Raw genomic sequence first — 72089 nt, 5'->3', positions numbered from 1 at the left:
AGATACCACCGACTCCAAACATTTAATCCCTTGTTATTTTTTAAGATGTCAATAGTATATTCACATATAAAAGTCTTTTAAATTACATAAAGAATATACCGGAAGATCAAAACAGCATATGTCCTTATTACAGTAATACACAGTAAACACATATATGTTTTTTAGCATCCAGTACAAATAATAGATAGTTTTGCCAATATATTAGGCAAAAAGCTAGTATTTTGACTATCTTGAGCCTACAAAAACAGTACTATCACATGGTTCAATCAAATATATTAGCAAAGTTTTGTGAGTAAAGGCTTTCTGCCAGGACTTCTAAATGGACATGTTACCTCATACCAGTTATTATGAAATTATTTGATAAAGTGGACTTCATCTCAAAGTTCTTAATTTATGTTGACTGAATTTTTGAAAGCAAAAAAATCAAAATATGTTTTGTGCTTAAAATAACTGTTTAATATGTACTAAAATAATACAAACCTACTACTTCTTCAAGAGTTATGAAAGGATAAAACTACAATTCAGATTCTACCTAAAGTACCATAAATTCTAAATCAGTGCAGTTAAGTATAATGGGGACATATTCTTATCTGATGTAATAAAAAGATAGCCAGCCTTTTTTTTTAGACAATGTGTTATATGAGCATTAAAGCCATACATAATTCATCTTCTTTACTTTTTTTAAAAAAACTATAAAATAAATACATTTGTCATAGAAAACAAAACAAAACAAGCCTACTGCTCTGCCTCAGTAAGAATATGAAATAAGCTTCTGAGGTCACATTGTCACATCACTGACTATCCAAAATGACAATGGATAAGATCAAATAATTGATGTACATGTTGCTATTCTTGTATTTTTCTGTGTACATTTCATAGCTTCTACAACTCTTTCTTTATAATCCTCAGATAAGGGATCAAGTTATTATTAAAAACATTTTTGTGACTTTCCTGAGATGAAATAGGTGGACTACATATGCATGACAATTATAGCAGCATGAGCATGAGGGGACTTAGCAATGTTGAATGTATTCCAATGACAGTCTTTTAAAGAATTCCGTGAGAGTAGTTTCCTCAAAAAAAAGAGAAAGAAATTGCAATAAGAAAAATGAATGAGTTTTATACCTTTTATATATGACCTTAAATAGTAAATAGTAAAAATGTTTAAACCAAATTGAAAATGCAAAATAAGTTGTGGGAATTTAAAGCTATTCTCCCAAAAGCCTTCCTTGAATTAATTGTTTGCCTGATTTTATCATATAATTTATCACAATGGTCAATAATCTCTAATTCATGTGTCTGTCTTACCTTACACAAGACAGGTTTCATCTGTAATTCAACATTGCATATTCCTAATGCCAATCACAGTGCCTGAGCACTCATTAAATATTTATAGAATGAATTGAATGAGGAAATATATTGATATTATATTAAAACAAGGGTATATGTATGTAAATTTGAGAGTGTTAGTACCTTTTTTTTCATTAGAATTGTTTCTTTTGGAAAATTATGCTCTGACTTTTTTGGTGTGTTTATCAATTTGTTTTTGTTTAAGAACATATGAAAGGTAGGTTTAAACTGGCAGCAATAAAAACCATTCTTTGTATTATAAATGGAAAGGAAGAGTTTTTGACCTTTTTGTGTCTGTGTGTGTGTGATGATGATGCTGTGACTCCTTATTCCTAACAGTTGTACTTGCAGTGCACTAGAAAGAAAAAAAAAGCAAAAAAAAAAGCATAGGACCATTGAAAAATTAGACAATTTGGTAAATCATATAATCCTAATCACATAGGAAAGGCTTTCAGTAATACATTTAGAAATCTATTGGCCTTTTGTACACTCTGGCTTATACTTTAGATATAAATTTGCTTGTTGGAGTTTCACATTATATTCCCAAAAATGTCAGTGAATGAATGTATAATAATGTGAGGCCTTATACAACTATGTAACAATATCAGGATACAATAAAACTTATTCCTGACCATCTGCTTAAAATGATTTGAGAACATTATCTACAGATTGTTTAATTTTATAAGTATTTGTACTTATCTTAAATGATTCTCTACCTCTGTACCAAACCTTAGTATAAATATTACACAAAGTATGTGAACTCTGATATTAACTGAATTAATAATCATTTTGAGAATCAATGACAAAATGAATTTAAAAATTGAAAATCAAATGAAAAGTCTTTAAATCTACATTCTGTTTGAGTTATCTAATTGTTATTATTATAGCATATTAAATACTGTCATAGACTCAAGTGATTTGTTCCCCATTTCTATTTTTGAGCTTTCATAACTATCAGTAGTATAATTTTCTTTTTAATTAGAAAAAGTTATATGAAAAAATGTTCCCGTTCATAGTGAGATGAGATACAAATTTGTCTTTTAATTATGTGAAATTTGGGTTAGCTTCTTTGCCTTAGTTGTTTCTTTGAAAGCAGCTACATTCTTATAAGGCTCTAGACTCATTAAAGATAAAGTAATGTGAATGAAGTATTTTCCAAAATATATCAATAATTCTCCATTTAAAATACTAAAATTCAAGTGTAATTTATTTCTCAAACTTTGTTCCAACCATCTTTTTTCTTGTCTTCAAGTTAATTTTGATGATGCCTCTATAGACTTTGGTTCAACAATAATAATTTGAGCTGAATTCTATAACCCTCTTGGAAAAGAGGTTAATTTTTTGAACATTTGATCCCCCAAGCAGTAATTTCATAGATATAATTGCAGTGAACCACACCTATGCTATTATTATATTAAAGCTAATTTATGCCATTAGCCCAAGTAAAATAATTCTCTGAGTTAAAAAGCTTAAAGATTCCTACAAAACATAGAATATTGTTCATACGTGCCCATAGAGATCTACATTGCCATAGAATTTTAAAGCTTGGATAGATCTCAGATATTGTACAGTCTATAAATTTTATTTTTTAGTTGAAAATAAATTGTGGTTCAAGAATGAAAAGTGACCAACACAACCAGAGCAATTGTCTCATTTCTAGTATAGTGCTCATTCTTCCATCCTCAGGTGTTTAATATTTTACTGTATTTTCAGCTAAGCTAAGCTCTGATTTTCTGTGTTTGCAACTAAGCTTTTTCAATTCCCAGTTGTATCTCAAGAGATTCTACTCACATGCTCCTGTTAACATACACTAAGAACATAAAAAACTAATCTTCTTACACTTCCATATCTGTGTTAATGGCGCTAAGACTTGAAATGACCTTTTACTCTCCTCTTCTATAAAATTATTCACCAAGTATTATAGTAACTAGCAATATATAGTAGGAATAGTTCTAAGTACTTTATGTGGATCATTTGATTGTTTCTCAAATGAATCTCTACATAGATAGTATTATTCTTTCTGCTTAAAAAAGGGGGAAATGATCTTAAATAATAAAGCTTATATTCACAGTTAATTATTAGTTTACCGAGGTTTCAGTGGAGACCATCTGATGTCACAGCTCTCTCCCATGACCACTATAATAATTGTCCCACTAGAGATTTCACTAACATTTTTTGTTTGTCTTCCTTTCCTTTTATTCTGCTATGATGACTTGATTCCACAGTCATGTATTAGATGCCTGTGGAGGAAGATGGCTGACAAAGATATTTAGAGAAGAGAGATAGTTGACATAATAGCAGTTTTTTCAGGATGATAGATGAGCAAAGAAGAGAAGTGGGTTGCACTTTTTAAAATCTGGCAATCTCAAATTTAAAATAGTGAAATTAAATAAATGCAGATTACACTAACAAGATGTACAGGATCATCTGCTTCCGGTGATCCTGGATCATGGAGCCAGGACAGTGTTGATGGTTTGATGTCAGGAGCAGACAGTGTTGATGGCTGGGGATCTGGGGCAGGAAGGATCTTGATTTCATCACACTACTAAGGCACCTGATTTAAAACGGATGAATTGTTTATTTCTGGAATATCGTTTTAATATTTTTAGACTCCAGGTGACCTCAGGTAACTGAAACTGTGAAAAGTGAAACCACAGATAAGGGGGGAACACTGTATTCTTTTTCTGGAATATCACATTTTACAAGCTCCAAGACTTGGCTGGTGTCCTTTATGATTATTTGTGGGGTATTTTTTAATGTACAAACTAGCCGTTCACCTTATATTTTTTTTCTGAAATAGTCCTCTCAGCTAAGATTGACTGTTGTATTCAGTATTTCCACCAGTCAACTAACTGAACTTTTGCATCCAGTTGAAACTCTGGGTAAAGCCATAGGACACATACTTATTTAGGGAACTTGTACATGGATTACTGGACATGTCTGAAAGTAGACAAACCAACATGTTTATTCATGCATCACCTAGTAATGATGCACGTTGTAAAAATTAAAATTTATCTTACAGTAAGTACTAGCGTTAGTCCAAAGCTAAAATATAAATGTCCCTGATGGTTAATGCTTTGATAATATTAGATTATAAGTTACTGAAAAAGAATCTGTGTGGGGAGTTATCTGTTTAATAAAGGTCATTGTTATTATTACCATTATAATAATAATTATTACTAAGCAAATCCCCAAATTCCCCACTCTGATAGCTGCCCTAATTTTTCTCAGACCTTCCCACAGCAGGAGACTTGAGGATACTTTAACATAGGTGAGAATGGGAAAGGAAGTTTCCAGGGGCAATACCTACCATGGTCCAATGTTTTGGGCAAGGGACAAGTTTGTCAACTAAAGACATAAAGTGATTTTTTCCCAAGGAAGTGGTATTATAGTAGTTTTAATACCATTATGTGTTTGTTCTGTATTTTGTCTGCATTGTGGATTAAGTTGGATCTTATGAATAATCTTTATAGTTCTAAGTGAATTACAAATAGTGTTTTGAATCTGTCCCTGGGGTGGAGTCTTTCAATATTTGGAGTATTAATAATAATAGCAATAATTTTATATATAAAATTTGGCCCACTCTCAAGAAATTCCTGAAATTATAATCCAAGTTTATCATAAAACTAGATAATCTGCATCTAAAATAGGAATTCCACATTACTGAACTGAATTTTTCAAATTCAGATTATTTTTAATCAAATAAATTATTTAAAAAATATATATGTAGGCTGAAGATTAATAAATGAGTGAGCATGATTTCATAGGCTAGGTGGTAATCAAAATACTTTCTATATTTGTGAGTTTTGCAAATAATACTATATAGTTGTTTGTAGATTTAAAAACCTAATGGGCCTATTTGTCTACTAACTATAATTAAAAATTTAATATTTACTTTATATCTTTTAAGATTGTTATAATCACATATTGAATGCTAGTATTTCTCCTTTTAATTGAAAGAATTAATAAGATCATTCATCAAGCCTCCCTTCTTATATTCAATTTCAATATACAATCACCACCATATGAGTTTAGCTATTTTCCTTTTCTCTTTCACTGAAAATGTTTTTACACATATTTTTAAATACATGTTGTCCTTTCCTGAATCACTTAAGTTCTTACATACAGACATTACCATTTTCAGGTGAAATGCACATAAGGAAGAATGCCAGCTCATCCAGAACTTGGATTCCTGAGTTTCAAAAATCAAAGATCCTGTTATTTGACTTGATGGAGACTGTATTAGCTGTCATTCACGTTAAGACTTTTATTCTCCTACTAGATCAACTCCTGAGGGTTTGAAAATGTAGGAAAATGTGGTTCTGCTTTTGGTACCTTTCAATGCTTGCACACTAGTGGATTGTAGGTTGTGAGAATTTTTAAGATGTTTAAAATACAAATTTTTTTTTTATTTTAGTAAACAGTATTCGTCCCAAAATAGTATTCAAACTTAAAACTAATGAAGATTGTTTGAAATCAATGTAAAACATATCCCTTTTAACATAGAGAAAAAAATTAATATGGTAAAAAAGTAAACTAGTGGTCTTTGGATCCACATTGCTTTTACATTCTGATATGTATTCCTGAGATTCCTGAATTAGGTAAGGGGATTGCTATAACATTTTCTATCCAGTATTTCTATTAGTAAAATAAAGCATGTTTCTCTACAGTGTATTAGTTTCTCTGGACTACCATAACAAAAAGTATCACAAACTGGTGGTTTAGAATAACAGAAATTTTTCTATCATGGTCCAGGAGACCATAAGTCTGAAATGAATATGTCATCAGGGTTGGTTCCTTCTGGAAACTCTGAGTAAAGATCTGTCCCATGTTATTCTCCTAGCTTCTGGTGGTTACTGACAGTCCTTGACGCTTGTTGGCTTGTATCAGTCCAATCTCTGCCTTCATTGTCACATGGCCTTCCTCTCTTTGTGTCTTCACGTGTCAGTCCTCTTCTTATAAGAACACTAGTCCTTGGATTTAGGGCCTGCTCTAATCCAATATGACTTCATCTTAACCGACTACTTTTGCAATGATCTTATTTCCAAATAAGATCACATTCTTAGGTTCTGAATGGACATAAATTTTGAAGGAACACTATTCAACCCACTCTGGCTTTCTGTCAGAGAGTTTTTTCACTATTGATGACATAATCCACATGAAACTTGGTGCTTAATTAATTAAGTATATTTTTCTCTATCCTGTGATATTCCAGTTAATTCACTTAATTTTAGAGCATCAATGTTTCTATTTATAAACACAGAGGATAATAATTTCTTTATTAGTAGGTCTTAATAAGATCGTGCAATATAGAAATTTATAACCATTTTGACTAAGGATATTCAATAACTTAATAATATCATTAGAATAAGAACAATTCTCAAGTCTGCTAGTAATCTGTTGTGTGACCTTGGGCAAATCACCTGCCTATCTAAAGACTGCATGATTGATACATAAAGTAAAACCAGTAGCCTATGGGTCAGTTTGATCTATATACATATCTTATTTGACCAGCAGAATAATTTAAAACAATGAATTTGATTTCCTTTATGCAAGATTTTTACTCTCCAGTTAATCACAGTCCTTATCCCTTCCTAAAATGTCATATTGACTACTTCATCTTTAGAACCTGGTGACCCCTGAAGGCATATGAGTTTCCAGCCCTTGAGTTTTCTAACTTATAGTCTCATGATTCCTAAATCATAGATTACTTTCAGAATAATAAAGTCACATTCTGTAACTAGTTTATCACTTTTGAAAATGTTATAAATTCATTTGACTCCTTAAAGGACAGCTATTTAATAGGTATAAAATACTATTATGCTTCTATCTCTTTCTTACTGCTTGAAGTACCACTGTGTATTAAGTGGACATCTTCATTTAGCTTTTCATTATGAATGCTAGATTATTTCTTTGAGAGGTTAAAACTAATTCAGCTCCTACCAGTGGATATGAGTAGTCACAATTGCCTCTGCCCAAGGACACTCATGTAAATCAAATGTTAATTTCATCTCTGCAAGGTGCCATTAAAACAGCAATGAGCTGTCTGCCCACATTTCAGCTTTGTGAAGACAACATGCATTTAAATACTCTCTTTTATATCCTTGGCCTTCTGCTCACTAGAGAAATTTCTGTTCAGGAGCATTTTTACTGCCAATATCTGTCCATCCCTTCTCTCTTCAAAGTAATTTCCAGTCCAGGGAAAAGTCTTAATTGGTGCTGACATCCAGACCAGTAGTTGAATATCTATATTCTAAATGCTAATGTAGTTGAATATCTTACTTACAAATGGGTTTTACTTATAAAGTTAATTGAAGATGTAGAATTCTCCTTTAAGGAAGGAATGAATCCTGCATGCCATGTCTCTTGGGGTCTGACAGAAGAGACAAATGGCTGTAAAAATATTTATTACATTAGAGTTGTAGTAAGTGCTGTGATAAAAATTATGTTTTTCATGAAAAGACCTTTTCCAGGTCTGAGAGGTCAAAAGAAGCCTTTCTGAAAAAGGACAATAATTTTAAAAAAATTTATTTAAATAGAGAGTGTGTGCCGATTCAGGGATAAAATGTCTGGGGAGTTACCCTCAATATCCCAGACCTCTGTTTCACTGAGTGTCTTGATTGCCTGTATCCTTGAAAGTGTTGGTAAAACTTTACACTAGGCAAGAAACTGGATAATATTGATCACAGGGTCTGCCTTCTAACTTCCTTACAGTATAAGATCAATTCTTTTCTGGAAGAGGGTATCATAATCCAGAGCCTCTATAATATTTTATACTCAATGTCCAACATTTAAACAAAATTATCAGACATATTAGAGGTAGAAAAACATGACTGAAAAAAACAAAAGGGTAAAATAAGAAAAATTTGAAACAGATCCATAGGAAATACACAGATACACATTATACAATAACAGCATTGAAATAAAGGTGTTGAAAATATTCAAGAACATATATGACAATATGAAATATTTTACAGGAGAGCTGGGAAAATCCTGAAATTTAGTGAGTAATACATGGGTTTTACAACAGCAGAGAAAGAAGAAAAGAGATGATTAGTGACTGGAACATATGTCAGTAAAACGTATCCAGACTGGGGCAAGGTGGAAAAAAAAGATAGAAACTAGAGAAAAGAACAGAAAGGATGTAGAATTCATGGACAAAAGTACACACACATACATGCAACCTACATGTGCAACACTCTTGGTAAATGTAAAAAAAAAGGAGGGAGGGGAAAAAAAAAAAAACTATGTACATCGTAGTGAAGTGGCTGAAAACTGAAGGTAAAGAGGAAATCATAAAAGCAGCCAAAGGAAAAACCCCACAATTTAACTTTAAAGATGCAACAGAAAAAAAAAAAAAAAAAGATGACTAGATGACTTTTCCACAAAGTAAAAGTAGAAGGAAGTGGGATATAGTTCAGAGTTCTAAAATAAGATAACCACTAGCATAGAATTCTGTGTTGAGTGGAAAAGTCTTTCAAAATTGAGGGAAAGGGGCTTCCCTGGTGGCACAGTGGTTGAGAGTCCGCCTGCCGATGCAGGGGACACGGGTTCGTGCCCCGGTCCAGGAAGATCCCACATGCTGCGGGGCGGCTGGGCCCGTGAGCCATGGCCGCTGAGCCTGCGCATCCGGAGCCTGTGCTCCGCAACGGGAAAGGCCACAACAGTGAGAGGCCCACGTATCGCAAAAAAAAACAAAAAGAAAAAACAAAAAAAAAAACATTGAGGGAAAGGAGAAACATTTTCTGATGAAGAAAACCTGAGGGAGTTTGTCACAGCCAGCTAGTACTAAAAGAGATGCAGATGAATACACTTCAAGAAGAAGGAAGATATTCCTAGAAAGAAGCACAAAAATGCAGAATGAAATAAACAGTCTTGCAAAGGGCAAATAGGGAGATTAATTAAATAAAAATATTTGCAGAATGAAAGAGTAGTAATAGCATCTTTTGAAATTTAAATATATGTACGATCAAGTCCATTTATTTCCTGCAAAAAGACAACTGGTAAATAGATATAAAAAGATCTAAGGTTTTTGCAATGTTTTAGAAATGGTAAAAGTTCTAATTTAGAAAAGATGTTAATATATCAAGAATGTAGTTTTTAATCTCTGCTAACCACTGTAATAAACTGTGTATAACTGAAACCTAATAGATGAAAAAGATTTTTTAAAAACCCCAACGAAGCCAAGATAGAAGAAAACAGAACACAGAACAGCTAGGGTAAGCAAAAAGCAAATAGTAAACTGATAGCAGTAAAATCAGTAACTAGAACAAATATAATTGCACTAAATATGCCAATAAAAAGACAAATATGTTAGCCCTCTAAAAAAAAGTATGCTACTTATAATAAAATTAAAAAACCATTGAATACTGAGACATAAAGTCTAGATATGTAGAAAATTAACAGATATTTAGACATTAAATAGTACACTTACAAATAACCTGAGTCAACATAGAAATTATGAGAACTAAATGTGTATAATAATATGAATAATATATATGTACATATATATTTTAACCTAGTATTCACATATTATAACACATCAAAATTAGTAAAATGAACTCACACCGTACTTCAAAAAAAAATTTACATTGTTAAGTGGATTTATTGGAAACAAATGCTGAAAATCAGTGGACTAAGTTTATTTCTTAATAAGTTTTTAAAAAGATAATAAACCACCTTTCTCCAAAATAGAAGGAAGCATTAAAAAGAAGTGTAAAAGTGAATGAAACAGAAAACAAATGCACAATGTAGAAAATCTATAATGCCTAAAGCTGTTTTTTAAAAAAATTAATAAAACATAAATTCTAAGAGTGACAAAGGGGATATCAGTATAGAGCTCACAGATATCAAAAAGAAAAACAGATATTATGAAAAAATTTATAACAATTAACTAGCATTTGGATGAACTAGAAAACTCTTAGATAGACACAACTTCCCAAAACAGACAAAAGCAGGAATAGGAAATTTATATAGTCGTATACTTATTAAACCTTTGGAATACATAATAGAAAACATTCACATAAATAAAGATGAACTTTTCAGTGGAGTTTTCCCAGCATGTAAGCCTAAATCCCTATGTCTTTTTCAGTGGATTCACATATAATGAAGGAGTAATGTTAATTTAGAAAAAAAAAAAAGAGGAAGCATTTAATAATTAATTTTATAAGGCCAGCATAACCTTAATTCTAAATCTTGAAAATAGTATGTAGGAAAAAACCTAACAGGCTGATCTCTCTCAAGAAACAAATGCAAAAAAGTCTTGGAAAATAATAGCCATTTGAATTCAACAAATAGGAAAAGGAAAGTGCCTCAAATGAAGTTGGATGTAATACTGAAACACAATATTAATTTACCATTTGAAAAATTAATTCTTCACATTTACAAAATTAAGGTGAAAAATCCTGTGATCTTTTTAGATACAGAAAATTCATTTCATAATATTCAGTACTCATTTATGATAAAACAAAGCTCCTAGAAACCTAAAAGTAAAAGAAAATTTTGTGAATGTGATAGAGTACCTACACCAAATTTACAGCATTTTACTCTATGATCTTTCCCCTGAGATTAGGATTGAGACCAGAATGCCCTTAGACCCCTCTTCCATTGAACATGCCCTGGAGACCTTGGTAACATTACACAGAGGGATGAGATCAAAGGCTAAAAAACAGACAGCGAGGCTCTAAGAGTGATCTTTCTAAAAAATCCTAATCTGATTAAATCATCTATGTATTCAAAACCTTTTAGTGGATAAAAGTTAAGCTCCTTAGCCTGCTATACAATGCCCTTCATGATCTGGTATTTACCTCTCTTGACCCTCTAATTAAATCTTCATTCCCTGTGAACTAGCCATGCATTCTCAGGAGGAAGTTAAAGCAGCTGGATTGTGATCCACTTGCCTGGGGTACAGTGCCACTGGAAAGTAAAGAAGGCAAACAAACCAGTCTAATCTTGTCAGCATGATTACTGGACCTCCAGGTAAATAGTGAAATAATATTTATAAAGAGAAGGGCTTTTATCCATGAAATGTTCTTAACAAGATGTCCTTGTTTAAACATTGCTTGTAGTTATTAAAACACTCAGAATCCATGGTTTTAGGACTCATGCTCCCTGGATAAGGTCATATAAGCTCGAGTATAAGATGAAGCTTTTTCATAAACTAACGTCTCCCCATGATGTGGGTTAATAACCTATGTAACTCATTTAGTGACCTTGTCTACACTGGGCCAGAAAGTGCATGTTCCATGCACGGATGGAGAATTTGGGGAGCCACGATCAATATTCCAGGCCTCTGCTTGACTGAGTCTCTTGATAGCTTATGTCCTTGAAAGTATTCATAAAGCTTGATAATAGCTAAGATCTCTGATTCGTGTAACAGTCATTTTACAAACCAATCCATTATGATAGTTTACAGGTCTTTACTCATTTATTGCTGGTGCTGTTATTGACACTTGGTATATATCATTGACATGGAAGATAAGACCTTTCCTATTTTTTTCATGGAACTTTAAGTTAGAGGAGGTGAAGATAAACAATAAAAATAAAAAGACCAAGATAATTTCAAATAGTGTTAAATATTAGAAGACAATTCAAATGGAGAGTACTTCTAGCAGGGAATATATTAGATAGGGAGAACAATGAATGGAAATTTTAAATGATGACTTCTGAGCAAAGATTTCAGTAATTTGTACGTGAGTTACTTAAAATGATCTAAATGAAGGACAGAAGAGGTGAAATTACAGGAGAGTTGCAAAGCTCTCTGATGAATTGAAGATGGATAGGAAAGAGAACTCCAGGCTAGTTCCTGGGTTTGGGATCTAGCAATGGAGTAAATGGTAAGATTATTAATTGAAATGAGTAGAGCTAAAGAGGAACAAGTTTGGGAGATGGGGTTGAAGTAGGGATTGCAAGTTATTTGGCATTAAGTTTGAGATACCTACCTGTCACAGGAGAGGAGACCTTGAGTAGGAAATTGAATATATGTGTCTGGAACTCAGAGGAGATTTCTGATCTGAAGTTATTAATTTAAGAGTCAGGGCTTCTCTGGTGGCACAGTGGTTGAGAATCTGCCTGCCAATGCAGGGGACATGGGTTCGAGCCCTGGTCTGGGAAGATCCCACATGCCGCGGAGCAACTAGGCCCGTGAGCCACAACTACTGAACCTGCGCGTCTGGAGCTTGTGCTCCGCAACAAGAGAGGCCACAACAGTGAGAGGTCCGCGCACCGCGGTGAAGAGTGGCCCCCACTCGCCGCAACTAGAGAAAGCCCTCACACAGAAACGAAGACCCAAAACAGCCAAAAATAAATGAAAAAAAAAAAGTCATCAGCGTATAGATACTATTTAAAGCAAAGGGACTGCATAAAATTAACGAGGCAGAGTTTTCAGACAAACAAGAGAGGAGGACCAAAGACTAAGTCCTGGGTCACTCAAATATTTAAAATATGAGAAAAGCCAAGAGATCATGGTATGCTGGAAGACAAATAAGAGACATGTTTTAAGAAGGAGAGAAATAAAATATGACAAGTTTCTGAAAATTTAAAACAAGGACCAGGAATCATTGGACTTGGCAAATTGAATATTGGTGACCTTGCAGAGTGGTTTTACGAGTCCTGAGGAAAAATACCTAATTGAAATGTGTTCAAGAGAAAAGAGACTGAGTGAGAAGGTATTACATATTAATATTCCTTTAGCTCTAAAGGGCTACAGAGAAGTGAGATAGCAACTGGGGACAGCACTTGTATTATGTGTATATGTTAATAGGAATGATCCATTGGAGTAAGAATATTGTCAGTAGTTAGAAAAGGTAAACTTTAGGACAATAAAAAATCTTCTGTTCACAGACTAATTGGAGTGAGATCTGGAATACAAGTTAGAGTTTCGACTTGGAAAGAGATGGGACTGTTGGTCAATTTTAACCAGAGAAAAATTCAACGTAAGGGGGGATGTAGATGTACACTTATTGGTAGGAAAATAAGGTAGATATCTTTCAATCACCTTATTTTCTAAGCTAATTAGGAAATAAAGTTACCATTTGAGAGGAACAAGTATACAGGGGGTACTGAAAGCTTAATGACAGAAGAAAAGACATTTAAAAAATATTTTGGTTAGATGCAGCATTTCCAGGGGAACTCTAGTATTGCCAGCTAGTGCTGAGGACCAATTTGAGATTGGGAAGGATAAAATAAAGTGAAAATAATCATTGTATTTGCATGTTCTCCTATATGGTGTAGGCAGGGAGTCAGAGAAAAATCTGGTTAAACCAGAATTATCTTTGTTAGCAGAGTGCAACTGAGGAAGAGAGGTGTAAAGAGAGTGAAGTGTATATGTAAAGGAAGCATTGAAATGAAAATTAGTCAAGATAAGGAGGAAATGAGAACATTTTACTGGACAAAGAAAAAATTATGGTGTCAACAGATACTGACATGGTCAAAGATTGGATATAATAGGGGCACTAAAATGATCTAAAAAAGAGGAAGCTGAGGGCTAGAAGTGGGAGAATTGTAATAAAGATTTTGGATATGGTAGTCCTATTAGAGATAACAAGGCCTGGAACAGTGATTCTCAAACAGGATACCACCGGTATTTTGTGGTGGAAAATTCTCCGTTGTGTGTAATTTACCAGTACACTAAAGAATATTTACTTTCCCTGTCCTCTACACACTAAGTACCAGAAGCATCCTTCCATTGCAATAACTAAATACCCTAACAAATTTCCAAAGCTTGCCTGAGGTACCTCCCAGGTGAAATCACTGGTGGGTATGGTAGATCCATGGATCCACCTCCTGGAAATGGCAGAGAATCATTTGGAACTATTTCCTTACTTAAGGATACCGTGCACGCTTTTGCATCCATGTCAATTAACTATTACCTTTAAAATGTTAAGGACCAAATCCGTCTTTTCTGTTCCATGTCTAGCCCACAGAAATAACTCAAAGGTATTTTGAATAAATACATAGAATGATTGAATCTATTTGCCCTGCTTTATTTCTAAGTTTGGCTGCATATCTTACAAATGCTTTTTCATGAATTATTGTATTTACTTTCCTAATGAAGAATAATGACTGTATTATTTCCCTTCTTGAATGCTAAAAAGAAACTCTTTTCTATTTTTTTAACCAAAGTAGGCCTCAAAGTATGTTGGCCTTAACTCACACAGTGTTGATAATTTTTTTTGTTGGATGCTTTCAGATGGACACATACTCTCACAACTTCCTACCAGTCCTTATTTTTTTTCTTTATGTCAGTCCTCCTTCCTTCATTTATATTAGCTCTGTGGTCCTTGTAGGTATTTGAGTTTGAGATTCTTGTTATAATCTAATAATTTCAGTTTAGATGATACTTATATTTGTCCTGACATACATAGTGGGCACAAAAGAAATATTAATAGTAAATAGCATTCATTTGATTTTATTTATTTTTCTTAAAAGTAAACTTTGATAGAATATAATACTACTTGAATTCCAGATGCATAGAGAAATGTGTGCTTAATTTACAAAAAAATGCTTATGTGATAGTGCACAATGATTAATGCTTGGCATATTTTATTTTTAAACTACAATTTCTAATTTATATGAATATTACTCCCAGTTAAAGACTTCAACATATTAAATATGCATTAGAGATGTTTATTAACTCTAGTTAGCTTCTAATAAGAGCATATTTTTAAAACCTTTGAATGTGCTTAAAATTCCATAAACTAGAATAACTTTCACTTTCAACAGCTATTGTATTTAGCTTTTCCCAATTTTACCCTTTTACGCCATAACCAGGTTCTGTCTTGCTGATTTCTACTCTGAGTCCAAAATATTACATACATAAATAACCTACAAGAAAAAAAAATTCTAGTTTATATAATTCAACATATTGCCACTTAGTCATGTGTCCTGATAGGTTGATCCAACTAATAGACTAATTTTTGCAATACCCATCCCAACAATATTTCACAATATACATTTGATAAGGTAAAAGGAACTGAAAGGTAAAAATGGAAGACTGGCAGAAGGTACTAGGTTTTAACTTGACTTCACACAATGTTTTAATATGACCTCATTGTTTTCAAGACATTATTTTAGGTGCTTTTTATGTGGTTGAACAGTTCTGTTTCCAACCTAGCTTTTTAATATTTGAAATCAAAGACTTTTTTTAAGTCATAAAATTATTCTCTGATTAATTGATGGAAAAAATGAATAATGTGATTTAAACCGATATGAAATTTTATGAAATTTCACTAATTATTGCAATAACTTTGGAGTAAAATAAAATTATCCCTGCAGTAGACAATGAATTTATACTTAATATCACCATGACTTCACAGGTGTTAAATTAGCCACAAAGGAACTCTTGGGAGCAATCCAAACTTAATAAGAATGGACAGGAATCAATTTTAAAAGAAACATGAAGCCAAATATCTGGTATATAACCCTGATTCAGTCTACAATAATGTGTCAGTATTTCTCTGCTATTTCTGTAGATAGGAGTTATAGTTTGCCTCTATTCTTAGTCTTCTTTCTTTCTCAAAGAAGGCTGAATTTAGAACTAGGTTAGTGTTTTTTTTCTTTTCTTTTTCTCCCTTTATAAAAACCAAACAATATTTAGGCCTCAGATATTTGTATCATTAAACCCATGTGACAAAGTATATTTTGAAAAGGAACATGACTGATAAAATGATTTTCAAACTGTGAGTATGTGGATACTTCTTTAATTCTGGAATAATAAAACAATCTGGTATCAAAAACCTTTTGGATTGGCTGCCTGCCAGGCTTCAGCACACAGACCTTTAAAGATGTCACTTGCTAGACACTGGGGTTCTTGGCCAAGGACTCTCCCAGTTTATGGTGCTTTGGGAGCCACAGCCTTGGCCTCTGTTGGAGTAGTAGTTGAGCATCTGCCATGACAGAAAGCCCAGGATTCCACTGGCAAGAGTATTTTCCTGCCTAGGCAAGCACTGTGGAGTGCCAGAGGGCCAGAAGACTCCCACAAGGCTGTAGGCAAGGACCTTGGTTACCAGGCTGACAACTGTAGTTGCCAGAATCAACCAGTTGCTGTTAAGCCATGACTGCAGAAAGAGCTTAGGAAAATCTGTAAGAATATTTGTGTTTGAAATATCTTTGTACCATCACATAAACTTTATCTAATGTGTGGGTCATCAATAGCCAGAAGATCCCTAGAGAAATCAAAGAACTCAGGGTGAAGGTTGAGGATTAACTATTCCACGCTACGGAACACCTGAATTTCTGTTTTATTATTTCTATAATATTACCCACTATTATTGAACATGTATTGAATGTCAGACACTGTGTTAAATGCTCTACACATTAGATTTTGTGTTCTTTGCAATAACTTCCTATGCAGGGCAATACAATACTCAATTTAAAACTTGTGAAATTGACACAGACAAGTTAAGACATTTACTCAGCTCAAGGATAATGGGTAGGAGAGCAGGAATTCTAATTCATGTTTTTCTGATATCAAAGCCACTGTGCCATCCTGCTTTTCTGGTGGCTTTGCAATTTTAATTCTAACTCTCAGGACTCATTAGAGCAGAAAGGATCTAGGGTTATAAGACTTCCTATATTCTAGAATTCTGGGTCTAGGTTTATTAAGGAGACTAGGACTAATATCAAAATTAGTTCTGATCAAATCTTTAATAATTTTTTAAATGTTAAGATGTTGGGCTTGTATTACTCAGGATTATTTTCTTTTCATTCTTTCACTGAAGTTCTACTTAACTTTGGATAAGCCTGCCAATGCCTCTGTATCATATGTGTCAGGATTATACGTTAGAAAAATCAATTACTTAAAAGAACATGGCACAATTAACGGTTATCTGAACACTGGCTTTAACAGTTGACATGAACAAAACGTTTGGAATCAACATTATGTTTATATGATACTGCTTACCCATGAAAAATATTCACTATATATAATATAGGTATAAACTATATAATGAATACATATAGCTATATAATTTCCACTGCTGTGGATATCAGATGTCATACGTATTAAGAGAGATACATGATTGAGATGCCCTGTAGTAACAGATACACAGACAGATTCATACAATGGCCCAGGGAAAGTTCTTGTTTTCTATTCTAGAATCCTAAGTTACATAAAATAGAGGCTTTTGAGAAAATTCATTTTATTGTGGAAGAGATTTTTTATAAAGACATGATACTTCATCATTTTCATTTGTTGGTCTAAATATTGTCTATTATACTATATCTTTATTCATTTATTAAATTGCATGTAAATGAAACATAATAAAGAACATCGTGCACAGAAAACAAAAAAATAAGTGCTGTCACCTGTTTGCTCAAAAGAATAAATGTTCCCCTCTGCAGATATTATTTTGCATGCACATCATGATGCTCATAGAGAAGGAGAAACACAAATTTAAATATTTGCATGTTTCAAGACCATAAACAAATCAGGAGTCTATATTCTGCTATCCTCCAGAATTAGTTGTTAATGAAAACTATACAATAAAGGCAATACATGCTTTATTCAGAATATAATTTCTCCAAACTCTTCATCTTGTGTTGACCAATCCGTTTGAGAGACCATGTGCATACCACTGAGAAGAAAGGAAAAAACATATAAAATATCATAAAACAGAAACCCCCTTTTTCTTTACTCCCTTGTGCCATTTCCAATCATTTCTCACGTTTTGCACACATTTTCTATCAGCTTTAAACTCTCCCTCTTCTCCAGTTAACTCTCATATTCTTGGCTGAAGTATCACTCCCTTGGGGAAGTTGTGCCTGCTGCCCCCAGTCTACACCAAACTCTCCACTGCATGCTTTCATAGAGCTGCGATAATTTCTTTCAGAACCCTTATCTGAGTCTGTAATTGGATATTCCTTGATGTGATTATTTCATTATCTCCCTCACTAGTCTGTAATAAAGGACCATGTCTATTTATTTTTCTCCATTTAATTCATATCATTAGAACACTGCCTGATACATAATTAATTGTCAATAAATCATTCTTGATTGAATTAATACATTAATGAATGATTCAAAATTTAAACTGGATGTCTGTTTGAAAAATCAAGGAAAAACTATCCAAATAATATAAGAGAGTTCAGATACTCAAAGTTTTTAATATACTTTTTCTCTCTTTCTGTTATATTTATTCTTTAAGATTCAGATTAAATATTATCAGTACTATTCCTTTGTGAAACATTTTTTACTATCCAGGAAATTTTAGTCACTCCTTCCTTAAGAGCTTATGGTTTTGACCACCCCTGTTATGCTTCTGCTGCCTATCTTGAGAGATAGTCACTGGTCTCAGAATGAGAGACATGCAGAGAAGACCTGAACCCAATCTGTACCTTGAAGCTGAGGCACCTCAGACAAAACAGCAAGGATAGAAACCGTCTGCTGTCATAAAGCCACTGAAGGTTTAGGGTTGTTTATTAAACAACATTATTGCAGAAATAGCTAACTAATGGAGCTATTAACTCTTTAACCCAATCACATGACCAAGAGGTCAAAGTAATTAGATTTGGTTTGTAGTGACACTAATACATGTGAATAATTATTTGCCCATATTTCAGAGTTACAGAAAATGTTTTGCTGTGTATAATGGTGTATTCTCTAAAGTCATTTAAAAATGATTAGAACAAATCAAAAACTGGAAACTTTTTGGATATTGGATAAATGGCTTTGTTTCCTCTTCCAATGCAACTTCAAAACTAATTATTCAACCCCTTCTTCTAAACCCAAGAGCCAAAAAAGAAAGGATTGTTTTTACAAGATTTCATATTTATTTTTTAGTAACTAAAGAAAAACTTCATATGCAAAAAAAAAAAAAAAAGTATTAAGCTACAGACCTAATGACAGGCATACAGAATTATTAGCCACTGTATTCAAGTCTATTTGATATCACATATTATCCAAGGTTCTGTATGATGTAGGTTTTGCATAAAAGTCATATTTTTCTTTTAATCCAACTAACCATTTCTTTGCATACAAAGTAAATTGAATCTTAAGACCAGAAAGTACCCTGTAAAATGGTATAAACAGGGTGTAACCGGTAAAAAGATTCTGATTTCCCTTGATAGTAAACATCGTTTTGCTAAGTAATACCTGGCTTCTTGGTGGGTGTTAAAGCCATCATATGAAAAAGAATAAGGCCACCTATTGATGTAGGTGAGATGTCAATGGAGGGAACCCCAAGAAGTAACTGTATGTCACACACTCTGGCTTAATGGAATGAGGAGTGTTCTTCCACTTCTCTCTGCCTTTGCATCGCTAGCTAGGAGCCTGTGGCTATCAGCGCTCAAAAGAATATATGGGCTTGTGCTATGGCTCTTTCACCCCAGACATTTATGACTTGTCTGTTCTGGCATAGTTTTTAATTCATTTATTCATTTCTCATAGGCCTGGCACTTCAGCAGTTTGATTACTAGCCAATGTATTGTGCCTTATATCTGTCACATTAATATTTCTTTCAAGTGGTCAGACTTGAAAGGGGATTAGGGCTTCTTTAATCATAGTGTGTTTGAGGGTCTGATTTTCCTGTTACTATCATCAACCCGAAATGGAGGAAAGATTGAATTGAAGTAATGGTAACATGTCCCTCCATAATTAAATCTCAGTTGCTAGGAAAAGAACTTCAAATTCAAATTGGTATTTAGTATAGTACCTCCCTAGTGATTAGGAATGAGGAAATCAGAGTATCAAAAGAGAGAGATTATATTAGCTCTAACTAATATTTTCTTTGTTCACATGCAAGAGGGATACAGAGCAGGACCTTCATTTCTTGGGGGAAGGAGAGGTATATGAGAGGTTTGTGAGAGGCATGAGGGGAGAAATAAGAGAAACTGAAAAATAGAAATGGTTTTCTAGGTCCTCCTGCATGTATTTTCCATAGTATCTTCAGGAACTGTGCAGGGTAATACGTTTCTTTTCTGTTAGACAGTCATATACATTTGTAAATGTTGTTCCAAGTAAGCAGTGAGTGCATAACAGAAAGATATCTGAGTTCAAGTCAGTGTGATTTTATTAACTATTCAGTGTCCGTAGGTCCATGCCAAAACCACTTTCGGTTTTCATTTTCTTATCTATTACATGATGAAGTAGGATTATAAACTTTCCCTAAACCCTCTCAGTTCCACCATTCTCCAGAGTCAACCAAATTTTAGCTCAAATTATTTAGAGGCTACATAGCTAAGATACTTGGATTTTACTGGCTTCTTGTATCCAGTACTTTGAGTTACCTAAATGATGAGAGCCACCAATGTAAACAATTTTATAGTAGTAACCAGATTTTATTTAAAAATACAGTTAAAATGACCAGACTGACTATTAATTGGGTAATTATACACCGAAATAATGATAGATTTTTAGAGCTAAGCTATATTTCAAAAAGTAACATAGTGCATTCTTATGATTCTGGAAATAGACTGATAACACAAGTAGGGAAACATTATTCAGTATACATGCCACATAAATGCAGTGTCAGAATAATTTTCTTGGAATTTCTGAGATGCATGTCTTCTATATCTTTTTATAATAAACTGATGATCTAGTAAGTAAAATGTTTTTTCTGAGTTCTGTGAGCTGCTCTAACAAATTAATTGAACCCAAGGAGCGTGTCATGGGAACCTCCAATCTATAGCCAGTCAGTCAAAAGCCCAGGTGACAACCTGGGCTTGAGACTGGTGTCTGAAATGGGAGGTGGGGGCAGTATAGTAGGAATGAACCTTAACCTGTGGAATCTGATGCAATTTCTGAGTAGATAGTGTTCGAATTGAGCTAAACTGTAGGACACCCAGTTGGTGTCCTGAGAATTGATTGTTGGTACAGGGAAACCTCCCCAACACTCCACATCAGAATTTGGTAGCCAGGACACAAAAGAGCTCCCTTAGTCATCAAATACCCAATCATTTTCATTTTGCTGCTAGTAGACTGCTCTGCCTAAAAGCTTCTTGTAGTTCTCTTTCAGTATTTAAACGTGTTCTCTGGGGTGATTATGGATATGATTTATTTTAAAACTGAGCAAATATTGAGTCAACATTGTTACTGCTCTAGGACTTGCTTTGAGTTTCATAAACAAAATGAAGTCAAAATTTTAAAGTCCTGAGAAAGGCTAGTCAAAGGATTTTGACTGTCCCTTCATTTTCTCTCTATTTCTATGCTCTGCCACACTTAAATATTACCGATACTACTTTTTGTCACCCCTCTCTCTGTCTCTCTCTCTGTCTCTCTCGGTCTCTTTCTCTCTCCCTCCCTCTTTCCCTCCACACACCTTTCATGTAGTCTGTTAGAAAATCCTGTTGGCCATGTCTTCAAGATATACCCCATATGATTATTATTCCTTACTGCTAATTTTCCTATTTCTCTCTCACTGGGATTGTTAAAATATCCTCTTAACTGTCTCCCTGCTCTCATTTTTTCCTCCACTGTTTATATCCACACGGAAACCAGATCATGAACTGTAACATGTTAGATCATGCCTTTTTGTTCAAGACCTTATAGTGCCTCACATTTTTTCTCAGATTAAGTGCCAAAATCCTTATAATGGCCCATAGAGTCCCCATGATCTACTCAAAACTCTTAAAAGCAGGCAATTTTGTCTATTCCATTCACTGGTGTATCTTTAGTCCCTTAAATAGTAAGAGTACAAGGCAAGTGCTAAGGAAATACTGATGTATGAATAATGTCTGAGTAGTTACCGAATCTTTGGTTTATCTTGGATTGCTAGGACAAATGAGTGACATAGAGACTTCGAATGGGGGGAGTTGTTCTGAATTCCTTTATTACTTCACTTAGGGTGGAAATGATGGGCCCATGGGGACAGACAGTCTGAACATCCTTATACCACTGGAGTTAGTGTTAATAGTGGCTACTAATTCCTATTTTGCTACCTCCTTTGGGACACTGATGCTAAAGCTTGTAAACATAGTTTCTGGACAAAGAAACTTTTCATAGGAATTTGGTAACTTGAAGCATTCCTTATCTGCAATATAAAAAATTTATCAGTAGGAAAGGAAAGCAGTTCTTGATACACCTTGCATTAATAGTCACAGGTGATTGGGGAAAAAAGGGATCTAAACAATCAATGCAAGTTGTCTTCAGGGTTGTAAAGGTCTATTTGATCTAGCATCTCATAATAGATCCACAGTTTCTCTGCTTCATTTTTATTTACCTTAAATCTGTGAATTGAGCTATTATGAATAACAATATTTCCATGTTTGAAGTGTATTCATAATCAAGAATTCTAAAAACAGCACAGGTAAGGACCTAAATGATAAGATTTTTATGTTTTAAAAGCTTTCAAGAAATTGTTGAAAAGATCAATCTGATTTAATATGTTTAAGTTAAAGCACACTTTCAAAGACATGGCCAACCAACTTCATTTTTATAATCAATTAAAATATTAGTTCTGGGATAAATTGCCCTATAGAGAGGCTTGAGTTCAATCCATCCAGACATTTTAAAAAGCAAATTCATTGGTCAAATTTCTATTGTTCTTTTTATAGTCATTTTTATTTTCCTATGGCAAGTGTTATCCCCTGATACAAAGCTGAGGAAATTGAATATATAGTAATATAGTGTTACATGTTAGGAAATTAATGATACTCTAAATACCTCAACAAAATACTATCCCTAAATTACTCCTACGTAGTGACTAGACAGTGGGAAAATTTAAAAAATATAATAATAAGGTTATATGAGAATCACTTTTACAGTGTATAATTATATAGAGTAGGAAAAGAGCTTTCTTAAGAGCAAAAATAATATGTTATTTCCCTAAATCAAAAAATATATACTGAACTTATTTTTACCAATCTTTAAATTGCATAATTGAGTTTTAAATTGAATAATACATATTATGCATTAAATCATAGTGGTTATACTCCAGCATATTTTAGGTCTCAGCTTAACACCTCACATGACCTATAGACTAAGGTGAATTTCCTTTATGTTTTCTCATAATACTACATATAGTACAGTAAAAATGGCACTATGCCTTGATGCTCTATTATTATCCAGGAATGGATTCCTATGTTCTTTCTTTCCACTCTGTTTCCCCAAAGTGCTTTTCCACTTTCTTCTATAAGATCATAGCCTCTCAGATTTAAGTGAGTTTCTGGGTGGATGTAAGAGAGAATGCATTCTTGGAAATATTTCCAGAATGTATGATCTAAATTATTGGGAGTATATGGTAAAAAGCTAACTCTAGTAAGTCTAGTCTCATACTTCATTCCTATAATGGAGCAAAATCAGAGACACATGGTGTGAAAAGGTAAATTTACTTAAAATGAAAGATACATATATAGAGAACCTTTCTTTGCAGTACGTGGGCCTCTCACTGTTGTGGCCTCTCCCGCTGCAGAGCACAGGCTCCGGACACGCAGGCCCAGTGGACATGGCTCACGGGCCCAGCCGCTCCGCGGCATGTAGGATCCTCCCGGACCAGGGCACGAACCCGTGTCCCCTGCATCGGCAGGCGGACTCTTAATCACTGCGTCACCAGGGAAGCCCATAGAGAACCTCTTTAATGGTTTTCTAGGACACAGTTTTTCTTTCCTCTCAACCAAGTCTATGTTCTAGTGCCATTTTCACAGTGAAAATTGCATTTACCAAAACATGAACATCTTATATTTGCATAGTATTTTATGTCCAAAATGTAATTTTTTCTATTAATTGCTTAATTGTTCTGTCCATTTTCACAATATTTATATATATGAATGACTTATTTTTAAATCCTAGATACTGTTTTTATATCCTGTGAATATGTGAAACCTCTAAGCTTGTTTTTTAAGTTGTCAATCTGGTTTTAAGCAATTACACACACACATACACACAAATTCCTTTAGAATTTATTAAGTTCTGTTTTTTAAAAAATTTTTTTAGACTTTGGTTGATTTACAATGTTGTATTGGTTTCTACTGTACAGCAAGTGAATCAGTTATACATATATCCACTCTTTTTTAGATCCTTTTCCCATATAGGTCATTACAGACTATTGAGTAGAGTTCCCTATGCTACACAGTAGGTCCTTATTAGTTACCTATTTTATATATAGTAGTGTGTATATGTCAATCCCAATCTCCCAGTTTATCCCTCACCCCTCTTTCCTCCCTGAAACATAAGTTTGTTTTCTACATCTGTGATTCTATTTTTGTTTTGTAAATAAGTTCATTTGTATCATTTTTTGATTTCACATATAAGTGATATCATGTGATATTTGTCTTTCTCTGTCTGACTTACATTACTTAGTATGATAATCTCTAGGTCCATCCATTAAGTTCTTCTATTTTTGACAAAGTTTTTCTAATGTATTTTCAGTGTTGCTAGGACTGTTAGTAATGACAGGTGCAATGTTATGAACAGATCACTTGTAGATGTATCTTGGCATTATTTGTTCAACTTCATCCATATGTCTTTTCATTTCACTATTTAAAAAAAAATTTCCTGATGCTGTCTATATGCTAGAAAATTGTGCTGGATGCCATGTATATAGTCATAAACAATACAGCTCTGGTTTCTGCCCTCACAGAGTTGGTTTCTAATTCTTAAGAAAGGCATGGAATAAGTTAATTATACACATAAAGAGTAATAAGTATTATGATGGCAAAAAGTATACAGTGTTATCAGAAAACATAGCTGTAACTCACCTAGTCTACAGGACATTTGAGGTTTTCAGCTGAGACCTAAAATACAGTAGAATATGACCATTATGATTTAGTAGATGATATTTATTTTGTTCACTTAATATGTCTTGGCACCCAGTATACTACATACCTGACATATAGTAGGAAGTCAAAAAACTTATGGAATAAATGATGGATGAATGAAAGACTTTGGCAGACAAAGAGGTTTGGCAGTGTTTTCGGTGCAAGGTTACAGAAAGAATAGAAAATATGAAGGATTGAATGTGAGAGATTATAGAGACAAAATGTTCACCATTACTAGGTGAAGATGATTAGAACAGGTTGAAATGATCTAAACAAAAGATTTATGTAATTACATCATCAATTTGCATTTCAGAAAAATCACTCTGCCTGCTCAGTGGAGGACAGCTTGGAGAGGCCAAATCTGGTGGAAGAGATGTAAAACATTGTAAAGGTCATCTAGCTGAGATCACATGGTACTTCAGACTAGTAAGATAGCAGGTTTTTTCAAGAAATGTGGGTATATTTATGAGCTAGTTAGATTGGAGACATGATAGATGTTAGTTATTGATTAGATGTGATGATTGTGGGAGATGGTGGCATCAAGGAGAATTCCTAGCTGCTTAGAGAATTATGATAAAAGTGGTGATTTAGGGAAAAATAAGCTTACATGTGAAGAATCTGAGATGCCTATGTGATATCCATGTAAAGGTGTCCAGTTGACAAATGGAAATAAGGGGTACTACGGGGATATCAGTTTCCTTCTTAAAATGATAACATATATCTGCAAGATGTGAAGGGTAGCATTTACCCAGGGATTTGAATATCTGATTTGTAGGGAAGTAACTGTTTTAATTGAGAAGTCATTTCTGAGGATTTTGCTGTCCAAGAGGCTGGGGAATTTAGGCTGTTCGTATAATAGTGCTTGAAGAGATGGATCATGGAATCTAAGCTAGAAAACCGAGGAAGTGAAGGCAGGAGGAAGTGGAGAAATGAATTAAATGTCCTCCTGAGTCAAAAATAGCATATACGAGTATTTGAGCCAGTGATTTGGAGGAAGAATTGCTGTTACTCTAGGTTACTGTGTGAGTTTAATTTTTTTTTTTTTTTTTTAATGAGAGTAAATGTATGATCCTGTGTAAGCACCTACAGAGAACTGTACTGGTGCATATAACTTAATTTCTTGGAAGCAACCAGGGTGCAAAATAAGCCTTGCTTATCTTTACTTTCTAAACAGCAAAGTTGAGACGTGAACTTATCAACCTATTGGGTTAACACTGTTCAAAAATTAAAGTAGGTGAGAAGTGACAGTTATCTAGCATCTCTCCTTGGACTCATTTGACGTTTAGGCCAAACAGTTTGAGAGCACATATGTCTATTTTCTCTTATCTGGGGCTAAAAAGAAAAAAAAATTATAGGGCTTTCTAGGTTTGATCAACCATAGGCTTATTTTTATTTAGACAATAAAAAAATTCAGTATATTATCTGTTCAAAAAAATATACTGGCAAAGATATTTTGTGGCCCAGAAATTTTAAAAGTATCATTGATATATTAGGAAACCAAAAATACCTACTCTATGACAAAATTAAATGGGAGCTATTTCACCTTCTAGCCAGTCTTGCTTTTGGCAATAGGTAGGATCGATTTAAATAGACACCATTTTCATCTCAATCTGTTCACTGTTCTCCAAGAGAAATCCCTTGCTGAGATAAATGATTTCTATCTCCTTTAAAAAGATGAAAGTTGTAAGATAAATGTTTACATTCAGCCACTTCTGGTGGTTGAATATTATGTAGAAATGTACTTAATTTTCCTCAAAATAAACAAAAATTTCAGGAATATAAATACCTGTTTTGCTAGGAGGTAATTGACTATTTTGTCGAGAAATCAATTCCAAGAATTTAGTTACTGTGAGAGTGAAGATTTTGAACTGAAGGAGATATGGAACTAAAACACACTTAGCATTGTCAAAACAGAAAGAATTGTACAAATGCACAGTTTATTGGGGGAAGTAGGGAATGATTTTTTCTGGCAGTGTCCATGGGGATATAAGTTTGCTATGCTAAATTATTCCTTATTATCAGTTTCAGTTTACCACATGAGCCTTCAAAATTTTATACAGTAGGGGCTTCCCTGGTGACGCAGTGGTTGAGAGTCCGCCTGCCGATGCAGGGGACACGGGTTCGTGCCCCAGTCCAGGAAAATCCCACATGGCGCGGAGCGGCTAGGCTCTTGAGCCATGGCCACTGAGCCTGCGCATCCGGAGCCTGTGCTCCGCAGCGGGAGAGGCCACAACAGTGAGAGGCCTGCGTACCAAAAAAAAAAATTTTATAGACCAAAAGGAATAAAGAAGTCAGGGAGAGGCCAATACGTGATACTTACAGATAAACTTAGTGAAGAGGCAATCTATTTTTTTCCATTTTGAAATATATATATATATATATATATATATATATATATGCATATATAGAGGTATATATGTAGAGAGATATATGTTCACCTGTCCTCAAAACACTGCTCGTTGTCCTAGTCAAAAGGAAAATGTTGAGTTAGTAGTCCAAGCACTGACTTTACCCTATCAAGTCCAAAAAAATTTGTCTTCAAGCTTTAGATCACCCTGACACATAATTTAACAATATTATGTATGTGCCATTTTCTTCTTTTACTTTTGACTAAAGAGAATCATGATGTCAAGACTGCACAACCGAATATGGTAACCCCTAACAATATCTGGCTTTTTAAATTTAAGTTAATTAAAATTAGATGCAATTAAAAATCCAGTTCCTCAGTCACACTAGCCAAATTCCAAGTGCTCAGTAGCCACATTTGGCTAGAGGCTATGCTATAGAACATTTCCATCACTCTAGAAAGTTCTATAAGACAATATTGTCACAGAAAGATTTAAGCTGAAAGCACTCCTGTATTAAGCTCTTTGATCATTCCTAAACAACTAGGTTATAGTTTTATGGTTATTTTCCAATAAAAAGCAACATGTGTTAAGAGAAGTTACACCGGTGCTTGAAAATTTAGAATAAATTTTTACAAAGACAAAAGCAAAGGTTATAGAGGTAGGTTAGATTCTTAATCTAATCCACAAAGCCTATATAACTCTAATAGTCATTGAACTGTATTAACCATCAATAATAGGGCTTAAGTCCCTCTGGGGCTTATAGGTTTTTTGGCAGAAGTTTGTAAGGAGTGAGACCATATACCCTCACTGGAAAATCTCTAAACTTAAAGCTATTTATACAACAAAGCAATAAATATATAATTCAGTCTGATGAGGTTTTTGGATTTATTTACTAACCTAATTGTAACTAACAGGAATGAAATTCCCCCAAAGCTCAATGATTATAGTAGATTGTATTTTCAAATATTGTATTTCCAAAGGCAACAATATTCACTATCTCTGCTTTTTTATGATGTGACCTTTTTTTTTCCCTATCGAAGGTGGAACTTACTTTCCCCAACCTTGAATTTGGGCTGTTTAGGTTGACCTGCCTTCCAGATTGGCCCAGGAATGCTCTGGTTTTGGCAGTGAAAGTCCTGCATTCCAGGAAACACCTTGGCCCCAGGCAAGGAGAGATGGTTGGTAACCCTAGCCATCCCTGTGATGTTTTGACCAATGGAACACAGCACAAGTATCTGTAAGTTCTGAAGCTGGGCTTTAATAGATCTGTAATTTCTGTCTTCACTACTTGGAACGCTCTTTCTTAGACCTCGTCACCATGTGTGAGGATACCAAAGAAGCCATATTAGGAGGCCCACTTGGAGGAGGCCAACAGCCTCAGCTGATCTCCCCTCCAGCAGCGAATCTAGATTGACAGTCTTGTAAATGAGACCATTTTGGAAATGTCAGCCATTACCGTGCCCCAGATGACCCCACATTAAATAAAAAGAGCAGCTTTGTCCACCCACAGATTCATGAGAGATCATTAATGGTGGTTGTTTCTTTAATTCTCCAAGTTTCAGGATGGTTTATTATGCAACGATAGATAATTGAGACAATGAGTGACAAAAGGTCAGCAAGTACTCAGAAGTAAATGTTGAAAAATTAAGTACTGTGTATGGTAGAAAAAGTATTGGACTTGCAAATGCTATGCTGATTTTAATCTCCAAATCCTCATTTGCTAGCTGAGGGATTTTTAACAAATCATTTACCTTTATTTCCTTATCAATAAACTGGAGATTACAATACCTTACAAATTTGGGGAACTGTCAAATAAGATAATACATATGAAAAATCTTTAAAACACAAAGTACTTCACGAATACATGACAGTGTTACTATATCAATCATAAATGAACAGATCTATCCTGTTATTAAATTTTAAACATAACAATATGCTTGTTTAGAATATGAGTCTTATAGAGGGACAGTTTAGATAGAGGTGAAAGTTGCAACTGGTTTCCATGATAGTTTTTTAGTAAAATCTATTGACTTCTATCCCAATAGGGAAGAAAAGCAACAAATCCTGTTTCTAGCTTTGCCACGTACACTAAAGTACTTTGCACAATATCAAGAAATACCGTTTCATGTTCACTGAGAACCCATATAATTACTTTATACCTCATGAGACTCCTCCACATTACATTTTACTATGGATCTTTCATTTTACTATTTTAAAGATTCAAAGTTTACTTTGCTTTTACCATTAAATTTGCCTTAGTTTTCCTGTTTTTTTTTTGTTGTTGTTCATTTTCTCTATGAGGGTAGTGTAAAGAGGATAACTTAGGAAGTAACACATGGCTTCTGGCTCCTGTGATGACACAGGAAAAAAGTGATTCCCTTGGCAGAAGGGTCTTTGAGAGAATTGTGGAAAAGGGAATGTTGTGTATTAAAGGTATTTATGAACATGAGATCTGAAATCAGCTGGTTTTGTGGGGGTGGGAGGTTGTTTATGAAAATTTCTTTCTTATTGTTCTCTTTGGTTAATATGCAGAAATACCGAATCATGAAAAGTTTAATTAAAAACATTAACCTCACTTTCCAGGTCTTCCTATAGAAATGATAATTAAAAACAAATCACCATAAAAAACAGAAAGCCATAATATTTGTGTATCAGAATACATTTTAGAGCATGGAAAAAATAAGGCTGAGTTTTTACAAGACAAAAATATTTTTTATCTTTTTCATGGTTAGTACAATACTGGGACATTTTAAAACTTGTTAGAGAGGATCCATTAAATTTTACTGCTGAAAGTGAGGGAGGAAAATTACACACATGGGGTCTTTAACAGGTTTTGTATCTAACAACTTTGACACTGTCCTACTGATTTTTGTCCCTGCCCTGATGGGTAGCCTTGAGAAGTGCCTGTTGTCTGGAGTCTAATGTCGCAGCAATTAAATTCCCACAGGAAGCAGCAGCTTTAGAGATGTGATTAGATTGGAGACACTGATGCTTGTTTTGATTTTGAAAATGCATCATCGATCAGGCCTACTGATTTCAGCAACTGCTCTAGCTGAGGGAAGTGTGGGCTTAGCTTCTGGCTTTATATTTAACTTCAGGGAAAATGAAGTCCTACCTTGTCTGTCAAGCCTTTACTCTGATACGTGGTCAATGCCTTTAGCAGATAATCCCCAAAATGTCAAATAACCTTTATTTCCCAGAGGTCACGTTGATCTTTTTCTTCTCATTCTGACCTCAGAACAGACCTATTCATTTTACATCTGACATCAGACCAAGAGAAAACAGAATAAGTTTTATCATTTTTGCCAGGGTCTTGTTGAGATGCTTTTTTTGTAGTTATTACTATGCCTGCCTGCCACCCCTCACCAAAACAGAATGTGTTTCTTGTGTATGTGTGTGCCTGTGTGTTATTATCAATAGTTCAAGGCATGTCAAAGAAATTCTAAGCACTTCATTTAAGTCAACTGATTTTTTTATAAACAAAGGAAAACATCATTGATGTTAGGTAGTCTCCAAATGAGACTAAAAACTCAGCAAGTTTGTAGTTAACTGGCAAAGATCTTCTCCAGCCACCATTTCGGAGCAGATTTCTCCCTCCCACAATTACCAACCTCCTAAATTCCGAAGATATTCCTCAATGGCCTTGCACATCTGAAAAGGAAGTTAAATGAGTCCACCTATAATACCGAATGCATGATATTTTTATTCATACAAAATTGTCCCCTAATACACGTGCCTCTGCAAATTAGTCATCACTTATTGAAATTTAATTGGCAGAGTAACATACATAATGAATATGCATATAATGTGAATTGTGGGACCAAGTGAATATCTGACCAATTGTATAAGTAAAGGTAACTAATCTGTACTAGTTAAAATCCTCCAGCTTTCCCCTAAAAGACCCTCAAAGTTATTTTTTACTTTAGCTGCCGAATTATCTTGATGTGTGTCTCAATATTATTTCAACATTATTTTGGAAACAGAAACTCCAAAAATTAAAAGCTACTTTTTTGATTATTTCCATAATAAAAAATTGTTAGAGAAAAGTACAAGTTTATAGTAAGCCCCTCCTAAAATATTTATATTACATTGAAATAATATATTCTTCTGTACATGAAAACTGCCTTTCAAAAAACAAAAAGGATAATGTGTTTTAAAAATAAGGATAATACAATGATCAAGCTTATGTATTCTTTTGTTTGTTTGTTTTGTTTTTTTGCGGTACTCCTGCTGCGGAGCACAGGCTCCGAACACACAGGCTCAGTGGCCATGGCTCACCGGCCCAGCCGCTCCGCGGCATGTGGGATCTTCCTGGACTGGGGCACGAACCCGTGTCCCCTGCATCGGCAGGCGGACTCTCAACCACTGCGCCACCAGGGAAGCCCCAAGCTTGTGTGTTCTTGATCCACACAGATATGGCTTCAGTAGCTGGCTTCACCTTCAAGTTTTATGATTTTAGGAAATATACATAAACTTGTTAATCCTCAATTACTTTGACTGCACTTTGGGATTATAATAATACTTAACTCACAGGGTTGTTGTGAGGATATAATTAGAAAATGCATATGAATCACTTTATTGAGCCAATAGTACATAACAGGAGGACAGTAAATATTAGTGACTGCTAGGCTAGCTGTTCAAATAGAATTCATAAGAAATATCTATAAATATCACTTCACTGTAGGAACTAATCCTTATTCACTCATTCATAAATGTTTTCTTGGTTGCCTACTATGAGTCAGCAATATGCTGGGTGCTTAGATTACAAACTAAATTAAGAGAAGTTAGAAATAAAGAGTTTGGGTTGGGGTAAAGAAGAATGAGGCACACAGCAATGGAGAGCTTCATTAGATATTGTGGCAACATCAAGGAAGGACACCCAAATTGACCTGGGCCCCTAGCCCTTCCTAGACAAGTAATGACAAGCTATGTCACAGAGGATGAGGGGTTGTGTACGGATCAGGGACACTGACTTGGAAGTATGTTCAAAACAGGCTATTATCATGATCAAATGCACAGAGGTGAGAAATGGCACAGGCTGTAACTAAAAGCATGAGACAGAGAATGCGAAGAATGAGAGATGGAGAGATACACAAGGGCCAGTCACTTAGGGCCTTGAATGTCCTTTTTAAGAGGTTCTGACATTGTTTTCTGGATGATAGGTGGCCAGTATGCAGCAATAAGATATAGTCAAACTTTGCCTTTTAAATAGATCATTCTAGCAACAATGAAATGGATGCATTTACAAGGGTCTCTGAGACTGTTTTAGGCTGGGTCCTTAATCTTTGTAGCAGCAGATGATTTAGGTCAAGAAACTGAGGTCAAATAAAGAGGTTAAACTAGTGTGTCAGGACCATTATTTGAAGGGAGCTGGTACAGGTACACCCTTCTTTCGCAGCACACTTACCATGACCTCTCCTACCCACCAGGTGCTACTGCTACTTCACCTCAAACCACCTCTATGATTAACTGGTTTCAGTCATGCCACTGCAAGAAAATTGAGCTTTTTAAAAAAATTTCTCAAACTCTTTAAGTGCCTTGGTATTGCTCTGTTTAAAGCTGGATCGCCTGGTCAGCAGGACTACGCTGCCGGAGTGCGGAGGGTTTCCTCTGTGTTCTCTATCACAGAAATTGAATCCTTTGCAGCCACAGCTGGTTTTCAGGGAGCAGATGTTAAGAATAAAAGAAGATGAGAATGTTTGATTTTTGCTGGTTGGTTACAAATCAGATTTAGGAGCTAAAAGCGAGGTTCATGTCGAAGAGGCGAAAACCAGAGCCAATCAGTGGAATGTTAACTATCTGGAAACATCTGCTAAAATGCGAACTAATGTCAACAAAGTAGTTTTTGATTTAAGGAGGGAATTTCAAACCAGAAAGATGGGAGACATATTTTTCTTTTTTTTCGGGGTTGGGGGGTGGGAAATAGTATTTATTGTGTCCCTAATTGTATATATTTAGACGTGCGTAGTCAGCTGGCCGAGTTCATATGGTTTGTACAGCAAATAGATCCGCGGGGTCCGCTCCCGCGGGGCAGGGGGCATGGGGGGAGGGGGCAGGGGAAGCGGCCACCCGTACAGTTCAGTAAGGGGCCCTTGGCTGCCTTTTTCACAGCGCTTTTGTCCTCCATCTCCTGTCGACGCTCCGCATGCTTCTTTTGAGCCAGGTTGGCCTTCTGCTAATGGCTCTCCATCCCCAGCCCCTCCCAGTTGTCATCACCCCACGAGTCTGGTCTCCGCTCAGTATTCTAGAGAACACTGCTCACAGCCACGTTACACACGCACACAAACATAAATAAGCATAAAATTTGTAAACAGGGAAAGTCCTAGCTAGAGAAGAAAGGGGCTAAGGATTTTGTGTCCTGAGGGAAAAGAAAAGAAAAGAAAAGAATTAGGATGAAGTGATTCAATAATGGACATCATTAATGTTGCACTGATACAGAAAATGAAACTCATTTATCAAAAACACATAGAGAAGGCATTTTAGCATGTGGTCAGGAAGCTTTTATGAGTATGATATCAAAGTTTGATCAATGCTAAACATTTATTTTTTCAGCCACTCAGTATGCATTAGTTTCCAGTGATGTTTGTGATATATAACAATGCAGAGTGGTTTGCAATAAGAGATATAGCTTAATGATCTCAGGATTCATCATCTTAGGATTCTGTAAGAACTTTACCTCCTGGTTTTAATAGAAAAGTCAGGACATAAAATGCATATGTAAAATTAAGTATACAATCCTGGAATAGTGACAAAGTGAATTATGTGATATTCTTGACTATTTTATCCATTATTAATATTCAGTAATACTACAGGCATCATTGTGGCAGTGATTTGATTATACCAAACTAATTTTTTCCAGAGTGTCATTTATCTGATATACAATATTGAAAAAGATGTTACAACATCACATACACACACACAAACACATATGTGTTTATATAAACATATATACACATATACATACATACCCAATACATATATACATGCTCAATATATATACATTTATACATACTTAAATGTGTGTATATACACATGTATACATCTACATACTCAAGATAATGGCAGTTTTTTTCAAATAGCAGGTATTTTCAAATAAGAATATTCTGTAAACAACAAATTTTTAAAAAGGAAGATTTAACTGGTGGCTTTCTAGTAGAATGAAGAGGAAACAAAGGTGCATTCCAACTACTGGATTATCCCTCATGAAATGGGAATATTGATGTTATTCATACACAGCAATAGTTATACTTCCAGCAAGTTTAGGAGAAGCATATTAGAAAGCTGTGAAGTATTTATAATAAATAAAACTGTTAAATAGTATGCATCTGCAGACCTAGAATGATTTCATTATGTTGACTAGTAACTTCTACAAAAGCAAAGTTAATATTTCTTTCTGGGTATGTGGAGACAATTGATTCAAATAAATGATTTGAAATTTCAGAAACAGTGGCTGATGGAGATCCTGCCTCTGATTTTATTGTGGGTTTATATTGGTATTGTTTTCTTTTCTTTTTATTGACATTTTAGAAGATACTCATTTCCATTTAGATTTAATAATATTTTAAAAATGCAGGTCTTGGTATCCATTGAAGATTAAAAAAAAGAGAGGAAGGAGCGAGGGAGGAAGGAAAAGAAAGAGGAAAGAGAATGAGAAAGAGAGAAAGAAATTGAAAGTAAAAGACAAAAGGAAGAGATAGAAAAAATAAAATATGAAAATGACATTTTCCAATAAATAACATTTAATGGCAATGCACATGTTTTCATGTAAGAACTGTATAACAGAAAAAAATACTGTGAGCTTAAGTACAATCTCAAGATTGTCAGGAGAACTGATTAATTTTGCTCTCATTCCCATTTTCTCAACAATCTTTGTCTTCAGAGTGGATAAATGCAGTGTCACTCTGGGTTCACTTGGCAATCTTAAAATTGTCACAAGAATGGATTGGGTGCCGTTTTCTCTTCTTGTTACAATCTTTGTCATGAGCTCTCACAGACCTTTTAATGCTTGATATGCTTTCATTCTCATTACATATTCTCATTTCCATAACAAAGATTATAATGAAAGAAGAAAATGTCATAAAATTAATCCATTCTCATAACAGTCTGTAACGAGGGCAGAAAATTGAGCAAAATTAATCCATTCTCATAACAATCTGAAGATTGTAATGAGAACAGAAAATGGCATGAAATTTATCCTTCTTGTGACAATCTTTAAATTGTAACAGGGCAGAAATGGGATACAAGATTAACAAGCCCTCAGGACAAAGGCTCTAACTAGAACTGAAAATCATGCAAAATTAATTTGTGTTGTGTGTGTGTGTGTGTGTGTGTGTGTGTGTGTGTGTGTGTGTGTGTTTGACAAAGGCCTGAAAGCCTGATATTATAATGCCTGATTCCATTGGGATGTCATATTAAAATCAGTAACTATTTTAATGTGCCTTAAAATACTAGAGCCTGACACCTTTGCTAAGATGGTGAATTAAAACAAATATGGATGTTCACTCTTTAAGTAGACCCTTGAGGGCAAAATTGTTTTAGTAAGTAGAATGCCAAAGAAAGTGGAACTTGTTATTGAATTCATGAATAACCTATTTGTTATCCAGTAACTTTAATTTTAAAATCCTTTTTAAATAAATGAATAGCATGGTATATTTAGCCTGATATAGAGCAATCAATCAGTTGTGTGATTACGAATCTTAATACATTTGTATATACAACTGACCCATGTATTTGTGTGTAAACTATAGTTTACCTTACTGTGACTCATTTCCGCTAGCAAACATAAGAGGTCTAATATCCAGGGTTTTGGTTTACCCTAACTTTTTAAATAATTTACCTAATGTATAATTTCTTCACTTTAGTCACTTAATGAATTGAATTTATAATTGCCTTTCAAAATGTTTTGGTTTTAAATATTCTCAATTTCTAAAAGGAAACTAAGGTCAGACAGTACTTGCATAGAGCTGCAAATCTATTCAAGCAGAACATGAACAGCTTTTTATTTGCCTTAATAACTGAAGTATAAGCAATGTAGTGAATTAATGTGCTAATTATTCTTATGAAGGCACACATATTTGTGCATAGAATGGGCTTTTAAAATACTTGTTTAGCACTTGTGATAAAACAGCCATTATAAATGGATTTATGAATTTATGCATACTTTATAACAACTATAAAGTTTTTTCCATGAGTACAGGGCTTATTACAAACAAGCGATAATTTCAATAGCTTAAACAACAGCCCATCATTTTAAAGATATATACTAGGAGCTAATAATGAATGACAGTAATATTAAATACTTTTAAAAGTTTTATTTTTATGATATCAAAATGAAAAGCCACATTTATATTGTTGTTTTACCTCTTTAAGGCTTGTACCTCCGAAGACATTTCAGAAAATTGTATGTCAGTGAGATTGCGATAAATTATTGGGACACAAATCTATTTTGTGGTATTTTCCTGAACCTTTAAAAGGAAATATCTATTTGAAAAACCTCACTGTTACATATAATTATATCACTAGTTGAGAATACAGTATTGAACATCAACTGTCTTAAACATAAAAGATAGCATTTCAATACATTGGAGGTACAGTTAGCATGTTTAAAATTAGACTCGTTTTTAGTTGTAGCTGTTAGGTTTTTCATATCTGGAGACTAGATTTGAATGACTTGTTAAACTCTATCTTCTGCTGTTTCTTTTGACAAGAATATGTAGCTGTAGCTACAATTAAGAGTGCTTTTTTTGATAAAAATGTCATTAAAGTCTTGGTCAAAATAAGTAAATCTGGACATGGTCATTGCTTCATATTTTGAGAAACATGCCATGCCCAGGCTTAAATTGCCACCCATTTTTCTACATCCAGAGGGAAGATAAATATAGTGATTCATAGTGCTTGTGAAACCTTCAGAAAGTAAACCTTTGCTTCATGGAAAAATGAGAAATTTGGGAGGTTGCACTTTTCATCATCAACAAAAGCTATTTTTGTAGACCAAAGAAGAAATGAAAAACTTTTCATTTATTTAGCTGTTCCTGGAAAGGTTGTAAAAGGTCCTATCATGAAAGACGAAAAGGAAGAGCTGTTCATAGAAAGCTTTTAAAGAACAAACATCATAAGCACAGATTCATATGGTAGGTGGAATATTGTAGGAAGGTGCAGGGGGCAAAAGCACCAGGATATGTTCCCAGAAAGAGGAGCCTCTTCTCTGTACTTTTTCCATTGTTCCCACCTTTTATATACTTAGCTATAGGTATGTTCCAATTTAATGCACTATTCTGCGTGGAAATACAAGTTTTCAAAAAAATATAAATGAGTGTAAGTTATCTTAAAAATCAGTTTTATTAAATAGTACACCATGGGGCAGCTTTAAAAAGTATGCTCCTATAATTAGTGTGATATGTGCCATTATCAAAATGTGTTCATTTTTCAAGGTAGGCTCCTCCTAATTTCACTGCTAAGGTACTCCAAAGTCTTTTTATCTGAATTTATTGATAGAAGAACCAAATGTCTATACCTCTTATTAGGAAATAAAAATAGCCATTTCTGAAAAAGGCAAAATGGAAGATTTTTGTTATAGCATAATTATTAAGTTGGACATGAGAGGAATGGAGAAAAGGTAATATTCAAAGGAAAAATAAAATGGTATTTAGTATTCAGCTAGTGGACGGAAGTTTTTTTAAAATAAAGACACTTAGTCTTGTAATGTAGCTGTGTTTCCTTAGTAAGGAATACCCCTCCAAACATCGTCAGTCTTCGAGTAGATATGATTCGAGGTAAAGACGAGGTTGTTAACTAGGTGGTAGTAAGAACTTTCCATCCAATTTCTCAAGGACCTCTTACCCTTGAAGTTGCTCCAGTTTCTTCTACATATGTTTCTTCCTATACGTAAGGAACCATTGCCCTATCCCAAGAAGATCCTGCTCGGTGGGTACGTCCCCTCACATCATTGCAAATGGAAGGGGTCATTGTCTCCAGCTCTAGATACTCCTTGGAAACCATGGGTGTGAACTCTCTACTGTGGTAGCTGTGTTCCCTGAGAAACACAGTCTCTTTCTCTAGTCTAGAACTATGGGTAGGTTTGTCCATCTGCCTTATTTTTTAACTTATTAAATATTTAACTTTTTGGTGATGATTCCCTGTCTGTAATTGTTTGCATGAATAACAGGGATGTTTCTCAGGGACCTAGTCTGCTAAGGCTAGGGCTCTAAGACAAAAAACTGTTTTCTCATTCTTATGTTATTTTGGCATTTCTTTATGTTTTCCACACCATTGTGCCTATCAAGATTACACCATTGTGCCTATCAAGATTACTTGACAGTAATGGCAACTCAACTCCCATTGAGTTCCTTTAGTTTATCCTGTTCTGTCCCCAAAATTTATTTTTAAATTTTTCTGTTTATCAACCACTTTTCTCAAATTATATTTAGGTTTTACACTCCTCTGAGAGTTTTCAAATTGGGATATATAAACTTTATTATTTATATATTAAATCCCTATTAAATCCCTAAATCCCTATTAAATCCCTAAATGAGAACTAAATGCTGAATATGAATAAAAACTCATTGAAAAGATATAGTTGTACACTACCCCAGATAAAACTCAATATGTTCAGCTAGTAAAATGATGCGCTGTGTATTTCTTTAGCAATACTAAAATCATAAAGTAATTCTGCTGTGTCTTAAGGTAATTTCCGCAGGATTTCATCGATGATGTGCAGCATTGCCCTTTACTTTGTTTTAATAAGAATGAGACAGGTGACACACTGAGTCCAGCATCGTGAATGGAGAGAAAGTGCTTTGTTTAGACATAGTAGAAAAATACTACTTTATATGTAGGCATTTATTTAGGCTTTATTTCAGACATTTTAACAATTATACCCTATCACTTCTGACAGCTGTTTCTTAAAAGCAAAGCCTGTCTTGAAAACTAGTCCTGAGTCCTAATAGCTCTGACACTTCGGATAATGCCTTATAAGAGACAAGAAAATAAGCATAAGCACTAAAACTGGAGTTAGGGAGGGAAAAGTCTCAGGGTGGAGGTGAGTCACACTTTAAAAAAAAATCAAGAGGGATCAGTTTTATTTCAGTTTCCAGATGTTTTCAGGTTCTATTATAAGGTGTAAAAAAGTGCTTCTGTTTTGTTTGTCTCCTTTTTTTCTTATTAGTAGAATATAAGTTGATTTTGGTAATTTAAGGTAATTGGACTGATTAACATTTTAAAATATATTTCTACTAATTGTCAATAAAACTTTTCTTTTTAGAACTGTGTTGAACATTATGACAGACTCTTTTTCTAGAACTTTGTTTAAGGTCTATTAATTGACAAATTAATAAAGTATTTATTAATAAAACAAATAAATAATTCATAGAAGGGAAATGTGCAAACAGTAATACAATCTGCTCATTTATTTGCTTTTAAATATAAATACCTTTGGGATAATAAAAGGAATTATTTTTTCCATTTAATGATGATTTCTCTTCAGTCGGTAAGTAATTTTCTCTCTTCCAGGTACAGTGAAGGTCCGGTCTATTTTAGAGTCAGCTCCACCAGTGAAATAGAATGAAGGAGAGGGGAAAGTAGTGAGTTTAAGTTTGTGACAACTTGTGCCTAGAGAGTGTAAATCTATCTATCATCTGTTGTAAGTGGGGGGGCTTAGACATTCCACGTTAGACATAAAATAATTAAAATATTTAGGTGGGCATGAATTACTTGAAGTGCAGTTTGTTGTTTTCTATCTTGATTTGTATAGTTTGGGAACTGTACAAAGAGGAGGATATCAAACCATGACTAATGTTGGCAGTTTATTCAGCTGATCTCGTTTATTTTTGATGCATACCTGAAAGGTTTCCAGAGCTGCATATTTTCAGTGTTATCTTTATTATTGTTTCCTTCTGATTGTTCAGGTCCTCTTCCTCCCCAAATTGACATTCTATAGCAGAGGAACCGTTGTTGGATTACCTCTTCATTTCCACAGAAGTCCTTCTTACACCAAAGCTGCCACTCTGCTGTATCCTTACAAGAAAGTGAGAAGCGGCGATGAAGACTATATCCAGAATTTGGTCACCGTGTGGAGGCAGTATCCCTCTGTTTTGTTTCTGAACAGAGACATTTTATTGAAACATAAAGTGTGTTTTAAGAATATTCATAAAGTGTAAATGTTATTAAAACAATGCTAAAGCACTTTGATATTAATGTATTAAATGTGAAACTGATAATGAATTACATAATTTATTACATTTAATATTTATGGAAAAGGATCTTGGGGTATGCACTATCAAAATCCACTATATACTGTATTTTTATCTTCTACTGATACTTTAATATTTCTTCAGTTTGAAGATTGTTGATCATTTCTAAAGAAAATAGAGCTTCAGGGCTTCCCTGGTGGTGCAGTGGTTGAGAGTCCGCCTGCCGATGCAGGGGATACGGGTTCGTGCCCCGGTCCGGGAAGATCCCACATGCCGCGGAGCAGCTGGGCCCGTGAGCCATGGCCGCTGAGCCTGTGCGTCCGGAGGCTGTGCTCCGCAACGGGAGAGGCCACAACAGTGAGAAGCGCGCATACCGCAAAAAAAAAAAAAAAAAAAAGAAAGAAAATAGAACTTCACTAATAGACTTGTATTTTAAAGTGTAACTCATGTCCTTATGAACTGAGAATCAATGAAAGAATTAGAGAAAAAATTTTATTTGTGATTGCCTAAATTTATCATGTGAACTAGTTAATTTATACTGATTATAAGCAGAAAAAAATCATAACGTTTAACTGTAAAATATCTCATTCATTATTTTATTCCCATCAATCAAGAAAACATATCTTTAAGATGGAAATATTATTTTAGCTTTTCCTTGTAAAGCCTTCTCCATTGATATAGATGTTCCTATTTAACCTTCATGTTGTAGTTTGCATCAACATATTTTCTTATTAAAAATAAGTTTATTTAAAATTATGCAAATAATATATTTAAACTTTTAAATTAAACAATTGTATGGTCAGGCCACTCAAGATGGCCGTTCTCTTGCTCTGTGTGCATCCCCTGCCGAACCAGTGCCTCCTTCACCTACACCCTACTCACCTGACTGACTTTCCTACAAATTTGCCCCAGGCCTAGCTAGTGATTGTTCTTATCAAAGGGGCCGGCTGTGAAGGGCACACCCCTCCGCTGGTTTCCCTGGTAACTAATGAGCCCACCTGATTTCAATTCCCCTGTAACTGGTCATCTCTCGTTTCCTCCAGGAGCGAAGGCGGCCACCATGTTCTGCCTGCCTTCTGCTGCACAAGGTGGGGAGTCGCTCCAGGACCTGGCTTCAAACGTGTAAGCTCCTGCGTTCATTAAACCACTGATGGCTCTGTTGCTACTCTGGGCTCTATCTTCAGTCTTGCAGCTGGGCAACTGCAGGCCTGCGGGGTGCAGCCCAACATCAATGTATGCACATATAGAGTCAAAATTATTGTTTGAGATTTCAGTGAAAATTTTCACTCATGTACACACACCTGCATACATATGGATTTATATTATACCTATTTTTCTTGATTTTTTCTTTTAGTATGTCATACAGACAAAAATAAGGCTTGAATATGATAAAAATACATGGAAAGTTTCTTTGAGTTTTATAAAATGGAGTGCTATTCTATTTATTGTTGCTGCATAAAAATTGACTCCAAAACTTAAGGGCTTAAAGCAACAACAGTCATTTTATTATTTCTCACAGTGTCTGTGGGTCAAGAATTTGGGAATGCACTAGCAGCATAGTCTGGCTACAGGTCTCCCTTGAAATTGCAGTCAGATGGTGAGTAAAGCTGGAATAGCAGGTGACTGGAGAAGCTAGGGGCTTTGCTAGACATCTCTTTTTTATGTATTTTCTTTGTTTGGTTTTAGTATCAGCCTTAAGCTGGTTACATAGAATGAGTTAGAAAGTGTTGCTTGGTTTTCTAATCTATGGAAGATTGGGGGGGAATATTTGATATTATTTCTTCCTTAAATAGTTCAGAGAATGCATCAGGTGGAGCCATCTGACCCAGTGCTTTTCTTTTTTTAACACGGATTTTATATGAGTTAAATTTCACTTACAGATGTAGGATTATTCAAATTTTATATTCATTTTGTATCTGTATTGGTAAATTGAATTTGTAAGAAATTTGTCTGTTTTATTAAAAATTCTAAGTTATTGGTAAAATGGTGTATATAATAGCCTGTTATTACAGTTTTGGTATTTACAGTAAATATTGTGGTGTCCCTATTTTCATTCTTGATACTGCTAATTTGTATATTCGCATATATTCTTGATCTCTTCTGTTAGGTGTTTATCGATTTTATTATTCTTTTCAAAGATCCACCATTTGGCTCTACTGATTTTGTCTATTATATGTCTATTCTTGTTCTTTGATATTTCCTCATTTTTAAAAATTATTCTTTCCTCTTTTATACTTTAGCTTTAATTTTCTGTTCTTTTGCTAACTGCTTGAGTTGGAAGCTTAGATAATTTATTTTTAAACATTCTTCTTTTATAATACATGCCTTTAAAGCTATAAAAGTCCATATGAACACACTGCTCTAGGTACATTACACAAGTTTTGATATGTTGAATTTTCATTATCTTTCAGCTCAAAGTATTTCTTAATAAAATCTATCGCTTTCTTTTCTCGGTTCCTTAAAAGTAGTTTCCTTAGTTTCCAAACACCTGCTGAAAGATAGTAGTTATTCTATTAGTGGGTTCTTCATTATACAATTTTCTTTTTTAAACTGCTGAGAGTTTCTTTGTGGCTCAAATTAAGATCTACTTTGGTATATGTTCTATATGTACTTCAAAAGAAAGTTTTCTTTCTTCTACAAATGTAGGTGAAATGTTTTATAAGGGTCTATCAGAGTAAGTTAGTGAATTATATTGTTCAAATCTTTTTTACTGATAATTTTTATTTGCATCATCTCTGGTACTGAGAGATATGTGTTTGTTAAAATCTACAGTCAGGATTATTGATTTCTTTCTCTCTCAATCCTGTTTTCTTTATGTGTTTTGAAACTGTATGTCCTGGTGTGTATCAAAATTGTATTTTTATGTCTTCATGTTGAATTAAGCCATTTATCACTATGAAATAAATATTTTCTTTATATCCCATGAACTTCTGGCCTTAAGGATTATTTTATCTGATATTGATATTTGCAATAGCTACTTTTGTTTCCACAGTGTACACGTGGTAAATATGTTTTCATCCATTTGCTTTCAAGTAAATTGTGCCCTCCTTTAGAGTGGGGTGTGTGTGTGTGTGTGTGTTGGATTATATAATATATATAGTATTACATATCAATATATAATACATAATTATACATCATATTATAATTACATATATAATAAAATTTATACAATCTGAATATGTCAATCCTTTTTTTTCTTTTATTTAATCAAATTTTAAATCAATATTTTATTAACTTTTAGCTTTTGGTTGTACCTACTTTTATTGTTTTATTAATCGTTACTCTAGAGATTATAATATTCATTTTTTCATTTATTAAAACTGCATTAAACCAATGCATGAGCCACTTTCTAAATGATGCCACAGATAGACTCCATTTACCCTTCATGTGTCATTTGTTCTCTTGTTATCTTATGTTTTACTTTTATATATGCTATAAGTTCTACAATAAATTCTTATCATTATTTTAATATCAATATTCATTGTATTTATCTTCAATAACAAAAAAGCAAACAACCCAATTGAAAAATGGGTAGAAACCTAAATAGACATTTCTCCAAAGAAGACATACAGATGGGCAACAGGCTTATGAAAAGATGCTCATCATCTCTAATTATTAGAGGAATGCAAATCAAAGCTACAATGAGATACCACCTCACACCTGTCAGAATGGCCATCCTTAAAAAGTCTACAAGTAAATGCTGGAGAGGTGTGGAGAAAAGGGAACCCTCTTACACTGCTGGTGGGAATGTAAATTGGTGCATCCACTATGGAAAACAGTATGGAGGTTACTCAGAAAACCAAAAATAGAGTTGCCATATGAACCAGCAGTCTTACTCCTGGACATATACCCAGACAAAACTATAATTCTAAAAGATACATGCACCCCTATGTTCAAAGCAGCACTATTTACAATAGCCAAGACATGGAAAAACCTAAATGTCCACAGACAGATGAATGGATAAAGAAGATGCGGCATATATATACAATGGACTATTACTCAGCCATTAAAAAGGATGAAATAATGCCATTTGCAGCAACATGGATGGACCTAGAGATGACCACACTAAGCAAAGTAAGTCAGAAAGCGAAAGACAAATACCATATGATGTCACTTATATGTGGAATCTAAAATACGACACAAATGCACATATTTACAAAACAAAAACAGACTCACAAATACAGAGAAAAGACTTGTGGTTGACAAAGGGGAGTAGGAGTGGGGGAGGGAAGGATTGGGAGGTTGGGATTAGCAGATGCAAGCTAGTATATATAGGATGGAAAAACACGGTCCTACTGTACAGCACAGGGAACTATATTCATATCCTGTGGTAAACCATAATGGGAAAGAATATGAAAAATATATATATGTATAACTGAGTCACTTTGCTGTACAGCAGAAATTAAACACAACATTGTACATCAACTGTACTTCAATAAAAGTTTTTAAATATTCATTGTATTTATCATTTTGAAAATTTTTGGTCTTTCTCGAGGTTTTATGGTTTCATCTGGATGCTTTACCTTCAGCATAAATAACTACTGTATTTCTCGTAGCTCAGATCTGCTGGAGACAAATTATTTCAGCTTTTCTTTTTCTTTATTTATAAAAACTCTATTTTGCCTTTTTTTGAATAATATTTTATTGACATTTATATCTTTCAACACCTTAAACCTGTAATTCTGTTGTATTCTGCCTTCTATAGTTTCTGATGAAAAGCCAGCTTCAGTGGTATTTTTAAAAGTAATTTGTCTTTTTATTCCTTCAACTGTTTTTACATATTTTCTATCTGAATTTGTGTTTAGCAATTTTACTATAGTGCATTTATCTGTGATTTTTTTTGTAGTTATCCAGCTTCATGTTCACTGAACTGCTTGAACCTATGGTTTTGTATCTTTCAACGTTTAGAAAATTTTTAGTCCTTTTTCATCAATATTACTTTTTTAATATTCTCCTCTTGTCCCTTCTTGTATTATTTTATATATATTACATATATTTCATATATTTTGAGCTGTTTCACATGTATCTTCTGTTCTTCCTCTTTTTTCCATTTTTTTCTATAAGCTTCAGTTTGCATATTTTCTACTGATCTCTTTTTTAAATCACTACTCCTATCTTCTGTTGGTTACAGGCTTCTTTTGAACACATCCATCAAGTCTTTAGGTATTGTATGTTGCATTTATAGAATGTAACTTAGATTCTTATTTTTATTGATTCCAAATATATTTTGAAATTATCTCCCTTTCCATCCATTTTGTCCCTATTTTATTACATTTTATTTAACGTATTAACCACAATATTTAGAAATCTTTGCCTGATACATCCAATATATGAATCATCTCCGGTTCTGCTGCTATCGACTAATAAGCTTTGGAAATGTTGGCCACACTTCTAAGTTTAGCTTCTCTCATAGATTGTGGCCCTAAATTGGTTATTTCTCAATGTCTACCAAGAGTTCCTTTATATATTTAGTCAGTTTTAAAAATAGTGGGTTTTTTTTTTTTTTTTAAGTTGCTTTATATTGAGGGAATGAGCCTGATACCAGCTTTTAGATCATGACTGGAACTGCTAGTTGTGTTAGTGAAAGGATTTTCTTCTTCATTAATGTGGAAAGGGTAGGATTAGCCCTTTTACCCAGGATCAAGATCACAATCTCTTGAAGATATCTGTTGGTTCAGATGCTTCATTCCCTGTCAACCAGCAGTAGGTTCAGTTTTCTCCTCACAGAGTCAGACTTTGTCCTAACAGTTTAAACTTTAATTCTCCCGTGGGAATTACAAGAAGTTCTGCCAAATGTTTTCTGCTGGCTCTGTACCTGCATGTTGTCTTGTGAGCAAAATACTTCAGAATCATGTGACCCATCATAATCCCTTCTTCACACTCTATTAGAGTAATCCACTTCTTCACTGATTTGTTGTTTTAGGTGGCCTTATTTTTGGATTTAAATAATTATGATTCAAACATACCGTAAGTATGAATACATCAACTGTGAATTTTAGAATAGATGATAGAATAAAATCAAACATTCTGTTCAGCTCCTGTATTTTGCAATATTGCTACACAGTAGGTTAATCTACCAATATACAAGAATCAACATTAGAGACTATTTGTGTCATTTCTGATATACAAAGATCCTATTGTACAGTACCTGTTCATCTGACACGGAGGTGTACTTTCATTTATTTGTGTGTTTTTAATTATTAATACAAAATAATTGAGTGTCTACTGTGAAAATTCTATGGAGATCTAGGCCTGAAATCTCTGAGTCTCATGAACCTTAAGTTAGAGCCTTCAGAATCTCTGAGAGGCATACAAGCCATGGAAATTGGAATTTGAAAACTAAATACTTAATAGAAAGTATGCCAGTAACAGATCAAATAAACATAAAACGTTCTATTCCAATTCACAGTTTTAGAGCTCCATGGAACAGTTTTCTAAACTTGTGTTTAAGTTAGTAAGCCAACACTGCAGCTATTGCTTTTTTGTTGTTGTTGTTTTGGTGTTTTTTGTGGTACGCGGGCCTCTCACTGTTGTGGCCTCTCCCGTTGCGGAGCACAGGCTCCGGACACGCAGGCCCAGCGGCCATGGCTCACGGGCCCAGCCGCTCCACGGCATGTGGGATCTTCCCAGACTGGGGCACAAACCCGTGTCCCCTGCATCGGCAGGCGGACTCTCAACCACTGCGCCACCAGGGAAGCCCAGCTATTGCTTTTAGACATGAGAGGATTGTCTTCTGGTTCATTCACTTATTGGTAATTACATAACACAGTCTTAAAAACTATGTTAATTTTTCTTTTCTATGCCTGAACTTCAGGGACATTATTTAATAAGATTTTACATTTGACTTGATTTCCAAGAGGGAAATACACATAATATAATAATACTTATCCTAAAATTGTGTATTTTTGCAAAGAATAATTGTAAATATTATTAAAAAAGGAAATTACCGTATCTCATGCCTAGTCCTCAAAGTCCTCCTGCAAGAAATATTTACATTATTTTAAGCCATTTTGCAGTACCTGGAAATAATACAAAGTCTAGTAAGAATCACTAAAATAGTGTAATAGAGATATCAATTTATAAATTTTGGTGACTGATTAAATTCCCTGAGTGCTGGTTTATAAACAGAATACTAATTAGAAGTATATAGATTTTAAAAAGTAGAACTCCAAGTCAGGTAAACTTATCTTTTTTGGGAGCAGGCTGACCAAAGAAAGACAGATATTGCTCCAGGCTTCGTATGAAACTTAATATTTATAAGTAAAATATAATGCCTAATTTCCCTTATGTACAAACACTTTCAATATTATTGGCATCCCTAAGCGCTGGCATACTGCTATTAAAGTGTTGCTTTTGTTTTGTTTTTCTGTAATCCAATTGTTCTGAAACATGAATATATGTGAGTGACATAAGGTTTTTGTTCAAAAGTGTGTGTCCTTTGCCTTCAATCTCAGAGATTCCAAATAACAGTCTAGAGTGGGGCTCAAGAGCATACATTATAATAATGGAAATCTGATCCAAATTGTCCAAGGATAACATTCGATAAATAGTACTTTAAGCACTCCAGTAGTACTCTGTGACATTGGGGTTGTTGTTTAATAACTGTGAGACTCAATTCCCATATTTTAGTAGATGGAATAATTGATCTAGTACATCTTTTAGGTAGACTTTTAGATATAAGGTAATGATGGCAATGTTATCTTATTTTTATGTTTAATGTCAAACAGGAATCATAGTACCAGGATGAAATACTGATAAGCTTATTTGTGCATAATACTTTATACATGTGTGACGTTTTATAAATTTTTATTAATTGTTGTGTGCGCACACACACACACACACACACACTCACAGACCAAAACCAAACAAACTAAAAAACATTGTGCACATGAGAACATTGAGGCTAAGAAAGAATAAGTAACTTAAATTGAGAGTAAAAATGGACTGAAGTCTGTTGATTCTGGGTTCAGTGCTCTTCTGAGTACACTGCAATGCATCCCTATAATCATAGTTGATTAAATCACCAGAGAAAGAGTTGACTCACCTATTCAGCTATTTACTTATTTAGTGCTAGCTGTGAAACAGGCAATATGCCAAATACTAGATTACAACAGTTAATGAAGCAAACAAAATTCCTTTCCCTTATGAAGCTTACATTCTACAGTGGAGGGAAAAGAATGCACAGAGAGTGTGAGCCATGTGTAAGTTGGTGAGTCCATGAGGTAGAAATACGCCTAGCACATATTAGGAAAATCAACGAAGTCAATATAATTGTGAGTAAGGAGAAAGGAGCAGAACAGAAGGAAATAAAGTCAAAAATCTTACATAGCTTTGTGGAGCATCAGGGGGACTTTGGCTTTTAACATGAGTGAGATAGAAAGTCATTAAAGTTTTCTGATCAGAGAAATATTATGATCCAACTTATGTTGTACCAGGCTAATTTGGGTAGCTTTTTTTGAGATTAGTATGAAAAATCTAAGTGCATGAGCAGGAGAAAAAATAGAAAGTTATCGAAATAAGAGATGTAAGTGACATGAGCCAACTTGGTACTTGTGGAGGTAGAAAGAAGATACCAGATTCACTATTAGGGAGGTAGAAAAAATAATTTTTGCCAAAAGATCGGATATTAGGTTTGAGAGAAAGAGAAGTCAGGGAAGACCGCACAGTCTTTCTCCTGTATATTTAGAACAATGGATTGACAGTTTAGGGAGATAAGGACAACCATGGAGATATGTCTTCTTAGAGGAAGACCATGAGTTCAGTTTGGACTTTTTAAGTTTGAGATGCTTAATAGACATTCAATTCTATATCCTAACTAGGGAGATGAATTCAAGGAGAAGATTCAGGGAAAGATTCAGATTGAAATACTAAATTTGGGAGTCCTCTGCATGTACTCAATGAAATTGCATTCATGAGACTGGATAAGGTCACCAATGGAGTAGACACACAAAAGAAGAGATCCCAGGACAGAAGTTGAGGAGAACCTTAGGAGAATCTAAAAGGGAGATTGATAAGTATCTAGTAATATAGAAGTAAACCAGATAAGTGTTTTTATCCTGGATGCCAAATGATGAAGAAAATGCTTTGAGGAAGAGAACATGTTCAACTCTGTCAAATGCTTCATATAGTGGATATAATTTACCATTTGATTACCAGTGTGAAAGTGTGTAGTGACCTTGGTAAGCACAGTTTTTACAGTGTGAATAAGGTATGGTATAGAAAGTCTGATTGAAGTAGCTTCAAGAAAGAATGGGAGAATTTTAGACAGCAGATTTAATAAACTTTTTAAAAGAGTTTAGTTTTAAATGGAAGAATAGAAAATAGGCAGTGATGGGCTTCCCTGGTGGCGCAGTGGTTGAGAGTCCGCCTGCCGATGCAGGGGACACGGGTTCGTGCCCTAGTCCGGGATGATCCCACATGCCGCGGAGCGGCTGGGCCCGTGAGCCATGGCCGCTGAGCCTGCGCGTCCGGAGCCTGTGCTCCACAACGGGAGACGCCACAACAGTGAGAGGCCCACGTACGGCAAAAAAAAAAAAAAAAAAAGAAGAAAACAGGCAGTGAATTAAGAGAAAAGTAATGTTCAGAAAGGGTTTATTTAAGATGGAAGCAATGGAAGTTTAGTAGTATGAGGGTGGAAAAGAACCAACAGAGAGAGAAAAAAAGTGTGTGATAAAAGAATGAGGAGGAGAGAATTGCTGGATTATTTTCCTGAGAAGGATGGGGCCTAGTGCCCAGAGGGAGGGAATGGCTTTACTTAGAAGAACAGGCAATTTATTCCTGGTAACAGGGGGAAGGGAAAGTATATGGCCTTAGATGCAAGTGTTACTGGCCCTCCTGAGTCTGTCCACAGTACGGGTCCTTCTGCTGGTGTCCTTAGAGCCAATAGAAGCAAAGGAAAAATTTATTCTTTGATCAAAGAACAGGGAGGCACTGCTCAGGCTCTAGAGCACATGCTCTCCCAGAAAGGCTGCAGGTGGGGCTGCTTTATGGGGTTCTTGTCTGCAGGGCGGGAAGGGGCGGAGATCTTGGCGCAGCTGCTCAGCTCACCTCCTGAGATTGAAGCACCAGGTGAAGCATCTCTGCACGAGGCCCCGCCCCTCGGAGCTGAGGTTTTCGCGCAGCCATTTCGCACCAGGAGCTCTGGTCTGAAGTCACGGGTGTGAAGCCTCTCTGCGCGGCGTCCTACGTGCTAGTGTAGCCGGACCAAGAACGAAGGAAAAGAAAAAAGGTTAGACTTTATCTTATTACCCAGATTCTATTTTTATTTCCTGGGAATTGTTTATGAGCTTTGCATGTGACACAAATAAGGTATGGAAGCAATTCCGTTCTGGAAGCTTGTGGGATTTCTCTTATGGTTTTATCTGTTTTCTCTGTGATTTATGCAGCAAGGCTTTAAAGTGACTGTGACGATGAGGGAGGAGGTGCTGGAGATTTGAACTGAGGAGAAATTAGGAGTGTGGGACTGTGAATGGATTATTTAAAAAGGAGTCTGATTACTCTGGATCTCTAGGAGCTTTGATTTGGATCAGGAATTTAAACTGAAACCAGTCAGCAACTTGAAGCTACGTTGTAGCTCAACTTCTGTAGGCACTGGTTCACATCTTAGTTTCATTCTCTAGGTCTTTACTATATTTGTATGAGTCTTTTTTATGCATATGTCAGGTGTTAGTCTGAGGTTTGTGGGAGCGGGAGCGGTTCAGACGAGAATTCAGAGCACAGCTTTTGCTACCTTGTTTTTGGTCTTTCCTGGGCATGTGTGGTTAAGGCCTGAGGGTTCATATGCAGAATTAGGGGAATGGTTTTCTGGGTTAACTCCCCTCTGTGACTGTGTATGTTCTACAGCCCACAGGGCCCCCATCAGCCCGGTGTCCAGACACATGGGGTTTCTATCGAAGTTTTATCTGCCTTAGCTGCTTTTTTCATGACTCCACTCAAGGCAAAGCCACAGGAAGGAAAAAAATAAATAGGAATTTCTGTCACCTGTGCTTCACTCCTCCAGCGTTTAATTTTCCTCCACAGGTCTTACTTACTTTTCAGAGTCCTTATTAGTAATTTTGGTTTGTAGTTTTGTATTTTATCCACAGTTTTACTTTTAATCAGCATGAGTTATGGGCTGTAGTAAGTTATGGGCAGTATAGCCAAGAACCTAGACTCTCCCAGTCTTGTTTTTTGGATAGAAGTAATATAAAATTTGGTAAACTCTGTCATAGCTAGGTTTTCTATGATGTGAACTGGTTTGAGGAAAAAAAATATATACAGAATCAAAGGTAAATAGAGCAGAGATACAGAGAAGTAGCCGGATGGACAAAGAGGCTAATTCTTGAATTTCTTATAGACTTAAATTAATAGATATATTCTTTTCTAAGGGACAGTAATATTTCTGCCCTTCAGTTTCATGAAGATTTCTTATATACTTACAGAATATTACCTCCTTTGTACTTAATTGTACTCAGAGTGTGTTCTCTTATTTGTACCCTGAAGACAGTTACAAATAAAGAGGTAGGCTATAAGAGACTTTAAAAAATACTTATTTTAAATTCTGGGAGATTTTCAGCCCTTTCCAAAGACAGGAAACTTTGAGATGGATTAAGTACAAATACTTGGGGACACATACTTGGGCCATGGCTCTAGGGCTTGATGCTTTATGAGAAAAGAATCTTAGAAAGCTTATTTTTACTCACTAGGTTTTCATTTGTATCCTTTTTCAATCAATTTCCTGTGTTAATGGTACTGAGTCATTTTAATATGAATTTAGCCTCTCACAGTTCAGTTCCTGGGCCACGCAGATAGAGTACATGTGGACCATACCCTCACACTGAGCACAGGTTGAAATCTTTCACTGCTGTGAGTGCTCTTTTTTCCACTAAAATGTTCAAAGAGACTAATCTTTAATGTGTCTCTGGATTTTCCATAAGATAGGAAACTTTTCAGTGTTAAGGGCTTTATGAAGAAGGCTCGTACGTAACATGTGCAGATTTAAAACATAATTTTCTCTGATAGGCATTAAACTCAAACTTTAATGCCAATTTTCAATTGAAGATTTTACTTGCACCAAAAGTCAGCTTCACCTGAGCATTCTGTCACCTGAGCATTCTGATTTTGCTTTCTCATTTCTTTTTTGACATTTGGGGTCTTCTCTTTTTCTAGCTGAGCTTTATATTTCTTTTTCTTTTTTCTAATTTATCCTTCTTTTTTCATGGTAATAGATGGAGTGTCGACTTATCAAAATCAGTTGGATTCATATGATATTTTCCTTGAATATTCTATGAAAATTGACATGTCTGGTTCCAAAATAAACACAATGTGGGGTAAAACCATCCGTAGGACAAACCTCCTTTTTTGAGCTGGGAATCTTTGATAGTTCCCCAGGCTTGGCAATCTCATGCTGGGAATTAGTTCAGCTAGTAATCCATGGGACCTCTTCAGCACAGCTTCATGAAATTAAATGTTAAAATTGTTTTGCTTAAGTCCCTATGGTGCTATAAAAAGTGGGAGTTTTTGTATTTATCCTTTTGTTCTTTAAAAAAATGGAATTCAATTGCCTTGATGTTACCTTTGCAAGAAATTTCAAGTGTTGGTTAAGTTTTGATAGTGTTAATCAATTTTGAACACATCAGAATGGGGGAAAATGACAATTAAATGAAAACCATTATCTGATATTCTCAGCACCTGCATAATGAGCTGGTCTCACTTATTAACCCTACTCCTGCTTTCTAGAACATGTAGTAGATTGACGTTCTTCAAATATTTGAAGTCAGATCTACATTTCCCTCTCCCTTGACTTACAAGAATGTCAATGGAAACTACTTGTCAAAAACACCAAGGTGTTGAATCTCATTTTTACTTAACATAAAGCCATTGCAAGATTTTAGATCACCAAAACTACTGTAAAGAAACTGTAAAAATAAATGTGAATGATTAGCCCTTAAACAAGAGACTTCAGCTACTATTGGTGATACTTGCTAACCACCCCTTATTAATAGTAAATCTCCCCAAGTTAGCTGCTCTGAGCAAATGGCATTTTCTGGAGAAAAGATGGAAGTTTGGAAAAGTTAAAGACAAAAGTCATATATATGGGGGAATAAAGCCAAGGCCTGATGTGGGCAGAATAGTTCAAAAGTTTGTAAAGAGCTAAGCTAAGGACAAGGCTGTGCTCACTCAGTGCATTGTAGCCTATCTTATTATTATTGAACCAAATAATTCCACATTACATTGGCAATGCTTTAATATTTATAAAGTGATTTCACATGCAGCAGTTGATTTATATGAGTTGGTATGTGCAACAAAGGGTAGGTCTTCTTACCTTTACTATACCAAGAGGAAGCCTTGCTGTTTCTTTCCATTTTACCACATGGCCTTCAAAACAGAAAAAGATCTGGGGAACTGAATTAGTTTCCTGATTCGCACAATTGTTTTATGACTCCTATCAAGGGTGGAACTGAGTCAAGTGTAACCAGCCGGGGATAGCAGCAGGGAGCAGGTAATAGGGATCCCCTACTTCAGAAAAAGAACCTGACTGGGAGATGGGGGACGGTGTAGGAGGGAGAGAGAGAATATGAATGAATGAATGAATTTCTTAGCTGGCTTTCTTGTGGCCAATAACGTTTTAAAGGGAGAGGAAGAATATCATAGCTTCTTTCCAACATAGACAGCCTGAGGCCACGTTTAGGTATTCACTGAATTATGATGTTATTAGTAAGTCCTTGGTGAATGGAAATTATTGTTGGAAGGCAGGGAGTTCTTAATTAACATTCTAGGCATGCTGAAGGGTACTTCACAATGTGTATCAATTTACAGGCAAAGAAACTATTTCAGTTCTACCTTCTGGGAAGACTACAAGGGCCCAATGCTAAAATCTATGTATTTATTCATGATGATGAACTATCCTATATGCCGATCCTGGCCCTTTTCCGTGTTCAGCGACTTCTTAGATCAACACTGTGTGGGATCGAAAAACAAAACAACGAAACCAAAAAACTCAACTTTCTTCTTGTGGTTCTTACTTGTCTCCTTTGCACTGCCTCCCTCCTCTCCACCCCTCTTTCCTCCAGCTCTGGAAACTTGTAGTAGAGGAAATCTTTAGATTCTGATCTATATCATGAGGGCTGGGTAAAGATCTAATATTCTCTTTGCTTTTGCTCTAAAGTAGGTTCACCTGCATTTCAATTGGTGTTTTTTTTTTTTTCTTAATTTAGAACAGCTGATACTCTTAGGCTTTATTCACTCTGCTTTTACTTATTTAAAACTAGTTATTACTTTACGACATAATAATTAAGTTGATGAAAACTCAATGTGTTCTGATGGCTAATTTTAAAACTACAATTGCAATAAGCAGCTTTTTATACATTTTATACAATTATAAGTACACAATCAAATATGAGAATATGATACACAATGGTTACTTTTTTCTGCTTTCAGTTATATATATCACTGAGAATTTTCCAAAACAAAGCACTTGTAAGTTTAGTTTTCTAAAGACAGCCTTGAATTTCATGGTTTTGTGGTACATAATTAAATAAAAATGATTCCTGGTATGCTGTTTCCAGGATTTTATAATAGTAAACAATGATATAATGATTAAACTTGTACATGTATCTTTGCATCAGTAAAAGTATATATGGTGATAAATATTTAATGAAAAATGACTAGGTCAAAGGTCAGATGCTTTTTAAATTAATTGCTCACAGTACCCTGTCAAGCCAGAGACTTACTTTCTCACCTGAGGTGTATGCCAATGCTTACTTCTTCATGTCCTTATTATGCGTTATAACTTTTTAGTAGTTGTTAATCTGATAGGCCAAATTTTATTCTAATATGGTTCTAATTTGATCTCATTAATTACGTTGAGTGTTTTTTCATGAATATATGTTTTGTGTAAAACTGCCTATTGTGTGCTTTTATTCATTTATGTTTTTGGTAGTTGCTCTTTTTCTTTTATAAATTCATATCATGTTTATATTTTAAATAAGTAGCTCTATTTGCTACAGATATTTGCTGAAAATATTTTATATTCTTTATATTCTCACTTTAATAGAACATTTGTACTTTGTAGGGATTTTTGTAGCATAAAAAATCTATTTTAATGTAGTCACATTCCAGCTTCCACTGAGGTGTCTCTAATTTAATATATTTTATAGAGTTCCATATAAGATTTTGTTTGAAAATGGTATTTATCTTCATAAACATTAACAAAAAACAGAACTTTGGCCCCTTTTATTAATTTAGTCACATCTTAACATGATATTAATTTTTTTTCTGTGGTATGACCACAGACTATATTTAGAGTCTCTCATTAATAGAAATGTACATCATAAATCCAAACCATATTTCCTATTCCCTTTTCATGGTTTCTTTTATTCTATTTCTTTCTGCTGAGAATGTCTTCGTAGTCTTATTATTTTTATAAAATCTTATCAGATTCCCTTTTGAAGGGCAAGAACCAAAGTGGGAATTCAGCAAATATTTGTTGTTCTGAATTGTCTTTGGCTGCTGTTACAGACTTATTAAGTGGATTGGAGTAAGAAAATTTGGTGTGTCTTAAGTGCATTACTGAAAGCAGTATGACTTTTGATAAAACCATCATCCTTCTGAGACTGTAACATTTAAAATTTTCAATTTCTTTATCTACAAAACAGATTATACAAGAGTACTGCCAGGTTCGTGTGAGATTAAATAATTTTAAAATAAATAATGTTTGTAAAAGCACTTTTTATATTACAAATTTCAAAGTCTCAATTATTATTACTCTTATTTGAATATAAAATTGCATGGATAACTATTCAAATGAATTAGGGGTTCTCTTTTGCATAATGAAATTCATATTTCCTTAACAATTGGTTAATTGAAACTGACTTGAAATTTTATAAGCATATGTTGTTCTCAGTCATTTGTAAACTTTAGCAGGTCATTCAAGGACAGAATCCATTCTATGCCCTAAATGTTCCACTCTTTTGAATTATATTCCGAACTAATAAGCTAGTGCACTAAAGTCTGTCAATTAGCTACATAGGTCTAGTAACTATGAGACCTGAAACTATTCAAACATTTTCAGGCTATCTAGACTTAAACTTATGAACACTTTAAGAAAAATATTTATGATATGTCCAATTAATTGACTTCTAGCTCATTTTCCTCTTTCTGTGAAGGATATGGATCTAACTTTGTGGTAAACATGTATTGAATAAAGAATAGATGTAATTCTGGAAGCTTCACTTCTAGATTCAAAAGTTAACATTCATCTGCTCCCCCATCTGCCAGAATCTCTTTTAAAGGAATCAGAATATACTCATTCATACAAGGGCAAAATCTTAGAGTAGTCTCCATCGCCTGTCTCACCCAAGCTGTCACCAAATCCATCAGTTCTACTTCCCAAGTGAGTCTACCTTCCATTTTCTATGTTGTCAGTGTCTTATTTGAATTTTCATCATGTCTTTCACCTGGCTAATTATAGTAATTTCTTAATTGATATAACTACCTCTAACTTTTCTTTTCCTTCTTACCCGTTCTTCATAATCACTAAAAATACACACTTGCATTCCTTTCTTATGTACCCTCATTTGCTTTCTATTCCCAATATTCGTATAACATCCATATTCCTCTGAAAGATCTGTAAGGCTACACAGAATCTTGCCACAGCATATTTTTCCAGTTTCAGCATTACAAACAGAAAATTCTTTCAACAATCAAATTATTTATTTATTGCTTTGGCTGACCCATTTAGTTGGAATCTCCTTCCCCCACTTCTAGCCTGACAAAACCCTACTCCTATATTACAACATACATAACTGTCCCTTTCTATGTGAGTCTTTCCCTAGTCAACTCCATGGTTACAATTACTTCCTCCTTTTTTTGTGGATCCCCCACATATCAACAATATTGGTTTTTCTATATTTGCTTTGTAGTTGCTTATTATTTATTTTTACATCAACTTTGGATCTTTCTAAGATCAGACATTATGTCTTTTTCATAGCTGTACTTTTTAGTCCTTGGCACACATTTGGCCCTCTGTGAATACTTATTGTTGTTTGGAAAGTGGAGTAATGAAAAAGAGAACTCAAGTGATATGTGAAGAAAGGGAAGGAGATCGGCATGTGAAACGGTATCCTTCACAGTGTAGGTTTTTCTTATTCTTCTCCCACAGCACTCTTGCCATTTGCAGTAAGTCTCATCACTCATGGGTAGTTATTACTGAGGTCCTCACAGAAGAAATATTATTCCATTTCTGGCTGCTCTCTGCAGCACTTATACTTTGTTATTTCCCCACGGGCTTCATGTCCTTTGGTTCTTTTCACACTCCTTTTTTCGTCAGTAGTATCTGTGATGAAGGACTGATGCCAAGTAATCAGCTTTACTTCTTTTGGAAAAAAAAATCCCAGTCTGAACTGATGGTGTATTTTATAGACAAAAGCATCCCTCCATATTCTCAGCAAAACCCTCGAAACATTTCAGCACAATGTGGTAGGATATGCCAATTGATGAAATGCCAAAGCTCCATAATGGAAAAATAAGAAAAGGATCAAAATTCTTTTCACCTAAGAAATTGCTATTAGTTCAAGTAGCACTTAACTAGTGAAATGAATATGCCCTGGAGCAGAAATTTCATCTTTGGTAGCTGCAATACCTAAGACCCACTGGCTGTCCTTTGTTCCTGCTTATTCAGAGAGTCTCATTTTCTAGGGAGGATGATTTAATTTGAATTACATTCCTCTTCTTTTTTTTTATTATAAAATGAGGTGTTGGGTGAATCACATAGGGTTCTCCCACTTACAAATTCCTCATTATTTTATGTAATGTCAGTTTAGCTTACTGACATCACCCTCTGTGTTCTGCTACCCACTTTTATACTGCCAGAGTGCATTTTTACAGCATAGAACAGAGAGGAAGTGAATGTGGGCATGGGGTTGAAGAGGCAAAAGAGACAAGGTTGGCATATGGTAATGATCCTTCTAGTTATATTCTCAGGAATACGATGTAAAAATGTACTTTAATATGTCACTATACAAGAAAAAAATGAGGCAGATATTCTGAGTTGAGGCAGGCACTGCAGCATTTAATGCACAACAACTGTGGGAAGGTTTCTGATAACTCTTTTTATAAGAAAAAGTTGGGTAAAATATATACATCTTCTGTCTGCTTCCACGTGAATAAAACATAATGAGTTCTGAAAGACAGACTGTGGTCCCATTTATTGTGGAGCTAGATTATGTGGTGCTGGATCAATGACATCCTCTCAATGTGCCTACCACTAAGTAGGGGTGGTTCTTTTGTTTATTAGCTATCCAGTGAGTGGATGGCTTATTTGTAGGGTTGCCAAATTTAGCAAATAAAAATAAGGACACTGAATTAAATTTGAATTTCAGATGAAAAATAAAGTACAGTATATCCCATGCAATATAGTAAATATTTATTGCTTACCAGAAATTCTAATTTAACTGAACACCCTGTATTTTATCTAGCAATTCCTTATTAGGATATTAGAAGTCTCTTAAATAGGCACAGATTTTCTGCTGTGGTAGAAGTATGCATTAACACAAGATGAGCAGAGAATACCAGACACATCAAGCAAAACCCCAAAACCAGAGATCTTTAACTAGAAGGAAATATTGTCAATTATAGCTTTTTGGTCTTAATGCCCCATATGTGGATCTAGAAAGGCAAATATAAGACTGGTTACTGTTGGATACAGGTGTACCCTGAGACTTCCCAATAAACCGCCTGAGTTTCTGCCCTGAAAAATCTCTTTTATAGAAACCAGGAGGCATATTCAAGCACATTCATGGCAACATTGTTTGCAAGGGTAAAAAAGTGGAATAGCTGATTCGTCCATCAATAGGAAAATAAATATAAACATATGGTCTATTCTTTGATTTTGAGCACAGGGGAATGTGGTTAATATGTGGACTCTGGATCCAGACATCCTGAGTTCAAACGCCAGTTCTACCATGTACTATCTACGCAGCATTGTACAAGTTACTTAAGTTCTCTGTGTTCCTTTTAGATCACTTGTGAAGTAACAGTATTATAAAATAATGTATACAATATTTAATATAAAATGAGTTATAAAATATATAAAAACAAAGCCTCCTCTACAGGGTTGTTGTAAAGGTACAATGAATTAATGCATATGAAATATTTAACAGTGATTGACACCTAGATTACTCGGAAACCTGGAAATGTTCAGTAAATATTAGCTTCTATCAAAATGATTACTGTGCAACAGTAAAATAAATGAACAGAAAAATATGGACAATTAAGTAGCATTTATGAAAAACAAAACAGACAAAGCAATGCTATACATTATCTGATGCTTATATATGTAGTGAACATGTGAAACCATATATTGAATGATAAATACAAAATTATGATGTAGATGTCTCAGAAAAGAAGGAGGGAAGGTCTAGGAAATAGAATAAAGTTATTTTTTAAATTGTAATTATTTTATTTAGAAAACAGGGCAGATCACAAAATGTCAATGTTTGGTAATTCTCGATTTATGGATATTTGTTACTATGTCCTCTTCAGTTTGCTGTATGTGTTCAAACAAATTCAAAAGTAGATGGTGTATAGAGACAAAGACTTGTAGCCTACGGAAGTTCTCTGTCAAAGCCTTACTTTTTATATGATATCTGCTGAATTCATATGCCAATGTCATACTGATGAACTTTATCAAATAATTTAAGAGGTCTAACATTTATTGAAAGCTTAAATATGCCAGGTGCATTTTATTTTATTTATTTTTATTGATAATATGATGGATTTATTGGGTTAAATAAGATGTATTATTAAAATTAATTTCACCTATTTCTGTTTACCTTTTTATTAAATGCAGCTTCTAGAATTTTTAAAATTACCTCTGTGGCTTGCATTATATTTCTTTTAGACAGTGCTGCTCTAAAAGTATCTGTGCACGTGATCTAAACAGGCAGGTAGTTACATGCACAAGGCTTGTGAGTTACAGCATCCTTCCCACCCCATTCCATCCTCAGCAGCAACCCTCTCCAACTTGCTCTTCAGGTTGGAGCAGAGTTTAGCACTTAAGAATTGGGTCCTTGGGACTTCCCTGGGGTCCAGTGGTTAAGACTCCATACGCCCACTGCAGGGGGTACGGGTTTGATCCCTGGTTGGGGAACTAAGATTCCACATGCCACGGGGTGCAGCCAAAAAAAAAAGTAAAAAAAAAAAAAGAATTGGGTCCTTATCCATAGAGAATAGACATGTGGTTGCCAAGGGGGAGGGAGTTGGGGGAGGGAGGTGGGGAGGGATGTATTGGGAGTTTGGATTTAGTGTATATAGAATGGATAAACAAGGTCCTATTGTATAGCACAGGGACCTATATTCAATATCCTGTGATAAACCATAATGGAAAAGAATATAAAAAAATATATATATATATTTCTATATATATGTAGCTGGATCACTTTGATGTACAGCAGAAATTAACACAAAATTGTAAATCAACTACAATTAAAAAAAAGAATTGGGTCCTTATCACAAAATTTCTTGCCATATTGCTGCTTTATTATTACTGTTGTGGTGGTGGAGGTTCTTGTTGTTGTTGTTATTGTTATTACTGGTTTTAGGCTTTGTTTCTAAAACATTCCATTAACATTAAAGAGAGCTCCCTTTAACCTCTGTGTCCCTACCACGTATATACACACACATTTCCCATCCTCTGAATATCATTGAAAACATAATATCGTTTAGGTCAAGATTTAGTGTTTATTATCATGACTATAAATGCTAGTCATTACTGAGCTGTGTATGAGCTGGTGCATTTTTAAAATATGACCATCAGGTAAAATGGTTGTCACTCTTGGGCTTCCCTGGTGGCGCAGTGGTTAAGAATCCGCCTGCCAGTGCAGGGGACATGGGTTTGAGCCCTGGTCTGGGAAGATCCCACATGCCGCGGAGCAACTAAGCCCGTGTGCCACGACTACTGAGCCTGCGCTCTAGAGCCCGTGCTCCCCAACAAGTGAAGCCACCGCAATGAGAAGCCTGCGCATCGCAACGAAGAGTAGCCCACGCTCGCCACAACTAGAGAAAGCCCGCGCGCAGCAGCAAACACCCAACGCAGCCAAAAATAAATAAATGTATTAAAAAAATGGATTTCACTCTTCCATGATGAAGCTAAAAACGAGTAACTAGCTAATTGTCAAGCTAGGAAGTGATAGTGTTGGGAATCATGTCTATGTCTGCCTTCAAACTTATTCTCTTTTCATTTCACTTAGTACAACCCAGTTTTACAAATATATTTCTATCCCAGTTATAATAAATTGTTAGTCTACTTTTCGAAATTTTACTCTCTTGTATTTAGAACTTTGAAAACGTATGTGTTCTGTATGATAAAAATTGTTTTTCTTCAGTTCTATCCAAGATATTAGCAGATTTTTTAAATGACCTGTCAGGTAGTCAGGGGTAAGGAACATTATTTCAAACATACAGGGAGTGAGTAATTCAGCCTAGCCTAGAATTTGGGATCAGGATCTTTCTAGAATGTGATATTTGAATCTGAGAGCAGTGTCACTTGAAGTCCTATTTTTAAATAGAAAAAAATTAACTTTATTCTGTAGTTACATTTTCACCAAGTGTTAAGTTAGTTTTAGCCTTTAGGGTTTGTTTCTGAAGTAGGTGTTTCTGATATTGCAAAAAGATGTTCTGGTTAGTGAAGACTCTATCTAGTATGTGACATAACCTGTATGTGCACTGCATGCATTTGTAAAATGCAAAGAATGAGGCTTATTAAGTCTGGATGCAGAACTTTAAAAATGTTTTATTTCAATATAGACAAAGCTTCCATTTTTCATCCCTTACAAAACACATAACCATAAAATTTAATGTTGGCAACAAAATAAATTATCATATTTCATAAACAGATTCTTAATGAATAATCTTCAGCTAGAATATGCTACGAGATGATGACAAAATGCACCTAAATCTGTAGTATTTAAGAGGAGAAGAATTACTCACATAATCATTTGAAAATGAAGATAAGAAAAAGACAGAAAGGTTCAATCCCTTGGCTAGTTTTGAATGCTGGAGATAAGTGGAAATTTAATAATGTAATGAGTAATGGATAATGTTTTCTCACGTACGTTATTTGTGAGTGCTTTCCAAAAAGCTTGTAACAGTGAGTTAAACTTTTAGAACAGGACAATTTCCAAAAAGAACTGAAAAGACAAGTAAATTTTAACATAGCCTACTTGTCTTATATTTTTAAAAGGGTCACATTCTCTCTTCGAATAAAATTATTGGAGATAGCCTTGAGATGTTTCTTCTCCTATACTTAATTTTTAGTGGAAAAAATGAATGAAATTCTTGTATATTTCCTAACAATAATTTCAAGAGATTTTAAGTTATGAGATATGTGTGATTTACTTTTTTATCTACATTAAAATCTGTATTTATATGTCACTGGTGTAAATGTATGGTTAAATATAATTAACAATAGATGAGAACATTTTTTGTGTGTAAAAAGTGAAAGAATGATTATGTTCCATTTTGTAAATAGTTTAACAAAAATTTTTTACATAAGTAAAAATTCTACATCATGCCAGATACACAGTATATGATAGTTGAAGATTAGGTAAATTAAACCATTCAGTGACAGTTTTTTAAGAAAATTATTTAGATTAATGTTTAGTTTCTGTGTTGTTATAACTGAAAAAATGGGATTAAACTTCACTTTGATAAATTCATTATATACAACTTACAAAACTCAATATCAAAATATTAAATAAATTGCATAATAAAGGTAAAATATTAGAACATGTGTATTCTTTGTGAAGGAAGTCAAAATTTATCCATCAATTTATTTCTTATAATCTGTTCAAGAAAAATAATCTCTTATAATTCACTTGAAGTAGAAGGGAACTCAGTGATGAAAGCCTGTCATTTATCTAAGGCTATATATTACAGCTTTAAAAGTGAAATTGTGGATAGTTGTCCAGGAAAAAGGATATGAAAATAAAAGAACACCTGGGTAAGAATTAATTGTTGGACACTTTAGTCCCCATTTTTTTTGTTTACATTATCTTTATGCATTTTTAAATTTTGATTTGAAAAGTCAGGTATGATATCCCTAAACAGTAAAAGTAAATAAGGAAAAATGAAATTTTCTATTATTAGTTTTTTATGGATATTACATTTAATTACATTATTAATGGATAATACATTTAATCCTGGATAATACATGTAATCCTATTTACATGTAAAATATAAAACTTCTCTATTTAAATCAAATATAAAACTTCTAAATAATAGGGTCTGAAGAAAATGGCCCTTATATCTTAATGACCAATACCAAATTAATTTGTAACTAGAAAATATTACATAGAATATATACTTACACTTTAAATCTATCCTGTATCAAAATGACTGTTTTTGCATAAGTTTTTTGACACGAAACAGGTACAATATTCTGTTTAAGTAGGTTCATTTATAACACAAATGATGGTATAATTTCTCTACCAGAGCATAAAGTATATATGCAAATTGCATAAAATAAAAAATTTAAAATAAAATTATGAGTGAAAATGCAAAAAAGTTAAATATAAGGGAAAAATAAAATAATTACATGATCATAAAATTTCACATAATTTTGGTGATCTTCACAAATTTTTACAGAATCCTAAATAGTAAAATCTATAAGGACAGGCATTATATCTATCTTCTAATTACTAATTAAGTCCCCTTTATTAAATCTAATGTGAGACTCCACACAGAAGAGGCACTCAGTAAATGTTTGTTAATGAATGGAGCAAATATAGAAATCAGCTTTTCTAGTCTTATATGTGTTCAAATGCACACACATAAAATGGTTTTTAGTTTAGACAGAGTACACAGGACAATAATTTTTAAAATCTTCGTATACTTGTAGAATAGTTTTATAAAATTTTGAGCAATTTTAATAATTATCTTTGTGTGAAACTATATATTCTAGATGTATTAATTGTCTTGTATAAAAACTTCCTGAGCCTACTTAAAACAAGGATCAATTTTTTTTAACTTGTTGATCTATTTTAAATGTGTGAAACTGTACAATGTATGCCACAATTGGGAGGTTTCTTTCATAGATGGTCTGTGATGAAGCATATCATTAGATTAATGAAATTATAGTGTGGGCTAGTAAGTAATTTACTTAATTACAATTCTAAATTAATTCCATTAATGAAATATATCTGTATGTCGTGTCCCTGTACTTAGGCTGTGATTGTCCATTATCATTCTTTTACCAGCTCTGTGAATTATTGAGTTTGGCTAATTAAATTTCATATTATGAGATGTACATTAGTATGTATGGAGGGCAATGCATCTTCTTTTTTCATAGAGATAATTTCTTGATTATTTAGTGCCTACTTAGCAAATATGCAAGCATCACAAAATTTTGTTTGCTTTCAGAAACAAACATTCAACACAACCAAAACATAAGCTAGAAATGAATTTCCATCAAAGAGCCTGATTCATATTGTGATAATATCCAACTGAGCTCTAATTTACTGTCTGTTCTTTTTAATGGAATACAGATTTATTATTGAAAGATCAGAGACCACATTAACAACTACACTCATTATTGTGATAATAACCCAAAAGTGTGATTTGCAAGGAAAAGTGGAGTGTCAGCAGAAAAAATTCCTGGATAATGACTCTTCACAGTGATCAGGAGTGTAATTTATTACCTTTATATTAATGTCAGGAATTCTAAATGCAGAACTTTAAACATTGTCTTCTCTTAATTTTGATCTTTTGTGATTCTCTAAAATATGTACATCCAGATCACAAATTCAGGGGATTTTTCACTTTATTCTAAAACAGCCTTCTCAAAATTTTTATTCCTATTTTCTCACAAGGGTGTGGAGGAAAATCAGCACAAAATTAGGATAAGCTGATGTGTTACAGGTTGGCTCTGGTACATAATGGGTGACACAGCCTCCATTTTCTAATAATTATAGTTCAGGACTAAATTCCCCCTTTTAAGCTTATCTTTGATCTAAGGTCCTGATGGTTGTACCTCGCAAGTCATGAAAACAAAAATAAATAAAGTAAGAAATATCTAGATGAAGAAATTCAAGTAAATATTGTTATTTGGTATAAAAATGGTATTCAATTTACACCTTGAACCTTTTGCATCAAGGAGGAACGTTTAGAAAGGATCATTTAGTTCAGCTGTACTGAGGGCGTTTTCTGAGTTTGTCAGATAGCTGTTGGGTTTTGAACATCCATTTTATTTCTGTCTTACATCCATTTTGTGTTAGATGAACAATATTTTCAACTGCACTAATATATCAAAGTTATTGATTCTTTCAAAGTGAGTTGCATAAATGTTTCACTTCAAAGCATTTTAATACATACATAATACTTCTCAGTCTCCATGCCATGAATAACTAGCGATCTTTATGCTGCTGCTTGTTCCAATATTGCTTTCACTTTGCAATTAGGTACAATTCCAGAGAGGGCTACTGTGAGTGGGTAGGGCCCAATCTTTGGCACATATACACATAATTAAAGTCAGGGCTACCTCCCTGTCATGCAAGGTACAGAGAGATGCATTAAAACTAACAAAGCGATAAAAGGGACCTGAAATTGAAGCAGTTTAAGAAATGACAGTTTAATGAAAGCAGTGTAAAAATACTATCACTCTGATGGAAAACATCTGTTCTCCACGAATCTTGAATGATGGAAGGTTGTGCAGCTCTTGAGGAATGTGTTGCCAGTCTATGGTTATATCAACAGCAGGTCAGGCATGGCCTGTCTCCTTTAATATCATAGTTATGACAGTCCAAATATATACTGTTCCAGCCAGTGCTTTGTCTTCAGCATTGTAATAGGTTTAAAGCTCCTTTCTTTTCACTGTTTGTTGGACTTTTTCATTGGAGTGTGGGAATAATGCTACTGAACTATAAGGAGAGAGAAAATAAGTATATCATTGAGAGCTGTTTGTAAAGCAAAACAGTTCATAAATATAATCCTGGTTATTATAATAATCAAAAAGATACTTTTTGATTTAAGATCTGTGCTTTAAGATCTTATTAAATTATGGTTGCCATCAATAGTTCATGATTACTTCTGTTTTTATTCGAACGGTCTTCACCCCTCCCAGCACCAAATCATTTATTCCAGATAGCAAAAATTTATTTCAGCAGATAAATGTTTATAACAACAGTACATTGAAGACTATCATTGTGTGATAAAAGGGTTAAAGTGTTTTTCCATGGCATCTGAATTACTGTGACAGACTTTCACAAGAGAGAGGACAAAAGTTTATTTATATTTCAAATTGACAACAAGCAAGTGGATTAGTCTCATACCCCAAATTTGGAAGAAAATGAACCTAACACTTTCATTTAAAAATCGTTATTTTTTCCTTGTTTATTATTCATCAAGTTATTTTTGAAATGAAATTTTACCGGTGAAAAACCTATATTATGGAATAAAAAGTTTTCTTGGAGGTAAAAAGAAATGAGTTACTTCTCAGCAACAAAAGTAGTTAAATCAGGTGCTATTCAGACATGCTAAATGTTTAGTTATATATGAGTTTAAAACAAATGTAAAAATTTTAGCTCTTTAAGGAGTTCATCTCTGTATTTATTCCACTGATGGAAATGTTTTCCCATTATTCCCCCCAGGAGGGAATTATCAGGTCTATCATGGCAGTTTTAATCATTTATTCAATCTTGTCTACTACATATCTAGAATTGCACTCCACTGAGTTTTCATGAATTGTGGGGTGGGATGGGTGAGGACAGGATTATGAATATAGTTACTGTGTGCAAAATATGACTTCCTTATTTATGTGTCTCAGTAGTTTTTTTCGTAGACCATGAAAACTGATAACATAATTTGTATGGCTTTAGTTTATTAATCTCTTTTCTGTGATCCACACTTTAGTGTTATCACAGGAAAAGCTTCCCCATGCAAGTTCAAGCTTAACTTGCCTTGATAATTTTGGGTTATCCATAGACCACACCAGATTTTTTCAGGTGCCCGTAGGAAATCTCATATTCGTGAAAACTTTATTTTAGAGAGGAGCTCACAGGTTTTCTAGATTATATACAATAGTGACTTACATGCTGAAATTATTTGATGAAATAGTTGTTATTTGGAGACTTCTCAGTATTCTTATGTAGCAAAAAATTTTTTTGTATAATTTTCTTTGCTTATGATAAGTGGAATAACCCAAATGTGAAACTAGGTCAAAATTTTTATCAACACAGTTTACTTCACTTCTGTAATCCTGTCCAACCATATATTTTCCAAAACAAATCTAGCTTAATATTGAGGTACAAGTTACCCTTCATATTTAGGAAAGAAAATTTCTGTGGAGGGTTTAAATAGAAAAATATATAATAATTTTTGACAAACACTGTTAAAAATAATTTTTTATCCAGCACTCTTCCATTTCCCATGGTATTTATCAATAAATTTTCAGGATATGTCAAGAAGAAAAACTTAACTAGGTGCTAGATATCCTTAACAACACTCTTTAATATCTGACCTTTAGGTCAGGACAGTGTATAGGATTTGTCAATTCAGGCAAAGTGGATTTTCTGAAAGCATATCAAACAATAATAGAGTATATTTAGTTTATAAATAAGCTATCAGTTCTACAAGGCCATGTTTAACATAAATAGTAGTAAAGGAAAATCTAAGAATTGGTTGATAAGTGATATTCTATGGATGCTATTTCAGTATGATAATATTAAATATAAAATGATAGTTAATATATCCTAAAATGCTGTTATCCCATCTCTGCCTCAGTTATATTAATGTTTCTATCAGAATTATTCTTATATATTTCATTTCTCTTGCATATCTGAGTAAAAATTTTGCTTCTTTCCTCTGCTGGTAAAATGATGTGAGGCAATCTGCCACTTGACCCTTAGCATTTACATTCCCTTTTACATAATTAAGGATTCATAATTTCAAGTAAGCTCAATATATTATCTTTCATTCTAAGTAAACTGCAGTTTACATTTAGACTTTTTACTAACATGTTAGCCTTTTCTGTGATAATCTCTCTTTAAGTCTTCTTTCCCTTGGCTCAAAAATAAGGAAGTGTTTTACACAAATCCCCTATCTTCACACACAGAGAGTGTGGGGTAGAGTGTGTAGTTTTAGTATAATACACCTGGCTTAGAATCCTTGCTCTCTTCACGGTGTTGGTGAAGGACCTAATATTCAGTAGTGTCTCATTAGTTTCCCTTTTTTTTCTCTACTACACCCACTTTATCCCCTTTCATTATTTGCAGTGTTATGACAGTCTTAGAGAGGTCAACATATTGTAAACAACCCTTTATGGCATTGTGATTTCACCACCATCAAAATAAAAAATTCAAAGCCATGACAGGCAGATTTAATTTTTACTGTATCATTAACACAAGCAAAACAAAGTATCACTTTCCAATTCCTATTTTGCTTTGTAACCCTAAAAATTTGGTCAGTGTGTGAGGCTTTAGCCATATCTCTAACGAAGTCATAACGATAATCTACTTCTTAAGACTATTATGATATTAACATGCACAGTCCTCTCTGAGACTACTAGGTAAGCAATTTTCATGTGCATTATTATGCTTAGTTTCCAGGGGCCAGATGCCCTATGGGGCATCCTCTTCTTAATCTCAGGAGATTAAGATAATGACTATCACATTGCATGTTGCCTACCTAGAATCTTAGACCCATCAATTACTTACAGCAAACACACACAGAAAACACTGTGTGAGATTCTAAAGCAGAAGCTCTCATCAACTTGAGTTACCTTGCAGAATACTCCTTAAAGCTAAGGCTGGAGAGCAGATACAGGGAAGGGAGAACACATTAGGCCTCTGAGAGGCAGTAATAACAGTTGCGAGGACATTTAAATTTGTTTAAATTAGTTTTTAAATCTTTCCTGATAATATTTAAAAACACTGGTTTTAAAAGTAACTTCTAAGTCAAATGTCACAGCACATAATCTTATTTCTAACACAACTGGCCATACAAATAAAAAGTGGGACTATAAATTAAATTAACAATATAGATTAGAAGAATTTCCATTGCAGTTGTACTTTAAACTAAGGTTAACTAACTGAGAAATTATTTTTAATGCCTGCACTTGCTATTGGGGAACTATTACTATGGTTTTAAATTTATAAAACTTTCTCTATTTCACTCTATATAGATTCTGTTAAAATAAAATTATAATGGCATACAGTTCCTAATATTGCAGTTTTCCTTTCAATAAATTAATGTTTCGCTGTTATGAAAAAAAACAAACCAATTATTTCTTTTCCCCTCCCTACCTCCTTTAAACAGTAAGTCAAAATATACCTGGAAATTTTAGTTACCAGAAGGAGATTTTAGTCAATTATTGGAACCAGTCCCACATTTTATGGCAGGAAAATGTTGCTCATTAAAGATACATTACAATGTGTCTTTAATTCCTTCTTAATTTATCTGGTTACATTTTCCTGAATAATTAATATCCCCACACTACCTGAAGGGCTATAAGTCCCTCTTAATCAATTATCCTCTTTATATATGTAGTTGTGTATTATTTTGGGAAGTTTTCTTCTGCCTTGGAAAATGTTATGGCATCTGGTGCGTAACTGTACTATGAGCAGCATGGGTTAATCTTCACATCTCTTGGGACAGTAGCTGTCAAGTCAAAATTTCAGATTTTCTCTAACCAATCTAAATATGTGTCAATGTGAGTAGCCTTATTCAAAATATAAATCTCAAGTGCAGCTTAAGCCATGTGATTTGTTCTTTGATATACGTATCAGCTTTGGCATAGTGTAAAGGAGCACAGCATCTCACAAAAGCTACATAATTAAATGTTTCCAACCAGTTTGTTGATATGGGGCTTATGTGTTTTAAAACGCAGACTTTACTTTGTAGGACTGTTACATTTCTGAAAGCATGGTGGTCATGTAAAGGTGGGATGCACCACTATCAAAATTTGATTATCTGACTACCTAGTGATTTTGTCTAACCGTTCATAAATATACAATATTTAATAACATTTAATATCTTTAGTTATTAAATAAAATCACACTCTGGTAAGCATTCTGACAAAGTAGAAAATTTACTTTCTATTTTAGAGAGAAAGAGCATGAGACAGAGCAGACTCTAGGATATAACTATATCTCCTGTTTTCAATTTTTCAATATCATAACACAGTCATTGGACTGAGATCAGGAAAGTATAGAGTTATCTTTTTTTCAGACTGTGTCTGTGTGTATATCTGAGCACACATACACCTAGAAAGCTAGTCTTTCTCTGTAGAGAAACATTTATTTGTTTCACCATTTCTGTTAGTATTGTGTAAGTGTTAGGTATTAAATTTAAGGGGTCCCCCCAAAAATGTTCTTCCTTATTTGACCTGTTTTAATATATCAGTTTGGGCCTGCCTAATTGATTGAGAGGGAAAGAGAGTAAGCACGAGTATGAGAACTAGAGTAAGAGTCAGAGGAAAAGAGAGAAAATATGTAGCTGTGCAGTTCATTTCCATTGAAACTGGGTATCATTAATTTTTTTGGTATAATAGAATGTAAAAATGCTTGCAGTGATATAATTGCATATTCTGTCTGGGAATATTTTTATGAACGATACAATTAAAATTATTAGTGGGCAAAAGACCAAGAATAACCAACACAATATTGAAGTAGAACAAAGTTGAAAGACTGATACTATACAGGTTTCAGACACTATAAAGCTACAGTAATTAAGACAGTGTGGTATTGGTGAAAGAGTAGGCAAATAGATCGGTGGAACAGAGTAGAGAGCCCAGAATTAGACCCAGATAAATATAGTCAACTGATCTTTGGCAAAGAAACAAAAGCAATGCAGTGGAGCAAAGATACTCTCTTCAACAAATGATGCTGGAACAACTGAATATCCACATGCAAGAAAAAAAATGAATCTAGACACAGACTTTACACCCTACCCAAAAATTAACTCAAAATGGATCAGAGATCTAAATGGAAAACACAAAGCTATAAAAACTCCTATAGGATAACATAGGGGAAAACCTAGATGACCTTGGATATGGTGATAATTTTTTAGAAAAAATACCAAAGGCATTTAAAATTTTAAAAACTTCTCTGAAAAAGAAAATGTCATTAGAATGAAAAGACAAACCACAGACTGGGAGAAATATTTGCAAAACACTTATCTGATAAAGCTCTGTTATCCAAAATATACAAAGAACTATTAAAGCTCAATAATGAGAAAACATAATTAAAAATGGGTCAAAGACTTTAACAGCCACTACTATAGACTGAATGTTTGTGTCCTCCCCAAATTCATATGTTGAAACCTAACCCCTAATGTGGTGGTATTAGAAGGTGAGCCTTTTGGAATGTGATTAGGCTATGAGGGTGGAACCCTTATGAATGGAATTAGTGCCCTTGTCAATGAGTCCCCAGAGAGCTCCCTCCCCCATTCTACCATGTGAAGACACAGTAAGAAGAGAGCTATCTATGAACCAGCACATGGGCCCTCACCAGACACCAGATTGTCCAGAACCTTTTCTTAGGCT

Source organism: Aethalodelphis obliquidens, unplaced genomic scaffold (assembly GCF_003676395.1).
Source record: "Aethalodelphis obliquidens isolate GAN/ISIS:26980383/991018 unplaced genomic scaffold, ASM367639v1 scaffold4, whole genome shotgun sequence".
Taxonomy (NCBI): Eukaryota; Metazoa; Chordata; class Mammalia; order Artiodactyla; family Delphinidae; genus Aethalodelphis; species Aethalodelphis obliquidens.
The sequence above is the reverse complement of the archived record's forward strand: the minus strand, read 5'-3'. Positions refer to the sequence as shown.